Genomic DNA, 56704 nt, shown 5'->3' with positions numbered 1-56704 from the left:
TGGGGCTCTTCTGGGGCACTGAACACCTTCTCCGCCCTCCTTCCTTTCGTAGTAACGAGGCCCAGGGTCTGTTCCGCACGCGGCACAGGACAAGGGAGATTTTAAAAACATAAAGGGGCTGGGCTGCGGCTCAGCGGCAGAGCGCTCGCCTCGCACAGGTGAGGCCCCAGGTTCGATCCTCAGCACCACATAGAAATGAATAAGTAGAATAAAGGTATTAAAAAACTCCTTCCTTTAAAAAAAAAAACATAAATATGAAGGGGCATCCCAGGGGTTTCAGAGGGCTTTTGCTTGAGCCTGGAAATTCAGGATTATGGAGCCCCTGCGTTTGGTCCCGCGCCGGGCCTTGCTCCGCCTCTCCCCTGCCTTCAGCTGCATCCCTGAGTTGCGCATCTCTGCATTTGCTGACCTCTCTGCCTGGGTCTCATCCGCGTTGACCCCAGCTGGCCCTTTTTAGGCCCATCCCACCACTGTGGACCCAATATGGCCTGCCAGCTAAGAATATAATATGGAACAGGTTAGGGAAAAGGTCAAAGAAAGAACGAGGCTTCACGATAATCAAAGCTTGAATGAACTTTAAATTTCAGTGTTCACAAGTAAAGTTTTATTTGAAAATAGCCACACTTATTTATATGGTATCTGTGGTTGCTTTTGAGCTTCATAGCAGAGCTAAGGCCTGGTACCTTTTTCTTGGCACCTGGGGTTGAGCCTAGGGGTGCTTTACCACTGAGCCACATCCTCAACCCCTCTTTTTTTAATTTAAGACAGTCTCCCCAGGTTACTTAGGGCCTGGCTAGGTTGCTGAGACTATCTTCAAATTGTGGTCTTCCTGCCTCAGTTTCCTGAGTCCCTGGCATTAAAAGTGCGCCACTGCCACCAGCCTTTTACCATATTTTTAATTTAGGTCTTGACAGAAAAACTGCCAATCTCTCATCCAGGGCACTAGCTGTATCTGGGAGGCCTCGCACCCACCTCTGCGGTGGTCTCCCACAGCTTTGCCTCTGCGGCTTACGCACCAGCCATGCTTTTTCTGCGTTGGCTCGGGGAGGATGTGTGCAGTGCATGCTTGTGGACGGTTTGTTGAAAGCTTTTACTGATATTTTTCATCACTTTCTTAAGTCTTGGCAGCCATCAATAAAATAAATTGAGCCCTGGTGTGTAGTGTTTACTGCTTTTCTTGTTGTATTTCAGCCATGTCCTGTTTTAAGCTACTGATGTGATGTCACCATAGGTATGTGAGAACCTGCTGCTTCTAGTGTTGTCCCCAGGCCACCAGCATTAGTATGACTCCTCACTGAAGCTTATGGAAATCCAGAATCTCAAGCCCCACCCCAAACCCAAGTCAATCTGCATTTTAACAAGGTACCCAGGAGCACTGCTCAGAGGGCTCATAAAGTGCCACAGGGATTCTTTTTTATTCTTGCCTGGCATCAGGGTTGGGGTACTTAGTATCCTCAACAGTTCCCTCAAACACATTTTCTAAGACTAGATTGGACTCTGCTCCCTAGAGTTTGCCAACAAGCTACAGGCACACGTCCCAGTCCTTAGACTGCAGGTTGCTCAGGAAGAGCTTGGACATCAGTGCTGGAAAGGACCTGGAGTCAGGTCTGGTCCTCGTGTCCCCCAGCGGGTGCCCCCCACCCATGGGTCTTCTCAGTCTGCAGTATCTGGGAAGCCTTCAGTATTTTTTCTTTTGTCCTAATTTCTGTTACATAGACACTTTGTATCACATTTTAAATAGAAAACCACTAAGCCCTGAATAGAGATCATGATGAAATAAACATGAAGAGGAAGGGTGTCCTTCAGCTGGGGCAGGTACAGTGGCCGGCCAAGTGCTAAGCCCAAAGCCTGCTTCTGTTTACTGTGAAGGGAGATTAGCAGGGTATCCTAGGGGCATTAGGAGCATGTCATCACTGAGAGAAACTCTGCTTGCTGTGATGGGGACTGAAAGAAATTGACAGTGTGATGACTGTGATCCATGTAATCAGTGTCATTTAATGTCATGTCTGCATGTCACCTAAAGTCTTGTCGGGCACCACATCCACCCCACACTTTGGAAAAGTCCCAGCAACATGTCATCACTTGCTAAATATGTTCTAATGGCGGCTTTCAAAGGACGCCAAGATGCAAACCCTATCAGCCGGGCAGGCCAACCGAGTGTCCACTGAGTTCACGCCCTCACAGGCGCTGTCCCTGCCTGCCTCGAGCCCCGCAGGCCTTCCGTTTTTATCTGGTCTCCTCTCAGACGAGCCAACATTCATTTAAGCAAATATTTGTTGGTTGCCAACTGGTGGTTTAAAATGTCACCCAAATTCTTTGTCCCTGCTCCCATCCAGGAGCGGAATCTCCCCTTCTCTTGAATGTGGGTGGGCGTGGCAGTCACCAGCATGGGGAAATGACACTGGCACTTGTGGGGCTAGGCCATTAATAAGGGGCTGGGCGCAACTTCCCCCGGCTTCCTGGGAACAGTTCTTAAAGTTTCCAGGGTCACAGGAGCCCTTCAGCTGCCCTGAGCCTGCCGTGTTGGAAGGGAGCGAGAGCAAGGCAAGCTTCCAGCCAGGTCCCAGACAGCCTCCAGCTGTTCCTGCCGCAGCCCTGAGAGGATTGCCCCCAGCCTCGCCTTCCCATCTTCAGGAACCCAAGAAAGATACATGACAGTTGCTATAAACACCTCGGTTTTGGTGGGGGGATCCCGTTACACAGCAGTGTGTATCTATGGCATCTGCTGCGCATCAGGCATTATTGTACATGTTGAGTTCCCAGGATGAATAAGAGACCAGGAACTTTGCATCATTTTGTGGAGAGACTGATTATAGGTAAGCAAAGATTTTCAAATGCTACAAAAAAACAAAACATTGTCTTGTGACAGAAGGGGCACTTTGGAACCACTGGTCAGGGAGGTCCCCTCTGAGGAGGTGACACTTTGGTAGAAAGTCTGCTGGAGAAGCATTCTAGCAGTGTGTGCAAAGGTCCTGAGGCAGCAACCAACTTGGCATGGTGGAGGGACAGTGAGAAGCTCTGTGTCTGAGCAGAGGGAGCAGTGGAGGTGGAGGAGGTGGAGGAGGTGAGGTCATGGAAGGAGAGTACAGGGCCTCTCAGGCAACAGGGGCCAGTTGGGACTTGGTGCTGATTATGAATAAGAAGCAGGAAGTGAGAGGGATTCAAATGGCTTGCTCTAAACTGGTATTGGCCTCTCTGCTACCTGCTTCCATTTTGGCCCACTGGAAGACAAGCCCTGGGGGCCCTCCCTCCTCCACAGCCAACAGGATGGTGTTTTCTGCATTTGGATCCAGGAGTTATCTTCACACTGTGGGCCTCCTGTGAAGGGTCTGCTCTGTGCCCAGCCCACACTGAGGTTGAGAAGCCAGACAGTCCAGCAAGGAAAAGGAATGGATTGCCGCCCGCGGGCCATGAGCGGGCCTCAGCATCGGTACTGAACCAGGAAGACGCACCACCTGCCGTCCCAATGAGGTTCTAGGCCCAAGGCACTGGGGACAAGCCTGGAGGTGAGCTCTGGATGCCTAGAACAGAGGGCGGCTAAGAGGGCAGGAGGGAACAAACATTCTGGTGGTAGAGATGCTCGAAAGCTTGATTTGGGGGACAAGGTGGGGGCCGTTGCATACACAGGAGTCGTCAAATTTCATGGAACTGTAAATGTGCATGCGTTCAAGTGTCACACTTTTGAGAATGGCCATTACCAAGAAGACAAGGGAGAACAAGTGTGAGGAGACAGGAACCCTTGCACCACTGTTGGTGGGAATGTCGACTAGCACAGCCAACATGGAAAATGGTCTGGAGCTTCCTCAAAGAATTAAGAATAGAACTGGCTGCTGCAGAGACCACTTGGGAGGCTGAGGCCAGCTTAGGTAACTTGGTAAGCAAAATTTTTAAAAGACTGGGATGTAGCTCAGTGTTTGCCTATCCTGTCTAAGGCCCTGGGTCCAATATCTAGTACCCAAAAAAAAAAAAAAAAAAAAAAAGAAATTAAAGGTAGAACTACCATATGATCAGAGATCCCAGTACTGGGTACATATGCAAAGGAAATCCATACGCCAGAGAGACCTCTGTACTCCTTGCAGCACTATCTTGGTCAAGGTATGGATAGGAAAACGTGGGCTATGCACAGTAGAAAGCTACGCAGCATTAAAAAAGAAAGAAAGTGGGCTGGGCTCAGTGGTGGAGCTCACACCTAGCATGTTCGAAGCTCTGGGTTCCATCCCTAGCACCACAATAAATAAATTTTAAAAATTAAATAAATCATTCCTGCAATTTGTGACTGTGTAGATGAACCTGGTGACAGTATGCTAAGTGAAAGAAGCCACCCACAGAAAAACTGCGTGGCCCGGCCGTGTGTGGGACCGGAGCAGCTGAGCTCCCTGGAGCAGCGGGGACCAGGCAGTTGGTGACGGGAAGTTCCTGCAGGCTGAGAGAGCCCTGGGGCTCGGTTGCCCACTGGAAAGCCCCAGAGAGCAGAGTGTAAATGTTCTTACCTTAGGTGCATAAAGACAAAATGGTATTCGTGCTCAGGGATTTGTTCATCTGCCTGATTTAACCAGGTCACAACATTATGTAGATCCAAGCGCACTGTGTACAATTCTGTCAGTTAGACAAACCCAATTTAAAGCAGTGTGACTAGGTCGTACTGAACTGCATGCCACCCTTCCTCAAGGTCAAGGTCAGCCCAGCTGTGCATTCCGCGAAAGCCAAAAGCCAGTGTGCCTGGTGCTGAAGGCTTCCCTGGAGCCGCAGGGGAAGGCTGGGTCCTGCCGAGGTAATGCACTCGCCAGGCCTTTAGGTCTCCTGAGCACCTGCTCAGCCGGCTGTGGGGCCGCAGCAGGGACAGATGCCCCTGCTCCCAGGAGCTGTGGGGTGTGAACCTAAGCCAGATAATCCTGCTGCAATGTGTGGCTCCAATTAGGAGGCTCCAGCTGGCTCCCTGCTGCCCAGGGGGCGGAGCTCCCGGCTGGCTCCTCAGCAGCCTGCACAGAGCCCGGTGGGGAGCAATTAGGGAGCAGGAAAGCAGGAGCAAGGCACTACCTGGCGGCCTGCTGTCCTCTCCATCCCAGGCACTAAGGCCCGGATGTCTGCCCTGCCCAGTCGTGTTGAAATCCTCATCCCCAAGGTGGTGGGGTTGAGGGCAGGGGTCTCTGGGAGGGGATCAGGTCGGGAGGAATAGATTCGTGCCTTGTGAGAGGCCCGAGAGAGCTGTTGCCTTTTTCCACCACGAGAGGATGAAGCAGCTGCTCGGGAGGCTGAGGCAGGAGGGTGGTTGACCTGGGAGCTGGAGACCAGCTGGGCGACTCAGTAAGGCTGCGTCTCAAAAGCCAAACCCTAGCAATAGCCACAGGCCTCACTCGGCTTCCCCAGACCTGAGGTCAGAACAAGGGCAGGCCTTGGGTGCTGCGGCCGCGCCTCTGTCTGATCCGCTGTTCTGTCTTTGCTCAGGATTGAGCCTGAGACCTCACCTGGCATTTAGATATCATTTCTCCATATTCAGCCTGAATCAGACCCACATTTCCTTGACCATGACACTTCCAACACACTCTCCTGGTTATTGTGTAGAGTACCCCTTAACTTTGGGTTCGTTTTCTCATAATTAAGTTCAGGTCACAAGTTTGGGCAAGGACCACACAGAGGTAATCCATGCCCTTCTGAGTGCCTCCTGGCAGGCGGCGAGAATGTCAGTCTGTGACTTAGAAGGCTGCCTCAGATGTCAACTGGCTGCTTTGGTTTATCTCCAGGGAAGATGCTTTGAGTTTATGAAAACAAATGGGAGAGATTTGAGGAGGAAAGGGAGGAAGCGAGCTCACTCTTGGTGTTCCTTGTGGTCTAACCTGTCACACTTTTTGCAATCAAGTCAACCATAGTCCATGCTTCCAGACAAAATCCAGGTTTCGGCGTCCTAGGGTGGGCGGTGGGTGGGGGTGAGGAAGACGGTGTGTGGCACAGTGACCACTAGGCGGCAGCAGAGGATAGGTAAGAGTTAAAACAGGGACCAGGGACTCAGGCTCTGCCTGCGTTGAGCGGCAACATCTAGGAGCCAGGTGGAGTATGCCAACGTGGGAAGTCTTGGTTACACCTTGCTCTCTGGCTCTGTGGATGATGCTCCCAGTCTGACTGTGCTTGCCAGGGGCTAGGGATGGGCCGCCTCCAAACCCAGCTCTCCATCCCTGGATGGCCTCCAGGGGCTGAGACTTCTTTCTGAATTTGCTGCAAAATTCATGGGTCCTAGGGGCCATCAGCTTGAAGACAGGTGGAAACCCTTGCAACCACCTCTGGCCAGGATCAGCAAAGGGGAATTTGCTGGAAGGCTATCAGGGTGAGGTGAAGTGAAGTGGAACAACCAGGCAGGTCCCCAGGATCTCAGAGCCAGAGAATTCCATGTCGCAGCCCAATGCAGCATCTACCCTGGGGTTGGGCAGCCTCCCGCCTCCATAACAAGCACCCGAGGGTCTCCACAGGAAGAGAAAAGTTCTGCAGCTTCAGTCTGTGACATGGGGGGGGCGTTGCTTCAGGAGCATGTGGTGGAGCGGGTGCTCTCTTCATGGCCAGGGCCAGCAGAGTCCTGTTCCCTTCCAGGACATGCCCCTTTGACATGAGACCTCCTGCCAGGCCCCATCTGAAGGCTGCACCACCTCCCTCCCCTCAAGCTGGACACCAAGCCTTTAAGACACGGGGGCCTCTGGGGACACTGGGGACACCTCAGATCCCCATGAAGGAAAAGTGCTGTCTCACAGAGCCACACTTGGCATTCTTGGATTCTGTCCTGGCCCATTAAGAAAAACCAAAGCACTAAACTGGTCATAACGCGCCAATCGTCCCCGGGCTGACTGGTGGGCGCGTGGCCCCTGAGGACCTCTGCCTGGCTCCCCCTCTGTCCCCATGGCCACGACTCCTGCTGGACCCCTCCCTCTGCACGCACCTAATCGGCCTCCCCGCCTCCAGCTCCTCCCTCTGCCCGCCTCCTGCCAGGGCCCTCTGAGCCCAGCTGGGTGCCAGGGATGCCCTCGAGGAGCTGGACTTGGGGAGGCTGCACTGCTGTCTGGGCCTGTCAGGGGCAGGCACCATGAGGCTCTGCCCAATGCAGCAGTCGCAAGCACAGGGAGGGGCATTTCCATCGTGGGAACTGGACAGGTCACCAAGGGGTGGGGGAAAGGGTGCAGAGCAGCAGTCAGAGAGGTGGGAGAGGCCTCCCTGTCCCGCCAGGGCACCCCTCCCTCCTCAGCACACCTGCAGCCATAGGGCACGGGCACCTCCCATCACGCTCTTGGGTTCTCGCCACCACTTTGAGGGCAGGGCCGTCCTGGGCCCTCTCCCCTCCCCACCCAGCAGCAACTCACTGAGGTCCAGCTGAAGGCCACTGGGGCTGTCATGGCCACTCGGGCAACCCAAGGACATAGGTTCCTTCTCTCTCGCCGTCCTCCTCATCAGACTCAATGGAGGAAGCCCAGAGCAGTGAGGTCTGAGACTGTGAGCCAGCAGGAGCGGGGCATGCCAGGGGCAGGCGCAGGGCCAGGCACAGCGGAGTCCTGGGACTTCCCAGGATCGGCCTCACAATTTGGAGGGCCTTGGTGCATAATTAAAACTGGGGCTGGGCTCCTTGTTCAGAAATGAAGAGTTTCAAGATGGTGAGGGCTGAGCACAGGCCCCGGAGTTCCCTGATGGCATTTTAGTGTCACCCAGGGACACTGGGCCCCCTTCCTGGCACTGAGGGGCTTGGGCTGGGCCAGCATCCCCTGCCTCCATGGGGCATCCTCTCACCCTTTCCCGAGAGGTTGGTCCCTAGGATACTCCGGCCCCACCCCGTCAGGATCTGTGGACTGGGGGCCATTTTTGGAAATGTGCACACACGGTTCTCCAGGGCCCAAAGTTAGCCCATGGCCCACCCAGAAGGCCCTGAGGACCATGGTGGCTTCTCCACGGCCGTGCGTCTGTTCATCCTGCCACAGCTGGAGGGCACAGGGAGGGCACGCGCTCACAGGTGTGCAGAGCCCTGGCCGTGGAGCACTCCTTTGCTGCCCTCACTGGCCCCAGCTGCCCTGCCCAGAGGCCAGGGGCTCCGGCTCCACCAGGACGAGGGCCTGAGGGAGGAGGGAGCAGGGGCAGCGGCCGGGCAAGCCCGTGACCTGGGGTGGCGCATGGGGCAGCGGGGAGCATGGACCTGACCCCTCCAGCGGACCCTGCAAAGGACAAGGTGGAGCCCGAGGCCGAACCCGGTCTGTCCTGGTCTCCACAAGGGGAGGGACGGCGGGGTCTCCCAGAAGAGGGGACGACACCTAGACCTTCTGATGTCACCAAGTCTGGAGGATGAGGCCAGACAACATTGCTCTCACCGTGGTCTTGTCCCTTTCCACCCCTCGGCGCCCTGCACCCCTCCTGCTAGCCACGGGGTGAGTCTGCGTGAATGAGAACAAGATGTTGGGGTCTGAAGATACTGCAATATACATGTTCATAAGAAACCTTCTAAAAACAATTAATTAGAGCACAAAACTATTGATATAAACATTTTTTCCAAAAAGAGAAACTATTGCATTTCACTGGACGGTGCTTCCTAGACAGAGGCTCGGTCTGAGGTTGGTTTGGGGAGGGAGCTCGCGCTCAGCTGAGGCAGCGTGATGGAGGGCCAGGGCTTTCCAGGCACACAGGACCCAGCGTCTCAGGTTCAGGGCTGTGCAAGTCCTTGGTTTTCCTTTGTCCCCAAAGAAGAGCTCTGGCTTCAGAGAGGTCAGGATGGGACCTGGCAGGGGTCAGATGCCCCAGAACTGCTGAGAGGGAGGGTTCAGAAGGACCTGGTGGCAGCAACTACCACAGCCCCCCACGAACTCGCTCCAGAGCCAGCGGTTTGGCTCAGTGTGGGCTTGGACAGAACCCCAATCCTTGCTGGGGTGGATCAGACACCAGTGGGCTGCCTTCCACGGCTTGCTCTTTTCTAGCTCCAGGTTTGATCCGTCCAGGGACGCGGCGACTCACAGCTGAGACGGGAGAGGCCTCTGGCATCAGGACCGGGACCCTTGCGGGCTGGCTGCCTCCTGCCTCAGCACAGCATGGCCCGGGCAGGAGGCCCAGGATGGCCTGTCCACACAACGCCATAGGCATGGGCTGAGATTGTCCCTTGCACCGAGAGGCACGTGGTGAGGGCCCTGCTCCCTTCCGAGGGACCCACGGAGGCTGGAGCTCTGCGCCGGCCGACAGCACAGGACGCCTCCGGGCTCTGCTGGGTTTCTTCCTTTTCTCTTTTTAAAATCGTGGTGGAAACTGGCACTAGCTGAATGGAGGGAGGACACACGTGGGGACCAGCGGCCGGCCCTCCAGGGCTGGAGGGCTGTGACGTGTGGCCGTGGCGGGCGGTGGCTGGGAGTGCGGAGGGAGCGTCAGCAGTCTCTGGCCCGGGGCGGGGGCGCCACAGTGGGCCCAAGTCAGAGTCAACTCGCTTCATCTAAGAGGCACTAATGTGGGGCGGCCAAGGACACCGTCCCTAGAGTGGCCGGCGGCGTCCTCCGGGACCTCGAGGAAGGCGCCCGTGGAAGGTGCTAGATGCCCTGCAGGGAGTGGTTCGGGTCGCTGCGCTCACGCTTCACCAGGGGCTCGCCCAGGCTGCGGGCACCCGCGTCGGCCTCGCTGCCTCGCTCATCGCCGATGTCATCTGCCGGCCGGTGTGAGGGAGAGACAGGCTGTGCTCACAGAGGAGGGGACAAGCCGCAGCCTGGGAACTGCCACCTCTATGTGCTCTGTGTTGGTCATAGCCAAGGGGGGGCCTCCCACGGTGACTTCCCTTAACCAGGGCCGACTGGCCTGGGTCACTGTCAGCAGGCTGGGCCTCTGGAGTGCCCTGGGGACAGGTCCTCACCCCTGGGCAAGGAATGGGTCCAGGGCGTCTCTGTCTCAGTGGCTATGGAGCAGGAGGCCTTGGGCCGCCCTGGCTGGCTGAGCCTTTCTCCGTGGGCCCAGTGTGGTAAGACCCCCGGGGAACAGGCTCAGGATGGCCCAAGGGCACCACAGGGACTTGTGCCCACTTCCCAGGTGCCACCAGCCATCTGCATGCCCACTCCCGGAGGCCCTCAGCCCTGGGGATCGCCCAGGGAAGCCCAGGCACACCCACCTTTGTCCAGCAGGGTCAGTGACAGGGAGGCGAGGTCGTTGAACTGTAAGAGAAGCGGGAGTCGGGGGCTGGCATGCGGCCGGCACTGCCCCACGAGGGCGCGCACGCTCAGAGCCGCTCCTGCCCCCCCCCACCTGCTTCCAGCGGCTCTGACGCCTCCAGGCAGCACCTGGGAGCGGCTGGTGGGTGGAGGCCCTGACTACAAAGGCCACCAGGGGCAGCGGCTGGCAAGAGAGATGCCCGGCCTGGAAGGGCTGCTTGGGGTCGGGGCAGCCGGCTGCCCTCCCTCCAGGCCCAGCTCCTGGCCACCCGACCTGCGCAGCACCAACGCAGCTTCCACGTGTCTGGGTGAGGTGGAGGCCCTGGTCACTGTCTTCGGAGTGTGACAGCCTCTTAACTGTGAGGAACCGCTGCCCTCTGCCCTCCATTTGTTCTAGAACCTCTACACGTGAGGCTCCATTTCTTCTTTGAAACAACCCCACAACTGTACCCCTAGCTGTAGACCCAGAGGAACTGAAGGGGGGTCCGACAGCCCAGGTCCACGTCGCAGGTGGACCACGCACGTCTGGCACGTCCTCAGCCACAGCAGGAGCCAGGCTCTGATGCCGCAGTGCAGGGGGGCCCTAGCACCTCAGGCTCAGTGAGAAGCAGACACACAGGCCACAGCATGTGACTCAGTGACAGGACACGTCCAGGACAGGTGAGTCCAGAGACAGGACGTGGAATTGTGGGCTAGGGTGACTGCTCACGGTGACAGGGCCGTTTTGGGGGCAGAGTGCTCTAAGGTGGACACTGGTGAGGGGCGCACACACGAATGCACTAAGTGCCACTGAATCGTGTACTTCACATGGCACATTTGTGGCCACGCCTGTCATCCCAGCTGCTCGGGAATCAGAGTTCCAGGCCAGCCTAGGTGACGAGCAAGAGAGACCCTGTCTCAAGACAAGGAGGGCTGGGGAGTGACGCAGTGGGAGAGCACTCCGGGTTCAGTCCCCAGCACCAAAGCAGAACAAAACCCAAGGTCGACTTCTGTGTGTGGGCTCTACTCCGATTTCCCAGAAGCCTGGGCGTGTCTGGGGCCCCGAGAGGCCAGGTCCCAGCGAGTCGCACTGCAGCCGGGACCAGAGCCAGGCCCTGGGCTCTCCCTGCTCCAGGCTTCCTGGGCGCCCCGGCCACCTGCCCTGCCACACCCCAGGGCCTCACCTCTCCCATGACGGCGATGGGCGTCTCTCCAGTGGCCTGGGCCACGCGGTGCTCCACCAGGTAGAACATGTACTCGTCGTAGAGCAGGCGGATGAGGTGGAAGGAGCCGAAGCTGGCTGCGCTGCGCAGGGTCAGGTCTCGGATCACCATGGAGCTGGGCACAGGGGGACAGAGGCCGGAGACTCTAAGTGGGGCCTGGGCACCAACCGGCTCCTCCAGGACCCCAGAAATCCTGGTGGTTCCGAGACTGCTGGCCTGCAGGGTCTGCCAGGAAGACCACCTCGTCTGTGAGACGGGCAGCTAGGCGGGCTGCCCGCTGGCTCCCCAGACACGCGGCACCGGCAGTGGCCACCGCTGCGGGCACGTCATGCGCCTGGGGCTGAGGGGAGTTTCCCTGGGTGGCGAGGCGTCTGCGCGTGCTGCTCCCGCCCAGCTGCCCCACCACCACTTAGGAGCTGGGGTCCAGCAGGGACAGCAGTCCTGCTCCTGCTCCAGGGACAGGCTTGCTCAGGGAGGAGACGGGACCAGCCAACAGGCAGCAAGGGGCAGGCGAGCGAGCACCATGGGAGACCGCGGGGCACATGGGCGGAGGATGACAAGGACACCGTCTATCCAGCGAGGCCTGTGAGAGCTTCCTTAGCGCCCGAGGCAGCCGCAGCCAGCTCAGGGGCCAGCAAGGCTTGTGGGGTGTTGGTTTGTGTGCGGTACCGGGACTGGGCCCAGGGTGCTGTGCCACAGCCCAGCCCTTTTTGTGACGGCCTCTGGCAAGTCACCCAGGCCCTCTGTGAGCTTGCCACCCTCCTGCATCCCCCTGAACAGCCAGGGTGACAGAGGGGTGCCCCTGGCCTCTGTGGAACACCACATGGCCATTCGCTTCTCTGTGGGCAGCTAGCCAGCCTGGGTGGGGGACAGTGAGGAATGGGTGTGGCTGGCATAATCGGGGGGCAGGATTGGCTGTAACTGCCCACGCAGGGCCCCCGGGCACCCCATGCTCCTCAGGACAGCGGCCCCCTTTCCAGGTATCCATCACTCAGAGAGGCCAGAGTGGCCCAGGGACTCCAGGACCCCGGTCAGAGTGTGGCCCTTCCTCCGGCGGGTCCTGCTGCTGGTCTGCACAGGTGGGGACTCTGTTGCTGGGAGGCGGCACCTCAGGAGCTCGACAGGGCCACTGCCGTCCAGTCTGCAGACTGCCCCCAGGGCCTGCGCCCGCGCCGACCTCCTGCCCGTTCTTCTCTCTTTGAAAGGCTTTCTGGTGGTCCGCTGGCCCCGGGCTCTGAAAGTCCGGTGAGGGTCCGTGGGGAGCAGGGCCTCCCACAGTGCGGGGACAGGCCTCTTCTCAACTGGGAGACTCGTGCCCTTCCGTTCTGCGTCACAGGCGTCCCTCCGTGTCCTTGGGGAATTGCTCCAGGCCCAGAGGACACCTGCCGGTGCCCACGCCCCTCATGTCCCACAGAAATCAAGGCGCGTCCTCCTGTGGACTGCGGACCTTCTCCGGATGGCCTGCGAGACCCGCTGCCGCGTGAGGGTCGTGAACTCACCGCCGGGGCGGGCCACGAGGAAGCAGGTTCTCGTGTTCGGCACAGACACGGTTCTTTCTGGGTCTTCCTGTCTGCAGTGGGTGGAAGCCACAGGCGCAGAGCCTGGGACCCGAAACCGCAGCCGCGAGGGCTGGCCGGATGGCCGGCATCGCGACTTTCTCTTTCTCTCTTACCAGAGTCCCGTGGCTGGACCTCTGGATCCTGAGCCTGTGCTCTCCTGGTTTCTCCCAGGGAGTCTCTCTCACCGTTGTGCCTCCCATTTGCTTGTCATGAGGGCGTTTTATGTGTGGCCCAGGCAGGAGAGCGTAGCCAGTCAGTCACACGGGTCTCGGGTGCATGCAGGCGTCCTGCTGACAGTGGTGGACACCTGTGACTGGAAGGCGCTTATTCTTGGTAATGTGGGTGGGCCTTGCCCAATCAGCTGAAGGGATTTAAGAGAAAAGGTGAGGCTTCCTGAGTCCTCGGAGCTTCCGCCTGTGGCTGCAGATTCCAGAGTCATCCAGTCACGGGAGCCATTGCTTGAAACAGCCCTCTCTGCTCCCCTAATGTGCTGGCTGGGACCCCAGGGGGCTGCTCTGTGGAGACAGTGTCTGTCTTGGCTGCTCCTTTGGCCTCCAGAGAGCAACGGGCTGCTGCTCTCTCTGGTTTGGTCCTTTGTCCTAATTGACTGCGTGGATTCCATGTTCCAAACTTAGTGTGCCCGTCCTCTTGGTCCTCGAGGGCCATACCCAGAAGCTGGGCTTCTCCAAGCTCAGCAGCCAAGTGGCAGGTGGGGTAACCCCCCCCCCCGCCCCCCGCAGGTGCCTCCTGGGCAGAGCCTGGGCCTTACCTGTAGAAGGACCACTTGAGCAGGAACTGCCGGGCAGCCTTGGGGAAGCTGGGGCTGCCCACGTGCTGCTTGAGCACCTGGGTCACCACGTTGTCCAGCCAGCTGGCCCACTGGTCCAGCGAGCTCTGCTGCTGCAGGGTCAGCTTGAAATCCTGCTCCAGCCGCTGCACCAAGCTCTCCTCACACTGGCACACCCACGAGGCCTGCTCCTGCAGACAGCACAGGGACAGTGGCGCCCTGTGCTGACACAAGGACGGGGCCCAGCCACTGCAGCCCCCCAGACCTGAGCACGGCTCAGCGGGGGCCTCGGGCTGTGCCCAAGTCTGGGTTGTCCTTTATTTTTTTGGTTCTGGGCTGGAACCCGGGCCTCACACACTGCACCACTGCGCTGTGCACCAGTTGGGCCTCCTTGACATTGGCCACTGACCACTGAGCCGAGCACCTTCAGCACCTGCCTTACGCTGCAGCCGGACATGGCCGGGGCCTGCCGGGCGTCCAGGGTGCACAGGCCTCCTGGATGGAGGCTTGCGTCACACCGCGTCTTTGTTTTGGTTTTGTGTGTGTGTGTGTGTGTGTGTGTTCACTTATTCCACAGAGAAACTCAGGGCGGAAGTGAGGTGAACACAGGGCTGCAGCTGTCACCTGAGGTTCCTCAGCCCAGGGGGCAGAGCCACGAGGACGGCATCGGGAGGTGGGGTGAGTGTGGCGCCAGCTCTGGGAAGCTGGGGGCGTGTGTGAGGAGGGTGAGTGAGGTGTCAGCCACAGCGCCTGGCCGGGAAAGGGGCCTGAGCCATCAAGGAACCGAGCCACCAGGGACCACGGTGGGCTGGGCAGGGCTCTGACCTGGCACCCGTTTCATGCAGCAGAAGCTGGGCCAGGCCCCGGGCAGGTGGGTTTGCCGTGGGCTGAAGCCATGGGACTCCTGGTTTCCTAGAGGAGGGAGGCCTAGGCCCTGAAGTCACGGCCTCTCTGCAACTCAGCGCCGTTCTGAGCCAGACCGCGGGGACCACGGCTGAGAAAGTCACCTGCACGTTGGCAAAGTCCACGCGGTTGAGGTCGCTGAGCATCTGGTTGATTTGGGAGGTGTTCTGCAGCACGGCCCGGGCCGCCTGGGCGAGGTGGTTGAGGGACGTGTATCTCCGCAGAGTTTGGGCAAAGGCACTGACGACACCCACCTGCGAGGGGACAGTGTGGATCACCAGGTGCCGCCGGCCCCGGAACCAGGGGCAGGAGGGGCTCTGCTCAGTTCCCTGCAGGGAGAAGGCGGCGGGAGAGGGCCCTGCTCTGCCACAGCAGGACGAGGAGTCACGCCACGCTGGGCTCAGATGGCCACAGTGCAGCTGTGGCCACTTCCAGTCTCTTTGTGAGTGGGAAACGCAGACTCCTGGGCATCCCGGGCCAGAGCCCTGGGGCGTGGCCTGGGAGCGGGAATTCACAGCAGCGGCCACAACTCTCAGCACACCCAGGGCCCAGAGCCACAGAGACCGAGGGCGGGGGCGCCAGAGGCCCCTGCACCTGAGAGCTGTTTGGGAAAGCCCTCCAGATGCCACTTAGTCACTCTCTTTCTCGCACATAGGCAAATCTCTACCTTCCTTCGGGAGCCGCTCTGGAAATACACACCCTGAAGTCCTGAGCAAGAGATGCTGAAGGATTTCCACCCCCAATAACTGGGGCTTGACCCCAGTTGGGATAATGAGGTGTGGCTCCAGGGGTGGGCGTCACCCGGTGGGGTGGAGCCACACCCTCCTGTTCCTTTGCAATCCTACCCCTTTGCCCCTTGGGGGATACAATGTTCCATGGGACCTCCCCTCGTGTGTCCTTATACAAGAACATAGAATCCCAGGGCCTTTCTCTCTCTTTCCACAGACCCCTAAGGCCAGAGAGTCATCCCCGAATTTTGAAAAGGTGCTTCTGTGTGTTTCGAGCTTTCTTCGCCATTTTCTTAAGTTATTGGGATTTTAATTATCAGTTCAGATTTGTGAGCCCACCGGGGTCGCCGCTAGGAGAGATGGCGATAACCTTTAAAATTCAGTCTGTGGCCAGGACGGTAACGACAGGACTATAGCGAGGAGATGGGACCTCCTCCCATGACCACCGTGGAAACAACCCGGATAGGACACGGAATGACGCCCACCATGGCCCTCCCTGCCGGCACCTACTCCACGCACAGAGCATCCCCAGGGCTCCCTGAAAGGGCCAGGTGCCCGCCTGACACCGAGAAGCAGCCACTCTCGGGCACAGTGGTCCTCGGGTTCCTGGGGAGCAGGGCAGGGAGCCCCTCCTGCCAACTCCCGTTCCCCCCCCCAGAGCACACAGGAACCAAGGGGTCCCTGGGGCCTGTGGCTGCAGCTGTCCTCCCAGACAAGGGTGGGGGCCCAGGCCCAGCCTGACGTTACCTTGGTCTGGATGACCTGCTGCGGGAAGTCACTCATGGCATTGGCCAACCAGCCTTCTAAGCTCTTGGCAAAATTACGGATCGCCTGTGTCAAGGAACCTGGAGACACAAGCCACAAGGCTGACAGTGAGGATCGTGTGGGACGACGGGGGTGCAGGAGATGCCCGCCCGGGAAGGACAGCTGCAGGGAAGGAACCGCAGGCATCCCAAGGTCACTGGGGCCAGGTCACTTAGAGAAGAGGCCTGGGAGAGCCAGGGATGTGCCCTTTGCCACTGCCCACCTGTCTAGGACGGTGAATCTCACCCAGAGTGACTCTACCCCAGAGGACACTGGGCAGTATCTGGGGATATCTGTGGCTGTCTCAGTTGGGAGCTCCTGGTGTGCAGCTGGTGCAGGCCAGGGCCACAGCCCAGCACCTGCAGCGCCCAGGACCCCACCCCAGAGGACACCCAGCCCCGTCAGCGATGGCAGGGGTGACCCCGATGCATACGCCACATGCATGTGAATGTTCTGCCAACTTCCACACTGATGTTGAGGTGGCTGACAGGACAGGAAAAAGGGGCTATGCCCAGGACTCCATCTTCACTGGAGGCTCGTGCTGGTCTGCAATGACCAGCTCCAGGCAGCGAGGCCACCAGAGAGAGGTGGCCTGTCTGTCCTTCCTCATCTCCTGGCAGAAAGCAGCCTGGCAGTCATCAAGACCCAGACTCGCCCTGCACCCATGACTGCTGCCAGGCTTGGCCCTAGTGCCCAGCAGCGGGCGGCCTGAGCTCTCCATGCTCCTGTCTCCCCCAGGGCTGTGGGCACTCAGCCTGGCGGGCACCACAGCCCTTGTGTGGCCTGTCATCGCCGTGGAGGGCGGAGGCCCTGGAGCAGCCCACCGCAGGGGCTCACGTGTTCCTCACGACGCCCCTCACTCTGACCCCTCATGTCCTCTGGGGCCATCACAGGCAGAGCCTGGGGTCCCACAGTGCTGGGCAGCCCGGGGCTCCGTGCGCGCTGGTTGGGTGGGATCTTGCGGGGTTAGGTGGCCCCCAGCCCAGCAGGCTGCAGGAGCTGTGCTGCCATCCTGGCCATTCCCCAATCTTACAGGGAACCTGGGACAGCAGGTGCTGGCGCATCCTCAGGACTAGGGTGGTGACGACTTTACATGGTCCTGAGGCGCTGCTTCCCTCACAGGGACAGCCTGGAGCTGTGACCAAGCCACTCTCAGAGGCCATCGGGCCACTCACATGCCCTCCAGCAAATCTTCCAGAAAGCACTGAGCCTGGCCTGGCCTGCCCCGGACAGTGTCCTGACAGCTGGCAGAGCCCCCGACAGCCACCAACTCTGACACTGTGGGCCAGGAACAAGGACAAATCCATAGGCCCTCGCGGACCTGGGGGTGTTACCTGAGGTGGGCGGGAGGGGGCGGGAGGGGCTACACGTGTGCAGGTGACAATGGGAAGAAGAGGGAGGCAAGGAGGTGGGCCGCGAGTGGCCACTCTGGCCTCTTACTGGGGACCGGCCTCAGCACGTCGGGGATGAGGATCTCCACCAGGGCCTGGTAGAGGATGTGGTCACAGCTCCTCATCCACTTGAGGACAGGGTCATGTTTACACAGGGAGATGAGCTTGTCCTTGGGGAGGACGGCACCTTCTGGCTCGTCGTCACTGTGGAGGGATGGGTGGGGGTGAGCCTCGCTGGGCGGGGGAGCTGCCCCGCCACGGGAAGACCAGAGAGCACGGCCCGCGGCGATGGGGACAGGCCTCTGTGGGCTTGCTCCCGGGCCCTGCAGCTCGGCCCCCCCCAACCGCGATGCTGGAGGCCACCATGGAGCTCCTCTGGGTCTCCCCCAGGATCCACAGGGTCCCCTCCTCTGTCTGCGGCCCACGTGACTTGTCTCACTGCAGCAGTGGGTCAAGGTCACCTCTATGTGGGATTGAGTCATGGCCACCTCTATTAAACAGTCTGATCTGAAAAGGGTCCAGATCCAGCAACAGGAAGTCGAAAGAGGTGCCTGAGACCCCATTGTCAGGGAGCTGGACGTCTGTGGGCCACCTGTGGCCACCAGCAAACAACAGTCTGCAGGTTAACCCTGGCGGGCCTGTGGACTGGGCAGGGGTGGCCGCTGTGGTTGGTGGGGGGTGTCACCTGGCAGGCAGGGAGGTGGGGCCCTCGCTGGAGCAGGCTTTCGCGTTCCAGAAGGAGAGCCACAGCTTCTCAATGTAGTGGAACTGCAGGTTCATGACGACGCCCAAGGTGGCCTGGGAGGGACAGCGGCTGGTCAGTTGGATGCACGTGTGAAAGCATGAATCCCCTGTGTCCTGGGAACACGCAGTGAGCAGCCATGATCACGGGAGAGGGGAGGCAGGGGGACTCAGGCCTCCTGTCCCCTCGTGCCATCCTCTAGCAGCCACTCCAGGGAAGGACTGGGGCGTGGGCCCATGGGGCCAGGGCCAGGGCCGTCACTGTCACCTCACAGTGCCGTCTGTACACCAGCTGTAGGGCCTTGACGTCGTGCGGTGTGACACTCTCCTGCAGCAGCATGCCGCCCAGGTCGGGGGCCGGGAACTCCGGGAAGACGTGGGAGACGTCTGGGAGGAACAGGAGGTCAGAACCCACCCTTAGGAAGTGGGCAACGCGCCGTCGAGAAGCCCGTGTGCCGGGGATGCTCCTGGGCAGGCATCCGGGCTCCTGGCATGCAGTTGGTGACTTTTATAATTTTTAGCTTTCTTGAGTACAAAATGGGGACAATACTGTCACACCGAGGGACGTTAAGTAAGCTGACCCAGAGGGGGCCGAGCTCTGGCTGGGCACATGGCAAGCCCTCGAAACCTCGATTCTCAGAGCTGTGGCGCAGCAGTGGGGAGCCCATGGGCACCCACAGAGCCAGCCAGGGCAGCACATGTAGGGAGACCAGTCTCCGTGGCCCCACTGTGACCTCCTGGGCACAGGCCAGGCACGAGCAGGTCCTTCTAGGGACCAGCCTAGAAGGGTCTGTCCAGACTTGAAAAAATACAAGCCTCGAGGGTCTCCAGAGTCTGACAGGGATGCTCGCAGGCCTCCCGGGGGGTGGGGGTCCAGGTGGCAGGCCCAGGAGGGAGGGCACGCCCGCCCCGCCCGCCCGAGAGGTCAGAGGCTCCAGGGGAGCCAGAAGAAAAGCCAGCGCCGGCTGGAGCTGCCGCCCCCCTGAGGCAGGCTTTTATTTATTTATTTATTTTGTGGCCCTGGGATCAAACCCAGGGCCTTGTGGGGGCGAGCACTCGGCCACCCAGCTCTGTCCCCAGCCAGCTCAGGTTCTAGACAGCACTTTCTTTTATCGACTCATTTTTCTGATGGTCACTTAATGCGTTAATTAACTCTTTTGGCAAGGTGGATTACTTTAAAACCCCGGGAAGCCGGCCTGGGAGTTCTCCTGGGCTTCCCATTGACTGAGCGGGATCACGAGGAAAGCGCGCCGTGGGCAGTGAGCCCTCGGGTGCGTGTGCCCAGCAGCAGGACCCCGCGCCTGCGCCTACCTATGTACTGCTGGTGGTGCTGGCTCTGCGCGGCCATGGCCTGCTCCGGCGTGCTGTGCAGGCTGCTGTGGGAGCTGCCATCCCCCAGGCTGTCCGTCTTCTGCGCTGGCCGGTACCTGGGCAGGGGACACACGTCCCTCCATGAGGCCCCAGCAGCGGTGCTTGGGAAGGCCCAAGGAGCAGGGGGCTGAGCAGGATTCAGCTTGGGTGTATGTGCACAATTTTTAACCACGTTGTCAAGTCACAGACAAAAACTCCCCCTTAGCCATTTCTAAGTGCTCACAAGGCTGGGCAGCCATTACCACCACCCGTCTCCCATCCCCTCCAGCCCCCGCTCCCACCCTGCTGCTTCCTCTCTCTGTGGATCCGAGACTCCAGGGACCTCCGGATGGACCCTGCAGCATGCACTCTGTGTCGGGCTCATGTCCTCAGGTCCATCCAAGCTGGAGTGGGGTTGGTGCCCTTCCTTCCTAAGGCAGACTCGTGCTCCACTGAGTGGACGGCCAGTGTGCCCACTGACTGCTGGTGACCCTCGGGCTGGGTGTGCACACTCCCCCCGTCTCTCGGTGGTACCTGCACTCTCCCAGCTGCTATCCTGTGGCCTCAAGGAAGGGTGGAGCCAGAGGGCAGGGGTGGCCTGTCCAGGCAGCTCACCCAGGGACAGGACCTGAGGAGGGAGGTCTCCCCAGACATCGTGCAGAGCAGGCAGTGCCAGAGCTGGCTGTACCTGTTCCCACTGGGCAGTGGGCAGTGGGGTGGGCCTCACGGGGGAGGACAAAGTGCCAGTTGGGTGTGGGGGACCACCTGGTGCAGGCTGTGGCTGCCCCAGTGCAAGTCCGTAACCCTGTCCCACGAGACACTTCCCAGAGTGGCAGGCATCTGCCAGGGGTCAAAGCTGAACCAAGGAAGGGACAGGGTCCCTTGTGTGGGCAGAAAGGACAGGATGGGCCAAGGCTGCATTCTGGAGCCGCTCCTTTGTCACTCGGTGCTCCTGGCCGGGGTGGGGGGCGCTGGAGAGCAGCCCTAGACCAGGGCCCAGAAACCAAGGCCCTGGGTGGAGTCTGCCTCCCGTCTGTGGCCGCGCCACCACCCGCTGCCCGGCAGTGTCACCAGAGCCGGCAGGCCTGCGCGGTGAAGGGTTTGCCTTAAAGGCTGGCGAAGTGTGCAGTGTGCGACACACAGAGGAGAGACCATTCCAGAAACGACTGGCCGTCCCAGCCCCCAGGGAGCAGCGGCCTCGGCGGGGAGGCCCCCTTCTCCGGGCACCGTGGAGGGTTTGGTGCGCCGTTTCCCCTTAAGCTCTAGAAAGTGAAGATGTGTGACTCTGACTCTGAGACTCTAGGAAAGGCTGAATGACGGAGACCCTGACAGGATCGGTGGTTGCAGGGCTGGAAGAGGAGGGGACACCAGGGCGGGAGGCCGTGACGCCCCTCTGAGGCTGTCATAGTGGAGACGTGTGGCTGGACACAGCACAGCAGATGAGCCTGATGCGGACTGCGGGCCCAGTGACCACGACGCATCAGAGCAGGCCATCAGTGGGGGACAGCGGTGGGAACTCTCTCTACTCCCACTGAATGTAAGGGAAAGTTAGGGGCTGGAGATCCCTGGCTGCTGGAGGCTGCTGGCCTCACGCACTGGGCAGAGCTGCAAGTCCTGGTGCCCTGGATACTAGAGGAGGGTGGTCAACAGAAGCCCCTGGCCCACAAATGTCACCTTCAGGAAACTGCCCTCCTAGCTCTCCAGGGGGACCCAGCCTGACCCCCTCAGCTTGGGGACATCACCCACCTGGGCTTCTGGTGCAGGGGCTGCTGCCGCATGGCCATGTACTGCGTGTCCTCCTGCAGCCGGTTCAGCGGGGAGTCTGGCTTCAGGCGGATGCCATAGTAGTGGTACTTGGAGTTGCCCCTGGAGCAGACGGCCCGGGCTCAGTCCCCGCACACCTCAATCTAAAGGTGGCTCCTCACGGCGTTTTCTAACCCGTGTGAGCAACGTTCACAGGGCATTCTCACCCCGGCCCCTGGTGGCAAGTCCCCTCTTTTTTAGTATAATAAAGGCTCTGAGAAGTCCTGCAGCGAGCAAACCAGGCCAGCCTGTCTAACCCCCACGCCCGCTGGGGACCGTCATTATTAACAACTCCTCCCGCCCTATGTCACTCTCATGGCAGAGAAGCGTCACTGAGGTTCGTTATGGGAAAAATGATGACCAGAGGGCTTTAAATAATTTTGTTAAGGGGACAAGAGAGCTGCACGGGTCCTAGAATTGGCCAACAAGTGGAGCTGTGCAGACTTTCTGGCTCCTGAAGCCACGCTCCCGAGGCTGGGGACAGGCACCCTGGCTCTTTCTAGAAGAGGTGTGCGCTCAGCTGGGTGGAGACAGGCAGAGCTGGCCATGACCCCGAGGCCTGGGGCCTGTCCTTCCCCCTGGCCTCTGCTCTGCACTCTCGGGCCCACTGCCGCCGTGCTGCTGATGCTTTGAGTAGACGAAGGCCCTAACACCATTTCCGTCAGTGTCATGGCAGATGCCAAGCCTGGCTTGCCACAGGGTCACCTTATGGATGCTCCAGGCCACTGGCTTGGACCTGGCAGGGCGGCCTTTTCTGCTGGTAAGGGGAGCTGCCCGGCTGGGGGACGAGCCCAAGCCTGTGGTATCCCACGGCCGCTGCTGGCCCGGGAGAGGCCATGGGAGGTGGGCAGGCATCCAGAAAGGGCAGATAACCCGGGGCTGCCTCCAACAGCAAAAATAATAAGTTTATGAGAAATTTCAAACAGAGAGAAAACCTCAAGTCCATCACTGGCTTCTAAAGGAAAAAATGGGGCCATGGCTCCAAGTTCACCCGGCGGGGCTACAGGTCAGGGCACCTCTGCAGGAGGTTCCCCCCCAGGTGCCAAAAAGCCCATTTCTAGAAAAAGGAAGAGGGGAGGATGTGGGTGGTCAGACACCCGTGGCCTGGGCTCCCGTGACCCACCTGGTCCCCAGCCGCCGGGTCCGCAGCCCCATGAACACGGAGCGGATCAGCTTGCCGAAGGACGCGGCGTTCACGGGGTCCAGCTTGTGCTCCTGGCAGTGCCGCAGGTAGTGGCTGTACAGGGAGCTCCTGGGCAGGCTCACGCCCTCGGCGGTCTCGTAATTGTCCAGCAGCCACTGGAGCTGGAGAGAGACACGTGGCTCTTCAGAACCCAGGACCCAGTGCCACGTGGACTTGGGACTGAAGGGCCTGCTCTCCCTTTCCGAGAAACTGCCAGGGCCCAAGCCACCCTGGCTGCCAGGGCTGAGTTCTCCTTCGTCCATTCGTCCCCTGCTCGGCCAGCCCCGCTCTTGGGCTCCTGACTTACGCGTCGCGATGGCATGTGACCCAGAAACAGATGAGGCCTCACAGTGGCTTGCTCCACCACGCAGCCCCACCATGCGCCCTCAGTGCACAGGACGCCAGGCAGTTCTGAGGCCACAGAACGTGGGCAGGTGGGGCGGAGCCTGCACCCTGGGGCACACGGTGACAAGACCGCGATGGAGAGGCCCCATGAGGCTCCACGCCCGGCCTGCATGGAGCACGGTCACTCCAGCTCGGTCTGGGCAAGACGCCACAGGGCAGAAGCTGAGGCCGCTGCTAGGGCCAAGTCAAGCCAGGAGGGGAAGGGCCAGCCCCAGAGCTTTGCTGCCTCTGGGCAGGCGCAGGGGCTCAGCGCGTCCCCTCCCACTCAGCTCTGCAGGTCAGAAGCCTCCTTCCTGAAGGGACCCCACACAGCAGCCGCCTCACCAAGTGTCCCGACGCTGCCCAGAGGTCAGCGAGCCAAAGCCAAGGCACAAGGACAGAGCTGTGAGGGGGAGGAGGCCTTGACCAGGCCTGTCCAGCCGCCCTCGGGGACCTGAGGGCCCTGCCTGGGGTGGGCAGTGCTGCCTTCCAGCCCCCCGCGCCACGCACTGCTGACCTGCAGGACCCATGGTGGCGTCTCCCCTGCGCTCTGCGCTGCCCGCCTTGCCCCTGCCCACCTGCCCCCTCGAGGTCCTTCCTTCTCCGTCCCTGGGGCTGCCCCCCGCCCCCTGTAGGTGGGGAAGACGTCGGAGATTCAGCAGACGGAGCAGAGGCCTCAACAGGAAGGCAGCCGCCAAGAAGTGGGTGACAGGGGAGCTGCTGGCCAGACTGGGCCAAGCGCAGCTCTCTGGGGGACGGGGAGCCTGGGCCTCTGCGCTAGAAGCAGGGGAGGAGGGTGGCCAGTCCTGCCCCAGAGGCCCCAGGCCCTATGCAAACGCAGGGGCAAACGCAGGGGCTTCGGGGCCTCTCCGCTGCCACCCGCTCTGCAGGTCAGCAGCCCCCTTCCTGAAGGGACCCTCGGGCAAGGCCCTGCTCTTCCTGGAGCCTTGGGTTTCAGTTCCCTGCCCGCTGCAGAGCTGTCCACCCAAGTCCACGGCTTCCTCCGTGGGAACCGGGGGCCATCTCTCCCTGCTGTCCCCACAGGCCTGCCTCCCACAGCTGGATGTGGGTCCCCGTGTGGCCTTCTGTGGTCTGTAAGGTCCCCTTCCCTGGCTGTGACCACTGGTGACTAATCAGCAGCTGTCCATCTCATGTGTCCAGTTGTGGGTGCTGTGGCCCTGGGGAGGAGGGACTCAGGCCCTCATCCAAGGAAGGGAGGTGGAGGACAGGTGGCGGCCCAGGGCTGAGGCCTGTGAGCTGGGGCAGCAGGAAGGGCCCAGGAGGAGAGCGTCTTCCTCACCGCCCTGGGCTGAGTGCGGGCCTCCCCACACCTCTGCCCGCCCTCTGCTGACACCATCGGTGGCAGGTGCCTGTCTTTGTCCCAGAGTCTCTCTGGCCAGGGCCTCCCATGTCCCTGAGCCCTGTCACTCCATGTGATCTTAGGACAGGGCCACACTGTCCAAGCGAGTCCAACTGAACCTCTGAGGCTCTGCCCTCTTACCTCTCGGGCACAGCCCTGCTCTGCACACCAAGTCGGCCACAGTGACCACACTGCACCCCCCCCGTGTCCCCTCCAGGGAGGAGGCAGCACACGCAGGGATGGGAGGGTGGCCAGCGTGGAAGCCACTTCCCTCAGGCCACCAGATGTTGCCCGCGTGGCCGGGAGCAGTGGTGGCGTAAATGTGCTGTCATCCGCCTCCCCTTGTCTCCCAGGGCCTGGAGCCCCTGGACTCTCCACCTCGCTTCCTGTGCAGATTTGGCCTGAGCCTGTTGAATGCTCGTCTCCCCTGGGCACGCAATCCCCGGGGCAGGGAGGAGATGGCTGTCCCTGTTTGTCCCCCAGGACTCTGAAGACATCTGAGATTGACAGACAACACAGATCACCTGGAGGAATGAGGATGGGTTGCCTGGCTGGGCAGTGGCCACACCTGTGACCCCAGCGGCTCAGGAGGCCAACAAGGAAGGAGGATCATGAGTTCAAAGCCAGCCTCAGCAAAATCAAGGCGCTAAGCAACTCTGTGAGACCCCGTCTCTAAATAAAATAAAAAATAGGGCTGGGGATGCGGCTCAGTGGCTGAGTGCCCCGAGTTCAATCCCTGGTATCCTCCCCCACCCCCCCAAAAAAAAACAAAAATAAAAACAGGGGTGCCTGAACAGAAAGGGGACAGAGCCAGCAGACAGCGTCTGGGTACTGAGGCCAGGGACAGTTCCTCCGTGTCACCCCACGGTGGGGAGCAAAGGTGCACTCTCAGGCTGTTCTCTGGGGTGGCGGGAGCCAGGTCCAGCAGTCCAACTTCCTGAGGCTGAACACGTCAGCCAGTCGGGCAGGAGCTGAATGGGGATCCGGCTTCTCAGCTCCTGGGGAGCAGGTGTCATGGTGGCCGTCTGGAGGGCACTGCACGCTGGCCTAGGGGACGCCAGGCTCGTGCCAGCTGGACACAACTGCTTCACACATCAGAGGAGAGGCTTGGCAAGAGGAGCCTCTGCCCATCACCCCCGACACGTAAATCAAGGGCAGAGCCCCTGTTGGGGTCACTGTGGTGCTGACGTCAGCAGGGTGTGTGGTTGTCTCGACAAGTCTCTGGGGGCGCGGAGCAGGCAGAGGCAGCTCCGCTTTGGCAGGGTGGGCTGTTCTCCAATACGAGTGACGGCCCTCTCTCTTCTGTCTGGTGGCCTCCTGGCGGGCAGGCCAGGCTGCGCTCTGACCACTTACAGACTCCGCCTGGCTACACCTGGGGGACTGTGAGCGGCTCCGGGGCACAGGCTGCAGGTCAGGAGCTGGGGACCAGCATCCAGCATCCCCGTCGGGCCCAGCCAGAGCCCATGTGAGCTCATCCTCCTGACTGTGCCTGCCTCGCCCGCCGCAGAGGGCCCCCTCCTGGCCTCAGGTGACTTGGCATGCTCAGGAGCGGACAGGGCTGGACAGATGGCCTTGCAGGTTCTGGGTACTCTGTGGTCGGTCTGGGCTGTGCTATGTCCACATCAACGGGACGTGGAGAACGCTTTCCAAGGGCACGTACTCATGGAGCCCTGCTGGCCCGTGGTGCTCGCCGCTTGGCCAAAGGCTAAACGCTGCTTTTTATGGAGAACCCCGAGCACTAAGCTCGCCCTGCGGCTCTGGGCTCTGCAGCCACAGCCCCTGTGGAAGGGTGTCCCTCCTTCAAAATGGGAAGGTAGGGCTCACGTCCACACTGCACTCAGCCCACCCCTTGTCCTCCAGGGCTCTTGTTCCCACTATAGCCACCTGTTCCTCACCAACTGGACACGCTTGGAGAGACGTGCCCTTTGACTTCCTTGTTGTGCAAACACCACTGTGTGCAGGTGCATGTGGGAGAGGCACACCTGGTATGCGCCCAGGCTGCACAGCACACACAGCCCTGTAGTCCTATTGCCTGAAGTGTCGCTCTGCCATTTGTGACTACATATGGGACGAACGCAGCCGAGGCTGGTCCTGACTGGCCGAGGGAGGTCTCGCTGGGGCGCACGCCACAGCTTCGGCAGCCTTTCTGAGCCCCAGTGCTGGCCGTGATGATCATCGAACTTTGGACACCCTCCTTTTCACCCACTCATTGACTATCCACTGCCAGCGGACTCAGGGCAGGCCCTGTTCCGGGTGCTGCAAGCTGACCACAAACAAATACGCAACACCCCTGCCTTCCAGAAGCAGCCACTTTAGGGCTGAGACCCACAGTAAGCAAGAAAGAGGTACAGAACGAGGGATGGTGTGACGTGCTGCGAGGGCAGGGGAGGGCAGGGGAGGGCAGGAAGGCTCCCTGAGAAAGCACCCAGTAAGAAAGGGCGTGAGGGTGAGTGGGCCGCCGTGGGGAGCAGCATTCTAGGAGAAGGGCACAGCCTGTGCCAAGACCCTGAGGCAGGGCGAGCCTGGCACGTTGGAGGAGGAGCCAGGAGCCCCAGTGACTAAAGTGGAGGGAGGGAGGGAGGGGGAGCGAGGGACGGTGGATCATGCAGGCACTTGTGGACCTGGCTTTGACCCCAGGGAAGGTGGGAGCCATGGAGGCTTTTGAGCAGAGCAGCGCCGTGATCCACCACAGGACCCCGGTGACTGCCGTGGAGGGACTGGAGCTGTCGAGGCTGGCTGGGAGTGGCCAGGGCAGATGGTGGTGGCGGTGGTGCAGGGGAGGCTCTGACTCTGGACCTTCCCTGAAGTGGGCTGGAGAGCACTGGAGGCAGGTGTGGAGGAGGAGGGCAGCGGGGGGTCAGGGGCTGAGCACCTGAAGGCACTGTTCTTGCCTGAGGCAGGACGGGGAGCCAGGGTGGTGGTGGGGGGCCCGGGCCCAGCTCTGGACGTGCCAGGAGCTGGTTCGAGCAGTGGGTAGACGGGTGAGGGTGGAGTCGGGGAGCGGGCAGGTGGCAGAGTGGGCGACAGGAACACTAGTCCCTGCCAGGAGCCTGTCTCGCTGGCGGGAAGCAGGCTTTGGACAAGGGCGCTGCCCGAGTTGGGACCTGGGGACGGGGTCAGGCCTGGTCTCTGGCTGGACGATGGGGAGCCAGGCCTGGTGGGAGGTCTTAGGTCCCTATTGTGCTCTCCTGGGGGTCGTGGGGCCCCTCTCTTGTCCACACCTGGCCACGAGGGGAGTGGTCCTCCTGCACCGGGCTCCTGCCAGGCCGAGCTGCGAGGCCACAGGCCCGACAGTGCCACCCGCGGGTCATGGACTGCGTGCAGCCACACCCCGTGTTACAGCAGGGCAGCGGCTCCCACAGGCGCCCCGTGGCGCGGCAGAGTCCGGCCTGCGGGGTACAGCTGCCATCATGCCAGCCCACACCTGGACACCAGGTGGCAGCTAAAGGACCTTTGATTATTTGTTTCTTGATTTAAAACACAAAAGCCCAGTGATCGGAACCACTCATCTGAAGCCCTCACCCTTCCCCAGGGTGTGGAAACGCTAAGAGCACATCTTATTGGACAGGGACGGCTTCGCTGTGGGGTCCCAGTGTCAGCTGGCCGCGGGGACACAGCCTCTGGAGAGGCCGGGTGCTCCCTGTGCTGTGGTGGCCCACGGCAGCTGCTCAGTGGCGCCTCCTCCTTTGCCTCTTCCCTGCACAGAGGCCGCTCCCTGTTCCGTGCTCTGCCCAATGGGGCCCACCTGGGCCGCCTCCTTTGGGGGTGCTATGCGGTTTGGTTCTGCCTGGATGGACTCTTCCAGTGGGGAGCAGCTTCCTGGGCCCTGCAGGCCTCCTGGGTCCCAGCCCCCAGTGGGGGGAGTGGGCAGCCCCCAGGCGCCCAGCTGGGTCTGGGAGACGCTGCTTGTCTGACTCGGGCATCGAGGAAGCATGGCTGCAGGCGCGCCAACGAACCAGCTCCTCTGGCAGCCCCCGGGGGGCCTGGGCACAAGGAGGGCGCTGGGTGTGGCCTCCGCACTTCTCATCTTCTGCCCTGCAGTGCTGGGCTCCTCGGAGTGTTTCCCCTCTGCTTTGTTCAGTACTGACCTGGCTAGTGCCCTGCGCACAGCAGAGGCTGACTGGTGTCACTGTGTGGCAGCAGAACACAGGTAAGGTCTTGCCACCGGTGAGGCTCCCTGATCTGGCCAGGGTCCCTGAGGGGGTGATCGCTGCAAGGCCACCAGAACATGGGCCCGTCTCCCCAGGCCGGGCTGCCCAGGGGCAGGGCTGACACCCCCAAGCACTTCTAGAAGGCCACTGCCCACCACAGGAGCCACCCCAGCCCAGGCAGCCCAGGGAGGCTGTGGTGAGCGCATGTGGCCTGGCAGAGGACCTGGCGGAGGACCTGGCGCACGACGGGCCGGCTTAGCTGACCCTGCCCTCTGGCGCTCTGGCTGGCCAGGTCAAGATCCAGGCTTGTTCACTCCTGCCCAAGCCAGTGTCTGCGGACCACCGTGGAAGAAAGGACCCAGGGCAGATCCCCACCGGGGCACCGCCAGGGCAGAGTTCTCTGCCGGGAAAGTCAACTCAGAACCATGCTGGAGGGAAGCAGCCCATCTTCCCAGCAGCCAGGACGCCGGGCCGTGTGGCTTGCTGGCCACCGGTCAACCTCCCACGACACACGCCCACCCTCCTCTGCAGCGCTCTCTCCTCCAGTCCCCAGGTCGCTGCTGCCTGCCGGCTCCTCGCCTGTGCCCTTCTGAAGCTTCCTCTCAGCATTCCTCCCTCTAGGCCCTGTCCAAGGCAGGACATCGTCCAGGGCCACCTTCCACTCCCCCTGCAGGGGGTGGGTGCTGAGCAGGGCCTTCTCTGTTTCTATTCGTGCCTGAGCCCCTGGTGGAAGGACACATGGCTCTTGCCTACAGTGACAGGCTTCTGAGATGCTCGAGGGGCTGCCTGGAGCCGCTGGCCACACCTGCACCACCCCCAGACCCAGCTTGGGGACGCTTCTCTAGATGCAAGGAAGTCCTGAGTCATGGTCAGGACTGGGTTTGACCAAAGGTGAAACCTTTTTCCCTTCAAAGTTGGGTTCTCAGGAAAAAATCCTGTCCAGTGGCCGACGGCCAGAGGCATGCTCTGAGCTCAGGGGCAGGTGCCAACTCTAAAATGCCACACCCGCTTCCCACTTCGGGCAAACCTGACGGGAGCACTTGAAGAAAAGTGAGAGGGCCCTGTGGGGACAGGAGCTTCCCTCCTAACTGTCCTGCCATGGAGCACTAAGCCAGCCCCTCCTTCAGGCCTGGCCAGCCACACGGCTGCCCAGGCAGGGACAGTCAGGGCTCCTGGACTGGCCTGAAGTCCATTTCCTCCCCAGGGGCAGCGGAGGAGGAAAGCCATGGAGCTAAAGTCAGCAGGAGTAACTTGCTTTACACTTTTCTCCAATCACCGTTTCTACAAAGAGCTGACCCCAGGAACAAGAGCCAAGAGTCTCTGCAGCACTCCTGTCCCTCTTTCTGCAGCTTATTTTAGGGTCATTTCATTTTTGACCTGGCACACTGCGGCTTACCTTCCAGGCACTGCTAGAGTCTCCAAGCTCAGTAGTGGCTGGCCCCAGGGAAGCCCAGGCCGTGTGCCACCACCAGGTCCCTCTATTTCACAGTGCTGGGATGAACCTGGCCTCCCAGGTGCCAGGCAGGCGCTCCCCCGGGGCCGCACCCCAGTGCACGTCCCTGGCTGTGGGAGGTGGCTTGGCTGGAATTGTGGTCTGACCCCCCCTCCTGGCACTCTTCAGATGTCACCTCACTATTTGCTTTTAAAGGGTCTGGAGAGCTGCGAGCAGAGCGGGCAGAGCGGGCGAGCGGGCGGAGCGCAGGCGGACACACACTTACATGGCTGTTGAGTAAGCCGCTTTTGTGTGGTGTGATTCCTTCGCTTTTTTGGAGGTTTTCAATCGCCATTTCAAGCTAAAGAAAATGTGCAGAAACAAAACAAAACAAAACAAAGTGGAAGGAAAAAAAGGAGATCAGATGGTTAGCATCAGCCCCGACCTGCCTTCTGCCAACACCCAAACTCAAGCCCCTCCGACTTCAGGGAGGGGCTCGACCCAGGACGGGAGGTCCGTCCACAGTGGCGAGCAGAGCCGAGGCCACCTCCTGCAGCACATGCACCAGAGCCTGAGGGACAGGAGCAGCGGAGCCGCGCCCCGCAGCCTGGTGCGGCATCCGGACACAGCCCTGCACGTGCGCATGCAGACCAGATTAATACACAGCCACAGAGGAAGTGTCAGCAAAGCCAGCGTCGCCGTCCCCACACGCCTCCCCCACCACATCTGCTGCTCGGGAGGGTCAGGTAATCGCGCGAGGGTGGATGGCCACGCTGACATCTGGGCCAGCCCAACCGGTTGCAAAGCCCAGAGCTGGATGCTTTGTGAAAATACCAACGAGGCCAGAGACACAGGCCCTGCCAGGCCCTGGGCCCCTGCAGGCCCAGAAGTTGACCCCTGACCACCTATGGATCCATGCTGTGCAGAGACGGAGGCGTGGAGGACAGACCTGCGGGAGGGCCTGGCTACTGTGAGGGCTTCCTGGAGAAAGCGGTCTTCCTGGGGCTCTGAGGACCAGGCGGTGGGCACGGGGGACAGGTATGTGCTCAGGAGGACGGGAGGGAACACCCAGCTGCACAGCTGCCACCACATTTACACGTTTTGAATGTGACCCCGATTCCTATCTGGAAACTGGGTGTTTAGAATGTGCTGTGGCCACCATGACAGGCAGGGGCTACGAGGAAGGGCAGGAGCCTAAAGCTCCTCTCCCACCCCCGGAACAGCTGGGAAGGCAGAGGCCTCAGCGTCCCTGGGAACAGCAAGAGGGTGGACTTCAGGGAGGGGTCCTGGGCTGGGGGAGGCAGCAGGCAACGGCATCTCCCAATTTGTCATCAGCGACATGTGCTACCAGCCGGAGAGGACACCACGGTCACCCTGAAGGTGCCATGGAGCAGCAGGGAAGGCGGAAGGCGGACTGTCCCCACCCCTCAGCCCCAGGCACAGCGAGCGGGAGGCATACCGCCTCGACGGCAGTGGGAAGGCACAGAGCTCCCGGGCCTGGAGCCAGCCTGACCTGCGCTGGGCCCGAGTGGCTCTACCCGCCCTGTCCACCCTCGGGAAGTGGCCCTGTGGGGTGGGGTGGCCTGTGCAGTGCCCAGCACCAGGAAAGAGGTCACACATCTTCCTGTAGGGCGGCCTTCCACGTTTTACTCCATTGTTTCCTCTGCACTATTAAAGTCGAGTGACACCCTGCCCCACTAAAGAGCTCTTTAAAAGAGTTAAATCTATCAATATTTCCCATTTTAAAAATTGTAAAGGGAAATTTAAAAAGTATTAATTCATTTAAAAATAATAAACCCGTCACTGGTTAACATCGATAACCCTTTAAAATGAAGAATAGCCATATTTCCCAAAGCACATGAGAAGAAGGGCTCGTTTCTGTCTCCCCAAGTCTCTCTGCAGCTGAGCAGAACACGAGCCCCATGCCCGCCTCTGCACTGTCACGTCTGCTGTTGATTTTTTTTAAAAAAAATTTTAAAATATATTTTTAGTTGTTGATGGACCTTTATTTTATTTATTTGTTTATATATGGTGCTGAGACTTGAACCCAGTGCCTCACACATGCTAGGCAAGTGCCCTTCCACTGAGCCACAGTCCCAGTCCACAGTCTGCTGTTTGAGATGTGCAGCCCTAAGAGAAACATGACTTACTTGACGTTCCAGGCAGTCCTGGACATCTTTACTGGATACTACACCAAACTGCGACAACTGGCAGTTTCTTACAGAGCTCTGGTATCCTCTCTGGCTGGTACCAGATATCACCGATGACAGTGTGGAGACCAGTGTCTGAGACGGGGGTCCCTGAGGACTCCATGGCTGTGGCATGCTTGGTGACTGGAAGGTTTCTGGGCCAAGGTGTAGGATGCCTGGTTGCTATGGCAATGCTCTCCATGGGGACACTCTGTTGCTAGAGTCTTATCAGCCTCGACCTTGCTCTCAGGCACACAGCTCCTGGGAACGAAGGAACTTCCTTGCTAAGATAACCACAATGGTTTGCCAGTTCCACTGCTCCTGAATCTGCCTGAGAATTAGTAACTTTAAACAGTGGACTTTCTTGAGAGCTGCACAATGCTCCTAACATTGTACATTGAAACTGTAGAATGTAACTGTTGCTAAGTCTGTAACTTTCATGAGTACAAAGAATAATGCTTGCATAGTCTTTAATCTGCTTAATGAGACATAGAATAAAGATTGCTGGGGTAATTCTTTAGACCTGCTTCCCCATCAGAGAGCAGTGCTCCACCAGATCCCAGCTTTATCTTCAAGATCTGCGTGTGTGACTCTCTATTTTTTCTAATCTCCCATCACCCCTCGCCAGAATCTGCTAGTTTGGCCATGCAGGTCACAGCAGTTGGTAGTCCGAAGGGATCCAGACACAGGGGAACTTCTTCAATCGCAGATGAGGAGACCCTCCCATTAGTACTTAAGAACTTACAATGCACTTAAAAGTACACTGTGACCTGATGAAGAAGTTAGTATTGCGGCCACGTAAGTTTTTAAATATTCTACATAAGTTAATATATTTTTCTGATCAGTCTTATTTTATCTAATTATACAGGTTTTTACATTCTGTCTTTGTTCAGAGGCCAATTTCTCCAGGGTTAGCTCTAATACATTCAAAAATTTCTTTTAATAAATTATTAGAAGGATGTAGACATGGTGATGTTGGGAATAAATCTGATAACCATCATGTACAAATAGCTGGCTATCTGAAACCTTTGATTTTAGTTTCCATCACAGCTGTTGGATTTTATACCTGGCATTTCCAATTATACAGGCCCGTCCTATGTCTAAATATTATGTACATGGTATCAAAATTGGCATTTAGACAAATGAGTGCTCATCAATTGAAATTTATATAAGGATATGGATCCAAATAACTTAATTCAAATTAAATAACCAGATAAAAATATAGATGTTTTTAAAATGCTAGCTCACAATTTTTTCTAGGTGGCCAGACAATAAAGTCTTGATTTCTAAAAAATGTCTAAAATGTAATGTGATATCCATTGCTTCTAGGATTTTTCTTCAACAGGAAAGAGATGGATACTACAGTTAAATACATTTTTCTTAAATTTTTATTTTACAATTAATATGAGTAAATTAGATTTGACATACATGGGATTAATCTTCATGAGTGTGTTTTCTCAAATGGATAAATTTTACACAAAAGTTTAAGATTACTTTGTTTCTGGGTCTTCACTTAAAAAAAAATGTACTAAGAGTTAAAGTTCTAACAGGTATGATTCTATATGTAAAGATCCAAAAAGTTTTAACTGTGTTTCAATTGAAATATTGTAAACAGCACCAATTATTTCATCTTTTTTAATATTTATTTTTTAGTTGTAGTTGAACAAAACTTTATCTATCTATCTATCTATCTATCTATCTATTTATTTAATTATATGTGGTGTTGGGGATCGAACAGTGCTAGGTGAGTGCTCTAACACTGAGCCTCAACCCCAGCCCTATTTCATCTTATTAAGAGGAGTAATTGGAAATAATTCAGAAATTTTATAACAATTATTTCAAAATGTGAAATTAAAAAGGAATCAACATGGGGCTGGGGGGTCTAGCTTAGAGGTGGAGCGCTTGCCTCGCATGTATGAGGTGCTGGGTTTGATCCTCAGCACCACAGCACCACATACAATAAATAAAACAAAGAATTCATGTCCACCTACAACTAAAAATAAAATAAAATACAATAAAGGGATCAACAGCTAGGATAAAGATATAAAAATGCCTGTGAAGGGAAACAGATAAACGGTTTGAAAGGGTAGATCTCAAAGAGTCTGTGGTGACTAAACTGGTTATATGTAATTAGTACAGTTAAAGTTATTTAAGGCTGTTTTCTATTTAAAAAAAAAAAAATTTCCTCATCTATGAGGCTAAAGAGTTTTGAACAAGGTCTCTGGCATGGAATTTGCTTATGAAAACAGACTAGGAAAAGCTGTTCTTTTCACAAATATTTGTCACATTTCAAGAATAAGCAGCCATACTTCTTAGGACAGTTGTCTCTAATTCAAAGGATAGCTACCCATAATTAATTAAGTTTCCAAAAAGGGGTTGAAAAAAGATATTGATTTTTTCCCCAGACACAAGTAAAATACTAATGTACTAATTTAAACCAAAGTTTAATCCTCTATATGTTAAAGTAATAAGGATTTCCCCTTTTTTTTAAAATTTATTTTTTAGTTTTAGGTGGACACAATATCTTTATTTTATATTTATTTGGTGCTGAGGATCGAACCCAGTGCCTCGTGCATGTTAGGAAGCACTCTACCGCTGAGCCACAACCCCAGTCCTAGGATTTCTTAGAACATTAAATTGTTCTTACTTATCAAGACAATTTCTCATGTCTGTGAAGTTCTATCAGAAAATAGGTCTTAAAAATTATTATTTGTCCAATTCTGATAAACTATTATTTTAGAGTATTATGTTACATTTCAGATTCTAAATTTTTTTTCAAATGTTTAACTTGGTTAATTTAAGGACAACTGTGTAATTGTGGCACTGTTAACTGGTTTCTTTATATACAAAGAGTGTTCATATACAAGTCTTTTAAATATAAGGGTTAGAAAAACATTTTTACAAAGCTGGTGTTCTCCAAATTTAACTTCTCTATAACAGTGGTGTATTATAAAAATAACAAATTTAGTTAAAATTTATTTATGTGATCTTAATATTTTGTAACTAGGTAAACTTAATTTGTCATATATTATAAAATTTTGTGTTACTCTCTACACTGAGAGTAAATTCAAATATATTTTTAATAAACAATGAAGAGAGCCTATTTTATTTAAAATTTCACAGTATGAGAAATAATGATATTTTGCCTCTCTCCCACAAAAGTGTTACAGGCTCTCTTGACTTGTTTGATTTATATTTCAGATGTAATATTAAATTATGTTAACTGATTCATAGACTCAAAAATTATATAAAAACTGTATAATATTTAAGAAAAATATTAAAATTATTTTTCAAAAATAAAACACTATACTCAAGATTTGTCAAGAGGCCAACTCACGTGAGTTTAAGGCTCTGCCTCTCACCTGATTCCATGTTAAGATAACCACTAAAGTTCATTTAAAGTTAAGTTCAAAAGATAGATTTTTGTTATAAAAATTACTGTGATCTTAAAATAAATAGGAAACATAAAATATAATATATAACTAAATAAAAGTTTGGGATTACAAAAAAATCATGGCTCATAGCTATTGTACAATCTAAATATGATCTTACTCTTATTAAATTTCATTTTATATTTTCCTTATAAACTTTATAACTGTCATTTGTTAGTGCCTTACAAAAGTACAAAAGGCCTCTCCTTTTCATATTTGGGCAGCCTAATTATAGATGCATGATTCAGCCACAAAACTTACAAATTGATTTTCCAAAGTTAATAGGCGATATGTTTGGTAAAGGCATAGCTCACAGTTATCTACACAGATTTGAGCCCTCTGTTGGATGAATCAGTGGAGATCCCTCTGCGGCCTCTCCTTAACAGCTTACTACAGAGGCAAGGGCTACATTAATCAAAGTTGAAACTGCCACAAAACTGCACAACTTACTAGAATTAATTTGCAGGAGCCTATGCGCGGGTTGATGTTTCCTACTTCTCATACCCCTATAGGGCCATACGGCAGTCTTTAAAAGTTATTAAATGGCTCCACCTTGTTCATTCTCCTCTGAAATTTTTTAACTTCATTTCATAATTTTGTTAAAAAAAAGAAAGAAAGAAAGAAAAGAAACTGAGCCTCCTTCCGTCGTGTGCCCTTTCCCAGTTCTACAACATTGGCTTTGACAAGCCCTACCTGCCTAGCAGGTGACTTCTTAAAATTTTCCTGGCCATTAAAAATTTCACATCAAGTCATTTCCCACTGGCTGCTCTGGCAGAGCTGGGCTGTCCATTACAAATTAAAACTGATAATGCTCTAGCCTATACTAGTTCATTTTTTCAACAATTTTGTGATCAATACCGTATTGAACACCGAACTGGCTTACCTACAACCCTCAGGGCCAGGCTAATGTGGAGTGAGCTATATTAACTATAAAATTACAGTTACAAATACAAAAAGGGGGAGCTAGAGCCCCATAAAATTGTTTAAATCATGCTCTATTTATTAAATTTTTTGAATTGTGATGCTGAGGGTCGCACTGCTGCTGAGAGACATGTGGCTCATACAACGGAGGCCTGGCCGCTCTGGTCTGGTGGAAAAACTTACAAACGGGACAGGGGAATGGACCAGATCCAGTGATTAGGTGGGGTAGAGGTCATGCTTGTCGTTTTTCCAGAAAGTGCAACTCATCCTATTTGGGTTCCTGAACGAGCTATTCGTCATCATCATGGAGAGCCTTGAACCCCAGTTCAAACGACAGAAATTGACACCGGAAGTGTTGATTCTGATACCCACCAAGAACGATAGGTTGAGGAAGAAGAGACAGAGAACCCAATGAACCCAGAAGGCAGGTTTGCCAACATGGGGACATTTGAAGAATCTGACGCACCAGGCTGAACAGATGGTAAATCAATGGGGCAATATTAAATCTCCTGACACAATGCTTCCGGCCACGTTGACTTTACTAAGCTGAGAGTAAGTAATGTTGTTGGGGACACTTACTGAACTTACTTTCCAGATCCGCCTTTAGTTTACCCAGCTGTGTGGACTGGAGAATCTGTACTCTATTTACCAATGACACACATGATGGGAGGATTTTCAGATGTACATATTACGTTCAATTGAATTGAATTATTCTGGATTCAGTGGGAGCTTACCTACGTATTGTTCCCACAGTGACAATACTGGCTGTTTAAAGGTGGCCCCAGGAGGTAAGTCAGCATATGGGGGAACCAAGGTAGCCAACATTACTGGCCCTTGGGCTATAACTAAATATATTCAGACACTTATGAAAATGGGACTACCCAGTGATGTGACTGTGCTCCCTACAGAACACCCTTCTTTACCTTATTGTCCTAATCATACTATTACATATTTGGGTGCCTTTCCTAAATGGATAGATTGTGCCAACACTTGGCCAGTATGTCATAACATTTATAGCAGTAATGAATACATCTTGGATTGGTCTAGTAAAGGTGATGGAAGGCATTTGTATCAAAAGCTCACAACCCCTGGAGGATTTATAAGTAACATTCTAACCTCCAGTGGTGGTGGCATACAAAAGGTGTTTGATACTTGATAGCTGCCTCAGATTTCGTTAACTTTACTGGCACTCCTTTATCTGATCATGTCAGTAAGGACGTGAAGTGGCTCCTTGTTATGGCTTGCGAGCCTGGGTACAATTCCCCTTATATTTTCATTACTGGAAATGTTATAGTAAACAGGATAAGAGAAAAATATCATCTAACTTGCTATAATTGCACCTTAACAAACTATATTACTAGATATAATAAAGGACAAGGCATTGCAGTATTAAGACAACCTTTTTTTTATTATGACTCCAGCTAATATTTCTGAGCCCTGGAATTCAGATACTGGATTTCATGTTTTACAGCAAATTCATGCTCAGTTAAAAAGACAATGCCATGCTCTTGACCGAAAAGTATTTGGAGTAGTTGCTTTGATTTCTATTTTAGATTCTGGCATCACTAATGCCATAGCTTTATCCAATAATATACATAATGCTCAATTTGTTGAGAATTTAGCACAAAATACTTCAAAAACTTTGCAAAATCAAGCAAATATTGATGATAAGATAGAACCAAAAATTAAATGCTTTAGAAGCTACAGTTATTTATATTGGAAATAAACTTGCTTCCCTTAAATTTAGACAAAAACTTGTTGCCATGCCAACTGTAGATAAGTGTTGCTGTAATACAAACCTATCAGTGGGACTGGGAGAACATTAAAAACCATCTATTGGGCTTTTGGCAGAAAAATAATGATAGCCTGGATCTTATTGGATTACATCAGCATATCCAGGACATTCAAGAGAGTTGGATTGATTCTATGGATCCTGCATGGCTTGGTATCAAATACTTAATGATTTAAAAGGCTTTAATCCCTGGAATATATTAAAACATTCACTCTGGTACATTTTTGGAATTATATGTTTGTTACTAATTCTCTTTAGTATTGTAACAATAGGATGCCAAATCTTCCCAAGAGAATTAAATGGCTTCAAGTCTTGATCCATCACTTGCATTTAAAAAATAAAAAAGGGAGAAATGTGGAGAGCAGTGACAGTGATTGGGAGACCAGTGTCTGAGACTGGGGTCCCTGAGGACTCCATGGCTGTGGCATGCTTGGTGACTGGAAGGTTTCTGGGCCAAGGTGTAGGATGCCTGGTTGCTATGGCAATGCTCTCCATGGGGACACTCTGTTGCTAGAGTCTTATCAGCCTCGACCTTGCTCTCAGGCACACAGCTCCTGGGAACGAAGGAACTTCCTTGCTAAGATAACCACAATGGTTTGCCAGTTCCACTGCTCCTGAATCTGCCTGAGAATTAGTAACTTTAAACAGTGGACTTTCTTGAGAGCTGCACAATGCTCCTAACATTGTACATTGAAACTGTAGAATGTAACTGTTGCTAAGTCTGTAACTTTCATGAGTACAAAGAATAATGCTTGCATAGTCTTTAATCTGCTTAATGAGACATAGAATAAAGATTGCTGGGGTAATTCTTTAGACCTGCTTCCCCATCAGAGAGCAGTGCTCCACCAGATCCCAGCTTTATCTTCAAGATCTGCGTGTGTGACTCTCTATTTTTTCTAATCTCCCATCACCCCTCGCCAGAATCTGCTAGTTTGGCTGCACTGGTCAGTTGTGGCATTGCAGTATGGAACCTGACACCATATCAAGAAGCTCTTCACACTCAGGCACGTTACAATATGTAAGTGACATCAGTGAGAAAGGCAGAATAGAGCAAGGACCAGGTCTCCACCAAAGTCCTGAATAAATGGGCAAACCCCACTGTACCCAACTTTATCCAAAGTCTGGAAATTCAAAAAAGTTTATAGCAACCAGGTGGATCCTTCACCAAGAAACAGCTGAAACTTGGCCTGTAAGGGAACCTCTGTGACATCACTGGCTGACCAAATGGAAATCCCAGGGGCCCCCACGACAGCATGCACAGATTTCACAAAAGCGGTCCAGGAAGCCTGATAAACAGTCCACAACAACTACACACAGCAATGATAAACCCTGGAGAGGACAGATCCAAAATCCAGAGTTGCCCCCTTATTTACTTATTTTCATACCTTTATTTTACTTATTTATGTGGTGCCTCATACACACAAGGCAAGTGCTCAACTACTGAGCCACAACCCCGGCCCGAGTTTCCCCTTTTAACATTAAAGATATCCAGTCCTCCGCAGAAATCTACCAAGTGCACAAGCCAACAAGAAAGTACGGCCCAGGCACCGACAAAAAGGGAACAAACAGAGCCACCTGGGGAAGCTCAGACGTTGTCTTTATGACGCAAGGAGTTTAAGGCTACTGTTTGTATGTGCTCCAAGGACTCACAGAGACCAGGAGAACGCAGTCTTGCCACATAGAGAATATCCACAAGGAGGTACATCACAAAGAGGAACCAAACTGAAATCACAGACTTGAAAATCCATTTGAAGATACGATGGTTGGAAAGTCCCATATTTGATGAAAGACACGAATACACACATCAAAAATCTCAATAAAGCCTGGGATACAGCATCTCAAGACCTGGCAGGGTTGGCAGAGAGAATGAGCTTCCAGAGCCCCCCAGACAACTGACCAACATCCCACTAGCTGTCTTACAGTAAGCCTGGGGGCTTCTCTGGGCCCCTCGCCCTTGGGCCTGGAGTGGTAATGAAGGCACAGGCTGCCACTCTAGAAGCATGGAAGTCACTCTTTCTCCAAACTCATCAGTGTGTGAAAAATGAACATTCTACTTCTAATAACCCCACTGAGCAAGCCTCCTAGGGAGGGTCCCTCTGCCACAGTCCAGCTGTGTCTGTAGCTGACAAGGCATCACCAGGCTGGGTTTGCCAGGATTTGGTACTGGGTGACAGGGCCCTGCCTCCCGGGAGAGTCGTCAGCAGTAGGAGTGGACAATGGTCCCAAAGACCCAGACAGGAGACCAGAGAGACAGGGGCCTGCTGTTAGACTCGCTGCAGCTGACCATCTGTTCAAAAATACAGCTTAGCCACGTTACCATAGAAGGAGCTAATAAAAGTTTAAATACGTTATGAGCAGAACCCTCAAGGTTCTTTATTAAAAAATTCAGAATGCTTTCACAGGGGGAGGGACAATTGGAAGATGAGGGCAGAGGGACAAGTCTTAGAATCAGGTTAGAAAAGGGAAAAGCTGGACGTCCTGGTACAGGTGGGAGGGACCCGTGGGGCTCGGGGCTGAGAGGGCGACAGGCATTCTTGCTCTGTGTGTCTGCACCTGCCTGGCCCAGGAGGCGTTGGTGGGGGACCGGTGTGCAGCCTTTCAGGTTCACCTGGGCACTTCCACATTCGCCTCCATGACTGGCCACTTTAGCTACTTGAGTTCAGCGTTCAGTGCTCCACGGCCCTCCTTCCAAACCAGCCCAACAGAACACGCCACATCCTGTGCCTGCTGTGGCGGCCCGGATCCCACACGGCTGACTTCTCAGGACCACCTTTCCAGACGCCAGATTCGGCTTCAATCCAGGGTTGAGATGAGGTGTCAAGAGGGCTCTCCCCTGGTGACTGGACTAGCCACTTGTGGGTTAGCGGTCACCTCCAGAGTGGGTCTGCCACCAGGGCCTATTTGGCTGGATCTCCTGCTCTCTCTGTCCCTCACCAGGTGACATCCTGTATCATGCCGGCTCTCTGCCAGCATGGAGGCCACCCCCAGATGTGGGACCTTGACCTCAGACCAGAACGTGAGGCCAACGAGCCCCATCTGTGGCCCCGAGTTATAAGCAGCAGAACATGGAGTAAGAGCCAAACAGGAAACTGGTGCAGGTGTGGTGGGTGTGGCGGGTGGTGGCCAGGGCCAGCTGGGCGTGGAAGCAGGTGGCTGCCCTGACGACACAGGTGAAGATCACTCCAGGTGACGTCATGGCACGTCTCAGGCTGGGTCCTGGAGAGCTGGCATCCAGCAGTTCAGGCCAAAAATACCGGCTCTTTTCTTTTCTTTGAAAGTCCTAGGGATGGAACCCAGGGCCTCGCACGCGCCAGGGAAGTGCCCACCGTGAGCCACACCACAGCCCACTGTGGATACTGGGGTCGAGGACCAGGTTCTGAAGAAGACCCTGAGTGTCCTGCAGGCTGGCCGCCGCGGTCCCAGCTCTCCTGTACGTAACGACTTCCTCACGCAGGTAGGAAGAGGGCAGGGCGAACTCGCAGGGATGCTGCACACCGGAGCCAGGGCCTCAGGGCTTCAGAGAGGTTCTGCTTACAGCTGAGGCAGCGGAAGGACCAGGGTCCCCACCCAGCTCTCCCTGGAGGAGCCTGTCCTGCCATCTGCCATGCAGGGCCACCAGGAGTCTCGGAAGTCAGGATGAATCCCCGGGGGAGGTGCTGGGCCTCTCCCCAGTTTCTGGTTCATCTCAACACCCAGAGATATCCCTCTGCCGGGGCTGTGACGTTGACTGGGACTCCTGGGCAGGGCACCAGGACACCCTCCTGCTCGTGGCCAGAGGTTCCACTCTAAGCCCCTTTGTCCTCGTCAGCCCCGGGAGCCCTGTGGGGCTGTGGTCTGGCGTGGTCTCGTGTGTGGTCTCTGGGTCCCTCCGAGGCAGCTGCCAGCTGGGGGGGCTCCTCCTCAGGCTGCAGTGTCCTGCGTCCTTCCCTGGACAGAGCCCCGGGCCGAGGCCTCTGTGAGAGCACCCCCTCAGGTAGCTACTGGGCTCGTGTGGCTAAAAAAGGACATCAGAAGGCTTCCACCCAACACTGACCACCTAGGCCATCAGTGTGCCACCAGGCGGCCAGCCACAGGGGCTGCAGGGGGCCCTGCTTCAGTCTCCAGGCTATTTTCAGGATTAATTTAAAGTCTCATGACACAAAACCTCGAGGTGAACGATCGGCAGGCGTCAGGGTCAGAGCGGAGCCTGGGCTTCTGCTGCTTCTCGGGGCTGTCCCTTGCTCCTGGACGATCCCGTGGGTCTCGGAGCTGTCCTCATGAGGTGTCTCCATGCCAAACAAGTCAAGGGACAACGCAGTGTGCGCGGTAGAGGGGCTCCGATTCTCAGCTGGGAGATGGTACCCACGGTGACTGGAGGGACATGTGGGAGAGGGAGGGACAGACCACGCCTGCTCCTAGATTTCTAACTGGTTTAAAACTTCAATTATTCCAAAGCAGCTGGGACAGCTGTGGACCCGGGAGGCAGGTCCCAACAGCTCTCCGGCTTCCACAGGGCTGCTGGAGAGGGCACCCCGAGGCTGCTCATGGGGGGACCGTGGCCCCAGCCCAGACAAGCTGGTGTCTGTTCCAAGGCCAAGCCTGCCCCACGCCTGGACGTCAACGCAGGCTGCGAGGACAGGTTCTAGTCAATAAAGCCCAACACCAAGTCCCTCCCGGCCAGTCCTTGAGGCACGCCTGGCCCCCGTGGCCACCCAGGCTCTGGCTGCTGATGGGGCTGGGCACAAGCTGGTACACCTTGGATGAGCAGCAAGCACATCCCACAGTGTCACAGCCCCTAGGAAACAGGTGGCTTCTCTCCAGGGCAGAGGCCAGGGCTGTGCCTGCCCTCAGCACTGGGTTCTGGGAGTCACTCGGAGGCAGGAAGAGAGAACAGCAGACTCAGAGCCTCGCTGAAGTCAGGGTGACCCACACACACCCAGACCCAGGGAACGGGGACAAGACCAGACTGTCACTTTCTAGTTGAGGAGATTAGCCTCACACCAAAATAAGAAGGCACTGCCCAGGTGACAGTCCGTCAGGGCGATCCCTCCTTCCACGCTGTGCAGGAGAGAGACGGCGACCCTGTCAGCCAAGAACGAGCGTCTCACAGAATTCTACGTCTGTTCAAAGAGACACCCAGAAACTAGCAGTAGAGGCCCCGGGAGGACCTGGGAATCGGCCAGGCTCAGCAGCAGGCCCGAGGCGCCCGAGGCTCCCCAGGGTCCCGAGGTTGCCGGGCAGGACACCCGGGCTTCCATCCCCGCTCGCGCCGACTGGAGTCCTGGCAGGGCCAGGTCGAGAGGAAGGAAGGGGCACCGGTGGAAGGGAAGGGAAAAGCGCTTATATTTTCAGACAATAAAAATAGAACGAAACGGTGTGTTCAGCAAGGCTGCAGAATACAACACCAATGGCCAAGAACCGCATATTTAGTAATGAGCAGTTGGAAACTGAAATTCCAAAATTGCTCTGACTCACAGTAGGTTCAAAACCCTGAGGCTCTAGGGATGAATCTAAGAAGCACATGGAGGATCCATATGTTGAAAATCACAAAATGCTGACGAGTGAATTCAAAGAATTTAAATAATGGATCAGAAGACTCAGCGTAGTAGAGATGTTAATTTCCCCAAACTGATGGACAGACTGGACACAATTAGTCAAAGTCCAGTAGCATTTCTCCATCTGTAGATAAGTTGACCTAAGACCCAGAGAGGCTGGGCTGCAGCTCAGTGGCAGAGTTCTTGCCTGGCGTGTGTGAGGAGCTGGGCTTGATCGCCGGTACCACATAAAAATAAACAAAGGCATTGTGTCCATCTATCACTATAAAAAAAGATTAAAAAAAAAGAAAGTCTCATAGAACCTTTCAGTTCACACACCAGCAGCACGCGCCGAGGGAGCAGCGACACGCAATCACACACCTCCTGCCCAGCTGTGGTGGCCCGGCCGGGGGCTGCTGGCGATGGACAGGCACATGGATCCGAGGATCAGGGCAGACACCCTGAAGCAGGGTGGCCCACTGATGTTGGACAAAGGTATAAAAGCAACCCAAAGAAGAAAGGATGGCTCTTTGTTTGTTTTTATTTTTCGGCTTTCAACAGTGAGGCTGGAACAACGTGCAAGACAGGCAATCAGCCTGTAGCTCCTGTCTTAAAGTGTGACACTACGCGCCTTCACAGGACATCAGGGGAGAAGGAGGCTGCAGGTGGCAGAGTCTCAGGACACCAAAAGTACAAACCCAAAGAGAAAGACTGAGAAAATGAATTTGAGTAAAATTGAAAATTTTTTTTCTCTGTATAATCAACATAGATGACAGTGGCACACCACAGGCTGGGGAGACTTCCGCAGAGCATCTCTGACAGGGGACGCGGATCCAGAGCATAGAAGAGCCCTCTGAGTTCAACAGTAAGGGAACAACCAACCCGGCGAAAATGACAAAAACGACTTGAACTGGTTCGTCCCCGAGAGCCCACAGGAGAGGCAGGTCACACATGAGTGGCAACTGGCCAGTGTCACCTGCAAGAAGCCTCAAGCTGCAGATACAGCAAGGCCAGGGCACGCCTCCTAGGAGGGACGACCTGGGTGCTGGTGAGGCAGAGCCCAGGGACTGGCAAAGCCACGCCTGCGCCTGCCTGTGAGCAGGACTCCCCTCGAGGTTCCCACCCAGGAGGACACACGCGCCCACACCTAGCCTGTGCCTGGGGACGGGGCTGCGGGCTTCACCAGGGCCCCCAGTGGAGCCTGGTGTGGCCCTCGTGGGAGGCCACACACTCCAGTGACTGCCGGGTACAAAACTCCTCGGCCACAGAGAACCAGCTCGCCTCCTCGCAGGGCCCGGCGGAACCGAGGCCCCGGCCGAGCAAGAGACACTGTCTCCGCAGGTCACCCACCGCACAATCCCCTGTGCGCGGCACACCCCCAAGATCACCCCATGGTGACAGGGAGCGGACTGGTGGTCACCAGGGTGGTGGGCTTCTTGGGGCAGCTTTCAGTGGGTCTGGACGGAGGACGACTGCACAGACCGACACGTGTCAAACCCCGTGGGACCGTGCGCCAAGGCCAGTTCTACTCCGTGAGTTTAGAACCACACACGAGACAAAAGTCAACACTGAAAACCGAGTTGTGAAAGGCCCTGCAGGACGACGGGGCGCTGGGGCCTGCAGCTGTCCTCAGGGGCCTCCTCTGGGTCAGGGCACTTTTGCTAAGGACGGAGGCTGACCAGGACAACGACGTGAAGGTGACAGCAAGAAGACCACCGCGGCACACCCACCCGCAGGGAGAGGCTTTCTCATGTTCCAGTTTCACAAGAGCCCGTGACCTGCGACGCCCCCTCTTTTTACCAACAAGGAGCTATGGTTCAGGCAGCCTGCGCTACTGCCTGGGGTTCCCGGGCCGGTCTGCGTGGTGGCGTCTCCCAGGCCCGTGGGCCGCCTCCTACTCACCATCCCCGTTGCTGCCGTCTAGCGCGGTCTACCCTGCGGGCCGGGCCTCGTACATACCGTGGCTGGTGAGGACCGGGCAGTGTGGGCCAGGGAGTGTCGCGTGCCGTCCATTCCCCCGTGGATGAGGTAGGCTCCTGCGCTGGACACCAGGGGGCTCCCCCCAACATCCATGGTGATGCCCACCATGCTGTGGGAGGGGACTGCTGGTGGGGACGAGGCTGCCACCGTCACCTGGGCACCCCCCGGGGCCTCGAAGTAAGAAGCCGCGCTGCTGGGGGCGAACATCTGAGGCTCCGGGTTGTAGGCGTAGGCCGTCCGTCTGCAGAGAGAGAGGAGTCTCCCTGGGCCCTGGGCCACCACACCCCCATCTGAGTGGGTGTCAAAGAAACCCAGCGGCGCTTCACGGGAGAGCTGTAGCCCACGCGGCCGAGCGGACAGAGCCATCCAGACGTGGCCTGTGAAGTTCAAAAGCGACACAAAGCTCGAGGCCATCGACTGAGACATTCAGGACCTCCGACGTCCCGAGCTGTAAGTGGGGGATGGGCACGCGTGGAAGGGCCCTGGGGGGACGCAGCGGCCATGTCTGTGGTTGGGGTTCCACGAACTGACACCACGGGGTGAGAATGCACAGAGCCATGCGCACACTCACATGTGGGTTTGCACACACGTGCTGCGCACACGGACTGCAGATGAAGGTGTGTAAAGACCGGAGAGGGTGAGCAGGCTGACGCGGCTGCCCAGTGTCAAGTCCCCAGCCTGGGTGTCCTGCAGTCACTGGAGATTCCCCCCCCACCCCCCCGTGGCAAGCTGGGGCTCTGTGACTAATTTTGTGACTTCCTATGAGTCCATGATTATCTCAAAACCGAAACCATTAAAAAATGAAAGTGTATCATACAAAGAATTTCCAGGGAGCCGAGCGTGCGCCCGACATGCCTTCGCCATCTGGATCAGGGTGAACCTGGTGTGTCCAGACTCAGATGTCTTAAGTTACTCTTGGGGGATGCTGGTCATTAAGAAGGTGGCCAGTGGTCATGTTTGCTTATTGGTGGGTAAAGGTCAGTGGCAAGGGCCCTCTGGCCTCCTGGAGGCGTAGTGTCCCAAGGTGGCATCCTGCATAACTCCAGTATAATGCTGAAACCAGGGACATGAACTGGGTACGGCCCACGGAACTTGTTTCAACTCTGCCAACTTTGCACAGTCACCGCGTCTCTGTGTGCTGTGGTGCCACAGCTGAGCCCTCAGCACCGTCCCCGCAGGATGAAGGGACATCCAGACACACAGCAAGCGGAAGGCCTTCTCTCTCCAGCCCCTGAGCTCACAGGGGATGTGTGATTTTCTGTCCCCAGCATCACACAGAGCAGAAAACTTTAGAAGTCCCAATCTTAAACTTAGAAGTTAGAGTTGTTTTTGGTTTTGTTTTTGGAGACAGATGTTTCTAGAAGTTAAAAGCACAAAGGTCTGTGGTTGGCTCAGTGTGGTGGCCACACCTATAATCCCAGTGGCTCAGGAGGCTGGAGCAGGAGGATCATGAGTTCAAAGCCAGCCTCAGTAACGGCAAGGCGCCAAGCAACTCAGGTAGACCCTATCTCTAAATAAAATACAAAATAGGGCTGGGGAGGGCTCAGTGGTGGAGTGCCCTGAGTTCAATCCCCGGCACCTCCCCCTAATAAAGGTCTGTGGTTGCTGAAACCTCCACAGGACTGGGACACTGTCGGGAGCCATTCTCACACGTGACTGGGTGACTCCCGGTCAGGGTCTGAGGCTTCTGGCTGTGTCGGAGCTTCCCCGGCCCTCTCCTGTTGAGAGAGCCCGTCCCTGTGGGGGTGTGACTGACCACTGACCCCGGGGGCCCAATCACTGACCCTGACCTTGGAGTGCGGCCCCCCCCTTCAACCTTCATTGGATGGAATTCTCCCCTGAATTTCTTGTTCCCCAATAAAAGGCTACTCCCTGGCGTGCTCCCTCTCTCTCTCTCCTGCTAGCCCTGAGTAATCCTTGCTGCCCTGCCGGGCGGTTAGAGGAGGGAACCAGAGAGGGGAGCCGTCTCGGACCTGGTCATAGAAAAAGGTAACTGAGTCTGTGTGTTTATTTCGATCTCGCTAGCTAACTGCCATGTCTGGACACTGGGCTTGATGTGGACAAGAGTCTGTACACACACATGCAGGTGGGAGGGGGCGGGCAGCAGGCCGCCGGGATCCAGAAGGTACGCACATGGCTCCGTTGGCATAGACGGCGTCTCCCCCTTCCACGTACTGCACCTGCGCGGGGTACACGTGCTGCACGGGCTGGACCTGAAACAACACGTGCTTGGGTTACGTGGGCGCTTCCAGGGCACAGCCTTCCAGAGAACGCGAGCGCGACGGACATCCAGGATCCTGGGGCCCGCAGCCGACAGCTGCTATGGCTCCTCAGAGCTGTGCCTGGTTTCTGGGAGCAGCTACGGGGGCGCTGACGCCCCAGCTGGTATTTACTTAGGGAACAAGCTCCAGGGCCAACACATGCTGCGTGGTATCCCTGGGGAGGGGGCAGAAGCCTGGGGACCAGGTGAAATGCACAAGTGTCATCAGGAAGCCCTCCTTGCCCACAGACAGCTGGGGCAGGGAAGCTTCCAGAGTCACACACTGGTCTTTGTGTCTCCTCCCTCAAGGTCCGAGGGAGGGCCTGGCAGAGAGAAACCGAGGGCAGAGACTTTGCTGAGGCCCTGGGTCCCCCTGAGCCTGCCCGGAGCCTCTGCCCTGGGACCTGCAGTCCTCTCCAGCTCTGGAGACTCAGGACTGACAGGCACCTTCCACTGGCTGCAGGTCGGGGCAGGAACTCCGGTCTGAGGGCAGGTCTGGCCTACTGGTGTTTTTGTAAATGAAGACTTTTAGGCGTTGGGGCAGGTACTGGGGATCAAAACCAGAGGGGCTTACCCACTGAGCACATCCTCATCCCTTTTTATTTTTTGTTTTGAGACTGGGTCGTGCTAAGTTGTTTAGGGCCTTGCTAAATTGCTGAGGCTGATCTTGAGTTCGCCATCCTCCCGCCTCAGCCTCCCTAGTGATGGGTCACAGGTGCGCTGCGTCCCGCTGTCAACGAAGTTTTATTCCCACTCAGCCGTGCCCGTTCCTACCCATGCTTTATGACGGCTTCTGCCGTGGCTACAATGACAGGGCTGAGTGGTCAGGCCCACAGGACCCAAAGAGGTGGTCTTTGGCTTCCTGTCATCCGCTGACCGCCCCGAGCTCAGCCAGGGCTGGCGAGCTGCCTTCTGAGGCGTGCAGCCGGGCAGAGCGTCGCCTCCTCCCCTGCCTGGGCTGCAGCACGTGCTGGGGGTGGGCTCCCCAGGCGGGGTGTCCCTGGGCTCCACTCACAGGCGCCGGGTGTCCCCAGCTCCCAAACATGTGCTGAATTTACGAATGAACCCAAACCCACCATCTTTCTCGGCTTGATGCAGCACCATCTGCAGCAAAAGCATTTTATAATTTCCTTACAGAGCTTCCGGAAGAGACAGATAGAAAGGAGCACCGCCCCAGAACGGCCTGCCCTCAGAGCGCTCGCCCTCTAGGTCAGGGAGGCCGGGCCATCCTTACCTGCTGTGGCACTTGCTGCACTCTGGGGAGGGAGATGGGCTGCATCGGGGTCCCTTTGGGAGCAGAGCCCGCCGCCTGGACCAGCACCCTCTGGAAGGAAGGGAGAGAGCACAGTGAGTCGCGCCAGCTCCCCACGACTCCACGAGAGCCCCCCACCGAGAGCCGCCCGCCCCGCTTCACCCCACTCGAAGGCCTGACTGGGAGGACGGCAGGACCCACGGCCAGAACGTGTGCAGCCGCAACGTCAAGGACGTACACGAGTGTGAACACGCGGCCACGCACAGGCACACACAGAAGCACAGGCCCCTCCACCCGCCCCGCAGCCTGCGGAGCCACTGGCCCTCCTCACACCGAGGGGACCGAGGGGACCCCTGGGTGAGGAAGGAGCCCTGACAGCCTCCACTCCCCAGCCCGGGGCGAGGGCTTTGCTGCCCCTGTGGCTGTGCAGGCCACACTGGGCCCGTCCCCACTCAGAGTGGTCTGGCCACACCCACGCCTCTGCACACCGAATTCTAGAGCCAGGACTTGTGTGTAGGTTTCCCATCACGTGGGTCCCCCGCTGCCCGTCTCCACCATGTGGGCCCCACTGCCCGACTCCACTACGCAGCCTCCCACGTGAGAAATGAAGGGTCGAGAGGACAGAACTCAGTGTCCGCTAGAAGCGGGGTTCTGGTGTCTTCCCACGAGGGCACTGAATGTCTTCCCACGAGGGCACTACGGGGTGGTGATGAGCAAGGATGCACTGTCCTCTAGTGTTCAAGGACGTCACTGCAGGGTGAGCCAGGCCCTACTGAGGACTCCAGTGTGCTGGCCCTGTGGACTGCCGCCCTCAGGACCTGGCTGGCCTCTGTGGTCACAACTAGAGACCAAACAATACCCATGGCTCAGCTGCCCACAGGCGAGGGGACAACTGAAGGTGGCCCCCGCATGCTGCACCGTCTCTGATGGAGGTGACACAGCTGCTGGGCGGTTGGACCTGAGGACCTCATGCTCAGTGAACCTCGGACACTAACAGGCACAAAGCTTGCGACTCCACTGACAGAAAATGTCCAGAACAGGATGCAGACTCGGGGGTGCTGGGGGCTGAGGAAAGAGGAAGGGAAGTTACTATTAATGGGGGGGTCATGGAATGTTCTAGAACTAGACAGAGGTGATGCTTGTACAATGCTGTGAATACACTAAAAACTACGGAATTCTTCACTTTAAAATGGTTAATTTTATATTTTGTAAATTTCACCTTAGACGAGAAGTTGACTGATGTTAAGTGTTAAGCTAAGCGTGCTAGCGCACAGCGTGATCCCAGTGTCTTGGGAGGCTGAGACAGGAGACTTGAGCCCAGGAATTTGGGGTCAGCCTGGGCAACACAGTGAGACCTCATCTCAAACAAAAGAGAAAGAGCATCATGGTTTTCTTTTGCCACCAACGCTAAGCTGTCGGACGTGGCAGTGGCGAGCTGGGCTGCGGCGTGGCCATTTACACAGAAATTAAACAAGACTGAAATAAGGGTTGAAGCCCAGGCCTCGGCCGCCTGGGTACCTGCCAGGCCTGGGGTGGACAGCGATGGTCAGGAGGCCGGAGGAGTGCACTGTCGCACTCACCTGAGGCACGATGACCTGAGGGCAGGCTGTGCGCTGTGAGGACAGGAGGGCCCTCAGCAGACACAAGTAGCCTATGTCCCCCAGGGCAGGGACGGGCGGGAGGCAGGAGGGCAGGGGAGGGTGCTGCCAGATGCACGTGGGGCAAGAAGAGGAGCCCAGGCAGCCCCTTGGCCCGCGAGGATGCGATATTCAGGGCGGAGTCCACCCAGGAGAGGGGTGCCTGGGAGAGGGGCTTGGCCACAGGGCCGAGGCAGCCAGGGGCGGGGGCTGCTGACCCTTCTGGGGGCTGGCTCAAGGGTGCAGGAAAACGAGTCAATTAGGTTCAACTTGCAGGATGGCGGCATCTGCTCAGGCCCATCTGTACCCCCAGAGGGGCTCCAAAGGCCTTCCCTTCTTGGCTGAGCGCATCTGACGGTCCATTCTAACTGGACGGGCTGTTCCGGCATTGCCTGGCCCTTTCTGCTGGACTGTGCTTCTCTCCCCTTAATCACTCTTCTTGCCGTGCTCCTGCGAAGTCGTCCATTGTGGGTGGTCCTGAGGCCACCAAGGGCCTCTGTGCGCGTACACAAGCTTCCAGTCTGTTCCCTGTGGTCTAGGCCCCTTGGCCCACGGGAGCTTCCTGACTATTTCAAGCTGCGGGAGACACCCTGAGGCCGCGCCCGACCCTGAGAGCCTCCCTCTGCCAATTTTAAACCACAGATTCACCTCCTAGTGCTCGAGCCAAATCCTGAGAATCCTAACTTACTTTTTGCCTCAGGCACAAAGTCTTTCTGTGTAAGAGTCATTTCCAAGGTACGAGAAAGCGTCCATTGAAAGGTATGAGACTGATTCGAGTCAGACTCGGGGTGCTTCTTACTCAGTATATATTACCGCTGTTCTTGTCAGGACCTGTATGGCAAGGGCAAAGGCCAGGTCATGTCACACGGGGTGCCTGTTCTGCAGTAGTGGTCTTGGGGCTAGGAAGTCTATTTACAAAAATACAGTTCTCTCTCTCTGATGGGCACAATGGTGCACCCCTGCAATCTCAGCTACGTGGAAGACGGAGGCAGGAGCATAGCAAGTTGGAGGCCAGCCTCGGCAACTGCATGAGACTCTGTCTCAAAACAAAAAGGGCTAGGCGTGTAGCTCAGTGGTGGAGCACCCCAAGTTCAGTCCCTAGCACCACACACACACTTTCCTTTTTTCTTTTTGTTAATTCAAGTGTTTTTCAAAACCACGGGGCATGTGTCCACGCAGTGGCCCCTGGTTTGTACCAGAATGGCCCCAATGGCAGGGCACTGTTACCTGAGGGGATGCTGGCACAGGCTGGGCTGCTGCTGCCGCTGGACGCAGAGCCACGGATGCAGGTGAATCGGATCCACCCTCGGAATTCTGCATGCTCAGTTCTGGAAGGCGGAGAGACAGTGAGTGGGCAGGACGCCCGTGCAGCGCGAGGGCAGCGCCCACATTCCAGAGCAGCAAGCAGAAGTCACAGGTGGCAAAGCTGGAGCAGGCAGCCTGGTGGCACCCGCAGGCAAGCGGGAGGGGGACGGGGTGTAAATTATGCCAATCAGGAGAGAGGGAGGAGAGGGCACCCCTCCAGATACTAACCACAGCGGGCTCCTCTCAGCGTCTGGCCAGGCTGAACTGCCCCCAGGCCAAGATGGCTGCTCCTTAATGCCCCGCAGAGCAAACGCTCTCGATGGGCGCTTGCTGTGTGGTAGCTGCCGTGCGCCAAGCCCCTGCCCACAGCTCTCCCACTGGGACTCCAGTGGCATCCGGGGTTGCACCCTTACACAGGGCCTCGCGCAGTGGCCTCCACCCACCTGCCAGGGGTGCCCCAGCAGCCACGGCAACCCCAATCTCCAGACCTTGCCCAGGGCTGTCAGCGAGGCAGAATCATCCCCTTGGGTACCACTGGCCCAGGGCTGAGTAGCGGATCCACGAGGGACCAGAGAAATGGCACACTCTATCCTGGGCTGGGTGTAAATCCTCAGGAATTTCAGCCGAAAGTACAAACTGAGCTCTGCTCTCGGCCCAGAGGCGAGCACACAGGTCTGTTTCTGAGCTGGCAGATGCACACATCTTTCAAATGGGAAGTTTAGAGATTCTATACAAGGCTGGATGTACAGTGGCCACGCCTGTCATATCAGCCATTTGGGAGGCTGAGGCAGGAGGATGACAAGTTCAAGGACAGCCTGTGAAGTCTAGCAACAGTTGTCTCTAAATTAAAAAAAAAAAAAAAAAAGGCTGGGGAGCAGCTCAGGGGTAAAGCACCCCTAGGTTCTATTCCCAGTACCCGCGCCTCACCCCACTACACGCAAAGAAACTAAATTTAAAAAGTATTAAAATCAGAACAAAGGAGGAGATCAGACAGATTCATCCCATGACAGCCTAGGCCAAACTGTCTTGTCTTTTTTCTTTCTTTTTTTTTTTGGCAGTGCTGGGTGGAACCAGGGCTGCACAAATGCTGGGCAAGCGCTCTCCCAGTCCGTCTCCCTTTAAATCGACAATCGGCTGCTTTACACCTGGTCACCACCAGGCACACACTTGTCCTGGTCCTACAGTGGCCCCAACTGGACCAGAAAGTTTCCTAGACCCCAAAGGGTCCCACCTCTAAGAATAAGTGAAGATTTAAAAACTTTTTAAAAGCTTTACTTTTTTTAATGTGAAGCAAAACGGTTAACCGATTAAAGAGCTTTGCTAAGGACAGCAGGGGCTGCTGCTTAGTCCTGCGGGGGCTGTCCCCGACCTCCGGCGCCTGCCCTAACGCCTTGGGTGCAGTGGGGAGCCGCGGGGGGCCCCAGGCGTGGGGCATCTTTCTGTTCAGCGGGGCTTGACTCCGTCCTGGCCACTAGATGGCCCCAGAGCCACGCGCTGTCGACTGGGGCGGGCAGAGGCTGGCCGGCAGGACCCGGCGCCTGGCCTCCCGCGGTCTCCTCTCCGCTCCGCAGACCTGACCCGGGGTTGCTGGGAAGCCGTCAGCGGGGTCTCGTGTTGCATTCCGCTAAACGTTCACCCTGGTTCTACGCTCTGCCAGCTCTCTCCCACCTGAGGCCGGGAGGAAAGGACAGGTCCAGAACCTGCCGTGCAGGGAGAACCTGCCGTGCAGGACCCAGGGGAGGGCTGGCTCCGGCCCAGGGCCCTGCCCTGCAGGTGAGAAGGATCGCTCTGGTCCAGATCTCATCTGAACCGGGCAGAGGAGGTGAGCCAGGCGGGGCTCACCTGCCGGGAACGCGCCCTCTGGACCGCCAGTCACAACGTCACAGGAGCCTCCACGCTCCATCGTCCCCTCAGCTAACCCAGGTGCCCGCTCACTGTCGACGGTCAGGGGTGAGACAGTGGCTTTCACCAGGGGCACACCCCAGTGCACACATGTGGGGGTGGCAGAAGGCGGCAGCCTGGTGACCACAGGAGACAGGACAGTGAGCTGGGGTTGGGGAATCCTGAGAGAGAGCCACAGTCTGCCACCAAGTCCACCCAAATCATGGACCCACTAAGGAATCAGAGACCTGGGGGAGACGCCCACAGCTCAAGGGTGAAAACCAAGTGGAGACTTTGGCTGCTGCCCCCATGAGAGCAGGTGAGCTGGCCGGCAGTGAGTGGCCTTGGGAACTTGGCAGAATCCAGAGTCCCCAGCGTACCAGGCAGGATACCTGGGATCCTGGAAGATCAAGAACACACCGGTGACTCCAGTGACACAGGAGGCTGAGGCAGGAGGATCACAAGTTTGAGGCCCGCCTGGGCAACTTAGTGAGGCCCATCTAATTTAATCTAAAAATAAAATGGCTGGAATGTAGCTCAGTGGCAAAGCACTCCTAGGTCCAACCCACAGCACCAAAAATAGATAAATAGATAAATAAATAACGATAATCATGGCCTAGGAGAAGAAATAGGAAAATGTAACCTATCCTCAAGAGAAACAATAAAAGGGGTCAATTAAAATTGAACCCAAGATATTCAAGATGATAGAGAGCAGACAGGGAGTGAGATGGGCGCTAAAGTGAGTCCAAGCTGCACCCCTAGTGAATGGGCTTCCACAAGCAGAGGCCACTGGACAGAGGACAGCGACCCTGGGTGGCAGGTCTCAGCGCATTGCACAAGAGTGGGTCACACAGAGGACAGTGTGCTCGACTGCAGTGGAGGAAGACATCAGCAAGGTGGCAGGAAAATGACAAGCATTTGAAACATTTAAACGTCCTATTAGCCTAGGTGACCTATTAGCCTAGATGACCAATAAGCCACAAGGGAAATTAGAAAATTTTGAACTGAATGATAACAAAACACCATTTATCAAAATTTGTGCTTGGGCTTGGAGGTGCACACCTGCAATCCCAGAGACTCAGGGGCCTGAGGCAGGAGGTTCACAAGTTCAAGACCAGCCTGAATTACTTAGTGAGACCCAGTCTCAAAATGCAAAATAAAAAAGGGCTGGGGATGTAGCTCAGGGGTAAAGTGCCCTCTGGCTCAACCCCAAATCCCCAGCACCAGAAGAGAATTTGTGGGGTGCATGTAAAGCAGCACTCACAGGGAAATGTTCAGCTCCAAACTCTTATATTATAAAAAGGCACAGGAACCATTCAAGAAGCCGTAAAAAGACAATCAAATTAAACTTGAATCACATAGAAAAAAAGAGAAAAAAATAGTGCAGAACAGAATTAATGACTTAAACCTTTGTAAATGATGGAGGAAATGAATAGACAAAATGTTTTCAAGAGAGAAGTGACCCTCGAGCCACGGAGAGAGAGACGTGGGGGAAAGCAAACACATATTCCTAAGAAGGAAGCCAACCTGCAAAGGCCCACTGTGTGACTCCACCGCATTCTGGAAGAGGCGGAAGCAGGGCCAGGGGGTGGGAGCAGTGGTCAGGGCCGAGGGAGGGAGGGCGGGTGGGCACAGAGGGCCCCGGGCAGCCACCACAGGGGAGCCTCACCTGGGCCAGGGCGCCAGCGCCTATCCTAACCCACCACCGAGAGTGGGAGAGAAAGCTCTGCCTCCTACTGTCAAATCTGCTGGGAACCTAAATCTGCTCTAAAAATGTGAGTCTTGTGGGCGGAGGGGTGTTGGTAAACCCAAAAAGACTGATGAGAGGGAAGAAGAAAACAGACAACACACACATGTCCAGTCTCAGCACTAGAATGAGACACCCTGCTCCTAAGGAACTTTTTGAAGAGGGTAGCCAACAGGTTCAACAATTCAGACCAAACGAATGGTTTTTTAAAAGAAAGACACGACATCCCCAAACTGACACAAGATGAAACAGAAAGCGTGGACATCACACCCTGATGAAGGCGTCGAGTCTGTACTGGAAACCTGCCCGAAGGCAGCTCAGGCGCTGCGGACCCACTGAGAGTGCTGTGGAGTACTGAAAGGGGGCTCACGGACCCCACCAGAACACAGCAGAGGAGCGCTGCACAACCCAATGAGTCAGTGCACCTGATGTCCCACTCACACAGGGAAGCTTTTAGACAGTCTCTCTCAAGAACACACCTGCAAAGGCATCAACAAAGATCAATAAATCAGAACCCACAGAATACAGCCCATAGAACCCATGTTTAGTTTGTAAATTGAATTTTTCATTCTAACAGAGTCTTGGATTTTTTCTTCATCAACTGATTTTTGAAAAAAAGATCAAACAGAGAGAGAAAAGTCTAGTGCCAGGTCAACAGGGTCTCCCTCTCTGGGGTGAGGAATTGACCTCAACCCCTCCCTCCCACTAGACATAAAAATGTTCAGTCAGCGACTTCCACATAAACTGCTAAGAGGAAAAAATAGGGTCGCGGGCAGAGTTTTCTTAGCTAGGGTACAGAAAGCAATAAGCAGATAAAAAACTAAAAAGGTTTTATCAAAATTTAAAAACTTTTTTCATTAAAATACTCCATTAAGATCA

At 56.1% G+C, this 56704-nt stretch overlaps 1 protein-coding gene across 3 annotated transcripts; it reads right to left on the bottom strand.

Annotated features, from left to right (window-relative positions):
* Positions 1–8511: 8511 nt before the first annotated feature.
* Positions 8512–52212, bottom strand: Rfx2 (regulatory factor X2). Of its 3 annotated transcripts, XM_076871968.2 has the most exons (17): positions 52120–52212; positions 49238–49327; positions 47877–47956; positions 45723–45984; positions 30204–30278; positions 22531–22712; positions 21351–21470; positions 19566–19681; positions 18523–18641; positions 18199–18311; positions 17563–17717; positions 16066–16163; positions 14695–14844; positions 13670–13878; positions 11303–11456; positions 10100–10142; positions 8512–9643 (listed from the first exon to the last, which is right to left on the bottom strand). In XM_076871968.2, the coding sequence occupies exons 1-17, from the start codon at positions 52210–52212 to the stop codon at positions 9531–9533; spliced, it is 2172 nt and encodes a 723-aa protein (XP_076728083.1). In that variant the 3' UTR covers positions 8512–9530. The 3 variants fall into 3 exon arrangements, with proteins under 3 accessions (XP_076728083.1, XP_076728066.1, XP_076728075.1); XM_076871951.2 differs by lacking the exon at positions 30204–30278; XM_076871960.2 differs by lacking the exons at positions 21351–21470; positions 30204–30278.
* Between the last annotated feature and the right edge of the window lie 4492 nt (positions 52213–56704).

This window comes from Callospermophilus lateralis, chromosome 1 (assembly GCF_048772815.1).
Source record: "Callospermophilus lateralis isolate mCalLat2 chromosome 1, mCalLat2.hap1, whole genome shotgun sequence".
Taxonomy (NCBI): domain Eukaryota; kingdom Metazoa; phylum Chordata; class Mammalia; order Rodentia; family Sciuridae; genus Callospermophilus; species Callospermophilus lateralis.
The sequence above is the reverse complement of the archived record's forward strand: the minus strand, read 5'-3'. Positions and strand labels throughout refer to the sequence as shown.

Excerpts from the sequence above, each read along its gene's own strand:
- Rfx2 (XM_076871968.2), bottom strand. The coding sequence starts at position 52,212 with ATGCAGAATTCCGAGGGTGGATCCGATTCACCTGCATCCGTGGCTCTG. Across the intron at positions 47,957-49,237 it reads TGCAGCAAGTGCCACAGCAG|GTCCAGCCCGTGCAGCACGT; the intron begins GTAAGGATGGCC and ends GTGTTGTTTCAG. Across the intron at positions 18,642-19,565 it reads GCACCACCAGCAGTACATAG|ACGTCTCCCACGTCTTCCCG; the intron begins GTAGGCGCAGGC and ends TGTTCCTCCCAG.